Below are 72089 nucleotides of genomic sequence, written 5' to 3' on the forward strand. Positions count from 1 at the left end.
TTCAATTTTACCCCCGCGGGATATATATTCTACCCACACACATTTGGAACTCTCCTGGGGTACCCTCACACATATTATTCCCTCATTTAGTGGATATTTTTACAAAAAAGTGAAATTTTCAAAAATCCAGAAAATTGGCTGAAAACGACAAAATATCAAGCACTCATTGGGAGAATCGCTCTGCAACTGAAATCGGAAAGCTCACTGACATTTGCCGTATCTGAAAGTCTGATAAACGCCGGAAAAATGACTAAGTCCAAAAAAAAATTTTTTTTTTACTTTTTTCAATTTTACCCCCGTGGGATATATATTCTACCCAAACACATTTGGATCTCTCCTGGGGTACCCTCACACATATTATTCCCTCATTTAGTGGACATTTTCACAAAAAAGTGATCTTTTCAAAAATCCAGAAAATTGGCTGAAAACGAAAAAATATTAAGGACTCATTGGGCGAATCGCTCTGGAACTGAAATCGGAACACTCACTGACATTTGCTCTATCTGAAAGTCTGATAAACGCCGGAAAAATGACTAAGTCCCAAAAAAATTTTTTTTAAACTTTTTTCAATTTTACCCCCATGGGATATATATTCTACCCACTCACATTTGGAACTCTCCTGGGTTACCCTCACACATATTATTCCCTCATTTAGTGGATATTTTCACAAAAAAGTGACATTTTCAAAAATCCAGAAAATTGGCTGAAAACGACTAAATATCAAGGACTCATTGGGCGAATCGCTCTGGAACTGAAATCGGAATGCTCACTGACATTTGCCCTATCTGAAAGTCTGATAAACGCCGGAAAAATTACTAAGTCCAAAAAAAATTTTTTTCAACTTTTTTTAACTTTACCCCCGCGGGATATGTATTCTACCCACACACATTTGGAACTCTCCTGGGGTACCTTCACACATATTATTCCCTCATTTAGTGGATATTTTCACAAAAAAGTGAAATTTTCATAAATCCAGAAAATTGGCTGAAAACGACTAAATATCAAGGACTCATTGGGCGAATCACTCTGAAACTGAAATCGGAATGCTCACTGACATTTGCCCTATCTGAAAGTCTGATAAACGACGGAAAAATGACTAAGTCCAAAAAAAAATTTTTTTCAACTTTTTTCAATTTTACCCCTGTGGGATATATATTCTACCCACAAACATTTAGAACTCTCCTGGGGTACCCTAACACATATTATTCCCTCATTTAGTGGATATTTTCACAAAAAAGTGAAATTTTCAAAAATCCAGAAAATTGGCTGAAAACGACTAAATATCAAGGACTCATTGGGCGAATCGCTCTGGAACTGAAATCGGAACGCTCACTGACAGTTGCCCTATCTGAAAGTCTGATAAACGCCGGAAAAATGACTAAGTCCAAAAAAAATTTTTTTCAACTTTTTTCAAATTTACCCCCGTGGGATATATATTCTACCCACACACATTTTGAACTCTCCTGGGGTACCCTCACACATATTATTCCCTCATTTAGTGGATATTTTCACAAAAAAGAGAAATTTTCAAAAATCTAGAAAATTGGCTGAAAACTACTAAATATCAAGGACTCATTGGGCGAATCGCTCTGGAACTGATATCAGAACGCTCACTGACATTTGCCCTATCTGAAAGTCTGATAAACGCCGGAAAAATGACTAAGTCCAAAAAAAAAATTTTTTCAACTTTTTTCAATTTTACCCCTGTGGGATATATATTCTACCCACAAACATTTAGAACTCTCCTGGGGTACCCTAACACATATTATTCCCTCATTTAGTGGATATTTTCACAAAAAAGTGAAATTTTCAAAAATCCAGAAGATTGGCTGAAAACTACTAAATATCAAGGACTCATTGGGCGAATCGCTCTGGAACTGAAATCGGAATGCTCACTGACATTTGCCCTATCTGAAAGTCTGATAAACGCCGGAAAAATGACTAAGTCCAAAAAAAATTTTTTTCAACTTTTTTCAAATTTACCCCCGTGGGATATATTTTCTACCCACACACATTTGGAACTCTCCTGGGGTACTCTCACACATATTATTCCCTCATTTAGTCGATATTTTCACAAAAAAGTGAAATTTTCAAAAATCCAGAAAATTGGCTGAAAACGACAAAATATCAAGGACTCATATGGCGAATCGCTCTGGAACTGAAATCGGAACACTCACTGACATTTGCCCTATCTGAAAGTCTGATAAACGCCGGAAAAATGACTAAGTCGAAAAAAAAATTTTTTTCAACTTTTTTCAATTTTACCCCCATGGGATATATATTCTACCCACACACATTTGGATCTCTCCTGGGGTACCCTCACACATATTATTCCCTCATTTAGTGGATATTTTCACAAAAAAGTGAAATTTTCAAAAATCCAGAAAATTGGCTGAAAACGACAAAATATCAAGCACTCATTGGGAGAATCGCTCTGCAACTGAAATCGGAAAGCTCACTGACATTTGCCGTATCTGAAAGTCTGATAAACGCCGGAAAAATGACTAAGTCCAAAAAAAAATTTTTTTTTACTTTTTTCAATTTTACCCCCGTGGGATATATATTCTACCCAAACACATTTGGAACTCTCCTGGGGTACCCTCACACATATTATTCCCTCATTTAGTGGACATTTTCACAAAAAAGTGAACTTTTCAAAAATCCAGAAAATTGGCTGAAAACGAAAAAATATTAAGGACTCATTGGGCGAATCGCTCTGGAACTGAAATCGGAACACTCACTGACATTTGCTCTATCTGAAAGTCTGATAAACGCCGGAAAAATGACTAAGTCCCAAAAAAATTTTTTTTAAACTTTTTTCAATTTTACCCCCATGGGATATATATTCTACCCACTCACATTTGGAACTCTCCTGGGTTACCCTCACACATATTATTCCCTCATTTAGTGGATATTTTCACAAAAAAGTGACATTTTCAAAAATCCAGAAAATTGGCTGAAAACGACTAAATATCAAGGACTCATTGGGCGAATCGCTCTGGAACTGAAATCGGAATGCTCACTGACATTTGCTCTATCTGAAAGTCTGATAAACGCCGGAAAAATGACTAAGTCCCAAAAAAATTTTTTTTAAACTTTTTTCAATTTTACCCCCATGGGATATATATTCTACCCACTCACATTTGGAACTCTCCTGGGTTACCCTCACACATATTATTCCCTCATTTAGTGGATATTTTCACAAAAAAGTGACATTTTCAAAAATCCAGAAAATTGGCTGAAAACGACTAAATATCAAGGACTCATTGGGCGAATCGCTCTGGAACTGAAATCGGAATGCTCACTGACATTTGCCCTATCTGAAAGTCTGATAAACGCCGGAAAAATTACTAAGTCCAAAAAAAATTTTTTTCAACTTTTTTTAACTTTACCCCCGCGGGATATGTATTCTACCCACACACATTTGGAACTCTCCTGGGGTACCTTCACACATATTATTCCCTCATTTAGTGGATATTTTCACAAAAAAGTGAAATTTTCAAAAATCCAGAAAATTGGCTGAAAACGACTAAATATCAAGGACTCATTGGGCGAATCGCTCTGGAACTGAAATCGGAACGCTCACTGACAGTTGCCCTATCTGAAAGTCTGATAAACGCCGGAAAAATGACTAAGTCCAAAAAAAATTTTTTTCAACTTTTTTCAAATTTACCCCCGTGGGATATATATTCTACCCACACACATTTTGAACTCTCCTGGGGTACCCTCACACATATTATTCCCTCATTTAGTGGATATTTTCACAAAAAAGAGAAATTTTCAAAAATCTAGAAAATTGGCTGAAAACTACTAAATATCAAGGACTCATTGGGCGAATCGCTCTGGAACTGATATCAGAACGCTCACTGACATTTGCCCTATCTGAAAGTCTGATAAACGCCGGAAAAATGACTAAGTCCAAAAAAAAAATTTTTTCAACTTTTTTCAATTTTACCCCTGTGGGATATATATTCTACCCACAAACATTTAGAACTCTCCTGGGGTACCCTAACACATATTATTCCCTCATTTAGTGGATATTTTCACAAAAAAGTGAAATTTTCAAAAATCCAGAAGATTGGCTGAAAACTACTAAATATCAAGGACTCATTGGGCGAATCGCTCTGGAACTGAAATCGGAATGCTCACTGACATTTGCCCTATCTGAAAGTCTGATAAACGCCGGAAAAATGACTAAGTCCAAAAAAAATTTTTTTCAACTTTTTTCAAATTTACCCCCGTGGGATATATTTTCTACCCACACACATTTGGAACTCTCCTGGGGTACTCTCACACATATTATTCCCTCATTTAGTCGATATTTTCACAAAAAAGTGAAATTTTCAAAAATCCAGAAAATTGGCTGAAAACGACAAAATATCAAGGACTCATATGGCGAATCGCTCTGGAACTGAAATCGGAACACTCACTGACATTTGCCCTATCTGAAAGTCTGATAAACGCCGGAAAAATGACTAAGTCGAAAAAAAAATTTTTTTCAACTTTTTTCAATTTTACCCCCATGGGATATATATTCTACCCACACACATTTGGATCTCTCCTGGGGTACCCTCACACATATTATTCCCTCATTTAGTGGATATTTTCACAAAAAAGTGAAATTTTCAAAAATCCAGAAAATTGGCTGAAAACGACAAAATATCAAGCACTCATTGGGAGAATCGCTCTGCAACTGAAATCGGAAAGCTCACTGACATTTGCCGTATCTGAAAGTCTGATAAACGCCGGAAAAATGACTAAGTCCAAAAAAAAATTTTTTTTTACTTTTTTCAATTTTACCCCCGTGGGATATATATTCTACCCAAACACATTTGGAACTCTCCTGGGGTACCCTCACACATATTATTCCCTCATTTAGTGGACATTTTCACAAAAAAGTGAACTTTTCAAAAATCCAGAAAATTGGCTGAAAACGAAAAAATATTAAGGACTCATTGGGCGAATCGCTCTGGAACTGAAATCGGAACACTCACTGACATTTGCTCTATCTGAAAGTCTGATAAACGCCGGAAAAATGACTAAGTCCCAAAAAAATTTTTTTTAAACTTTTTTCAATTTTACCCCCATGGGATATATATTCTACCCACTCACATTTGGAACTCTCCTGGGTTACCCTCACACATATTATTCCCTCATTTAGTGGATATTTTCACAAAAAAGTGACATTTTCAAAAATCCAGAAAATTGGCTGAAAACGACTAAATATCAAGGACTCATTGGGCGAATCGCTCTGGAACTGAAATCGGAATGCTCACTGACATTTGCTCTATCTGAAAGTCTGATAAACGCCGGAAAAATGACTAAGTCCCAAAAAAATTTTTTTTAAACTTTTTTCAATTTTACCCCCATGGGATATATATTCTACCCACTCACATTTGGAACTCTCCTGGGTTACCCTCACACATATTATTCCCTCATTTAGTGGATATTTTCACAAAAAAGTGACATTTTCAAAAATCCAGAAAATTGGCTGAAAACGACTAAATATCAAGGACTCATTGGGCGAATCGCTCTGGAACTGAAATCGGAATGCTCACTGACATTTGCCCTATCTGAAAGTCTGATAAACGCCGGAAAAATTACTAAGTCCAAAAAAAATTTTTTTCAACTTTTTTTAACTTTACCCCCGCGGGATATGTATTCTACCCACACACATTTGGAACTCTCCTGGGGTACCTTCACACATATTATTCCCTCATTTAGTGGATATTTTCACAAAAAAGTGAAATTTTCATAAATCCAGAAAATTGGCTGAAAACGACTAAATATCAAGGACTCATTGGGCGAATCACTCTGAAACTGAAATCGGAATGCTCACTGACATTTGCCCTATCTGAAAGTCTGATAAACGACGGAAAAATGACTAAGTCCAAAAAAAAATTTTTTTCAACTTTTTTCAAATTTACCCCCGTGGGATATATATTCTACCCACACACATTTGGAACTCTCCTGGGCTACCCTCACACATATTATTCCCTCATTTAGTGGATATTTTCACAAAAAAGTGAAATTTTCAAAAATCCAGAAAATTGGCTGAAAACTACTAAATATCAAGGACTCATTGGGCGAATCACTCTGGAACTGAAATCGGAACGCTCACTGACATTTGCCCTATCTGAAAGTCTGATAAACGCCGGAAAAATGACTAAGTCAAAAAAAAAAAATTTTTCAACTTTTTTCAATTTTACCCCCAAGGGATATATTTTCTACCCACACACATTTGGAACTCTCCTGGGGTACCCTCACACATATTATTCCCTCATTTAGTCGATATTTTCACAAAAAAGTGAAATTTTCAAAAATCCAGAAAATTGGCTGAAAACGACAAAATATCAAGGACTCATATGGCGAATCGCTCTGGAACTGAAATCGGAACACTCACTGACATTTGCCCTATCTGAAAGTCTGATAAACGCCGGAAAAATGACTAAGTCGAAAAAAAAAATTTTTTTCAACTTTTTTCAATTTTACCCCCATGGGATATATATTCTACCCACACACATTTGGATCTCTCCTGGGGTACCCTCACACATATTATTCCCTCATTTAGTGGATATTTTCACAAAAAAGTGAAATTTTCAAAAATCCAGAAAATTGGCTGAAAACGACAAAATATCAAGCACTCATTGGGAGAATCGCTCTGGAACTGAAATCGGAAAGCTCACTGACATTTGCCGTATCTGAAAGTCTGATAAACGCCGGAAAAATGACTAAGTCCCAAAAAAAATTTTTTTCAACTTTTTTTAATTTTACCCCCGTGGGATATATATTCTACCGACACACATTTGGAACTCTCCTGGGGTACCCTCACACATATTATTCCCTCATTTAGTGGATATTTTCACAAAAAAGTGAAATTTTCAAAAATCCAGAAAATTGGCTGAAAACGACTAAATATCAAGGACTCATTGGGCGAAACGCTCTGGAACTGAAATTGGAACGCTCACTGACATTTGCCCTATCTGAAAGTCTGATAAACGCCAGAAAAAAGACTCCAAAAAACAATTTTTTTCAACTTTTTTCAATTTTACCCCCGTGGGATATATATTCTACCTACACACATTTGGAACTCTCCTGGGGTACCCTCACACATATTATTCCCTCATTTAGTGGATATTTTCACAAAAAAGAGAAATTTTCAAAAATCCAGAAAATTGGCTGAAAACTACTAAATATCAAGGACTCATTGGGCGAATCGCTCTGGAACTGAAATCGGAACGCTCACTGACATTTGCCCTATCTGAAAGTCTGATAAACGCCGGAAAAATGACTAAGTCTAAAAAAAATTTTTTTTCAACTTTTTTTATTTTACCCCCATGGGATATATATTCTACCCACACACATTTGGAACTCTCCTGGGGTACCCTCACACATATTATTCCCTCATTTAGTGGATATTTTCACAAAAAAGTGAAATTTTCAAAAATCCAGAAAATTGGCTGAAAACGACTAAATATCAAGGACTCATTGGGCGAAACGCTCTGGAACTGAAATCGGTACGCTCACTGACATTTGCCCTATCTGAAATTCTGATAAACGCCGGAAAAAAGACTAAGTCCAAAAAAAATATTTTTTCAACTTTTTTTAATTTCACCCCCGTGCGATATATATTCTGCCCACACACATTTGGAACTCTCCTGGGGTACCTTCACACATATTATTCCCTCATTTAGTGGATATTTTCACAAAAAAGTGAAATTTTCAAAAATCCAGAAAATTGGCTGAAAACGACTAAATATCAAGGACTCATTGGGCAAATCGCTCTGGAACTGAAATCGGAATGCTCACTGACATTTGCCATATCTGAAAGTCTGATAAACCCCGGAAAAAAGACTAAGTCGAAAAAAAAAATTTTTTCAACTTTTTTCAATTTTACCCCCGTGGGATATATATTCTACCCACACACATTTGGATCTCTCCTGGGGTACCCTCACACATATTATTCCCTCATTTAGTGGATATTTTCACAAAAAAGTGAAATTTTCAAAAATCCAGAAAATTGGCTGAAAACGACAAAATATCAAGCACTCATTGGGAGAATCGCTCTGGAACTGAACTCGGAAAGCTCACTGACATTTGCCGTATCTGAAAGTCTGATAAACGGCGAAAAAATGACTAAGTCCCAAAAAAAATTTTTTTCAACTTTTTTTAATTTTACCCCCGTGGGATATATATTCTACCAACACACATTTGGAACTCTCCTGGGGTACCCTCATACATATTATTCCCTCATTTAGTGGATATTTTCACAAAAAAGTGAAATTTTCAAAAATCCAGAAAATTGGCTGAAAACGACTAAATATCAAGGACTCATTGGGCGAAACGCTCTGGAACTGAAATTGGAACGCTCACTGACATTTGCCCTATCTGAAAGTCTGATAAACGCCAGAAAAAAGACTAAGTCCAAAAAACAATTTTTTTCAACTTTTTTCAATTTTACCCCTGTGGGATATATATTCTACCCACAAACATTTAGAACTCTCCTGGGGTACCCTAACACATATTATTCCCTCATTTAGTGGATATTTTCACAAAAAAGTGAAATTTTCAAAAATCCAGAAAATTGGCTGAAAACGACTAAATATCAAGGACTCATTGGGCAAATCGCTCTGGAACTGAAATCGGAATGCTCACTGACATTTGCCATATCTGAAAGTCTGATAAACCCCGGAAAAAAGACTAAGTCGAAAAAAAAAATTTTTTCAACTTTTTTCAATTTTACCCCCGTGGGATATATATTCTACCCACACACATTTGGATCTCTCCTGGGGTACCCTAACACATATTATTCCCTCATTTAGTGGATATTTTCACAAAAAAGTGAAATTTTCAAAAATCCAGAAGATTGGCTGAAAACTACTAAATATCAAGGACTCATTGGGCGAATCGCTCTGGAACTGAAATCGGAATGCTCACTGACATTTGCCCTATCTGAAAGTCTGATAAACGCCGGAAAAATGACTAAGTCCAAAAAAAATTTTTTTCAACTTTTTTCAAATTTACCCCCGTGGGATATATTTTCTACCCACACACATTTGGAACTCTCCTGGAGTACTCTCACACATATTATTCCCTCATTTAGTCGATATTTTCACAAAAAAGTGAAATTTTCAAAAATCCAGAAAATTGGCTGAAAACGACAAAATATCAAGGACTCATATGGCGAATCGCTCTGGAACTGAAATCGGAACACTCACTGACATTTGCCCTATCTGAAAGTCTGATAAACGCCGGAAAAATGACTAAGTCGAAAAAAAAATTTTTTTCAACTTTTTTCAATTTTACCCCCATGGGATATATATTCTACCCACACACATTTGGATCTCTCCTGGGGTACCCTCACACATATTATTCCCTCATTTAGTGGATATTTTCACAAAAAAGTGAAATTTTCAAAAATCCAGAAAATTGGCTGAAAACGACAAAATATCAAGCACTCATTGGGAGAATCGCTCTGGAACTGAAATCGGAAAGCTCACTGACATTTGCCGTATCTGAAAGTCTGATAAACGCCGGAAAAATGACTAAGTCCCAAAAAAAATTTTTTTCAACTTTTTTTAATTTTACCCCCGTGGGATATATATTCTACCGACACACATTTGGAACTCTCCTGGGGTACCCTCACACATATTATTCCCTCATTTAGTGGATATTTTCACAAAAAAGTGAAATTTTCAAAAATCCAGAAAATTGGCTGAAAACGACTAAATATCAAGGACTCATTGGGCGAAACGCTCTGGAACTGAAATTGGAACGCTCACTGACATTTGCCCTATCTGAAAGTCTGATAAACGCCAGAAAAAAGACTCCAAAAAACAATTTTTTTCAACTTTTTTCAATTTTACCCCCGTGGGATATATATTCTACCTACACACATTTGGAACTCTCCTGGGGTACCCTCACACATATTATTCCCTCATTTAGTGGATATTTTCACAAAAAAGAGAAATTTTCAAAAATCCAGAAAATTGGCTGAAAACTACTAAATATCAAGGACTCATTGGGCGAATAGCTCTGGAACTGAAATCAGAACGCTCACTGACATTTGCCCTATCTGAAAGTCTGATAAACGCCGGAAAAATGACTAAGTCCAAAAAAAAAATTTTTTCAACTTTTTTCAATTTTACCCCTGTGGGATATATATTCTACCCACAAACATTTAGAACTCTCCTGGGGTACCCTAACACATATTATTCCCTCATTTAGTCGATATTTTCACAAAAAAGTGAAATTTTCAAAAATCCAGAAAATTGGCTGAAAACGACTAAATATCAAGGATTCATTGGGCGAATCGCTCTGGAACTGAAATCGGAACACTCACTGACATTTGCCCTATGTGAAAGTCTGATAAACGCCGTAAAAATGACTAAGTCCAAAAAAAATTTTTTTTCAACGTTTTTTTAATTTTACCCCCGTGGGATAAATATTCTACCCACACACATTTGGAACTCTCCTGGGGTACCCTCACACATATTATTCCCTCATTTAGTGGATATTTTCACAAAAAAGTGAAATTTTCAAAAATCCAGAAAATTGGCTGAAAACGACTAAATATCAAGGACTCATTGGGCGAAACGCTCTGGAACTGAAATCGGTACACTCACTGACATTTGCCCTATCTGAAATTCTGATAAACGCCGGAAAAAAGACTAAGTCCAAAAAAAAATTTTTTTCAACTTTTTTCAATTTTACCCCCGTGGGATATATATTCTACCCACACACATTTGGAACTCTCCTGTGGTACCCTCACACATATTATTCCCTCATTTAGTGGATATTTTCACAAAAAAGTGAAATTTTCAAAAATCCAGAAAATTGGCTGAAAACGACTAAATATCAAGGACTCAGTGGGCGAATCGCTCTGGAACTTAAATCGGAACCCTCACTGACATTTGCCCTATCTGAAAGTCTGATAAACGCCGGAAAAATGACTAAGTCGAAAAAAAAATTTTTTTCAACTTTTTTCAATTTTACCCCCATGGGATATATATTCTACCCACACACATTTGGATCTCTCCTGGGGTACCCTCACACATATTATTCCCTCATTTAGTGGATATTTTCACAAAAAAGTGAAATTTTCAAATATCCAGAAAATTGGCTGAAAACGACTAAATATCAAGGACTCATTGGGCGAAACGCTCTGGAACTGAAATTGGAACGCTCACTGACATTTGCCCTATCTGAAAGTCTGATAAACGCCAGAAAAAAGACTCCAAAAAACAATTTTTTTCAACTTTTTTCAATTTTACCCCCGTGGGATATATATTCTACCTACACACATTTGGAACTCTCCTGGGGTACCCTCACACATATTATTCCCTCATTTAGTGGATATTTTCACAAAAAAGTGAAATTTTCAAAAATCCAGAAAATTGGCTGAAAACGACTAAATATGAAGGACTCATTGGGCGAAACGCTCTGGAACTGAAATTGGAACGCTCACTGACATTTGCCCTATCTGAAAGTCTGATAAACGCCAGAAAAAAGACTAAGTCCAAAAAACAATTTTTTTCAACTTTTTTCAATTTTACCCCTGTGGGATATATATTCTACCCACAAACATTTAGAACTCTCCTGGGGTACCCTAACACATATTATTCCCTCATTTAGTGGATATTTTCACAAAAAAGTGAAATTTTCAAAAATCCAGAAAATTGGCTGAAAACGACTAAATATCAAGGACTCATTGGGCGAATCTCTCTGGAACTGAAATCGGAACGCTCACTGACAGTTGCCCTATCTGAAAGTCTGATAAACGCCGGAAAAATGACTAAGTCCAAAAAAAATTTTTTTCAACTTTTTTCAAATTTACCCCCGTGGGATATATATTCTACCCACACACATTTTGAACTCTCCTGGGGTACCCTCACACATATTATTCCCTCATTTAGTGGATATTTTCACAAAAAAGTGAAATTTTCAAAAATCAAGAAAATTGGCTGAAAACGACTAAATATCAAGGACTCATTGGGCAAATCGCTCTGGAGCTGAAATCGGAATGCTCACTGATATTTGCCCTATGTGAAAGTCTGATAAACGCCGTAAAAATGACTAAGTCCAAAAAAAATTTTTTTTCAACGTTTTTTTAATTTTACCCCTGTGGGATAAATATTCTACCCACACACATTTGGAACTCTCCTGGGGTAAACTCACACATATTATTCCCTCATTTAGTGGATATTTTCACAAAAAAGTGAAATTTTCAAAAATCCAGAAAATTGGCTGAAAACGACTAAATATCAAGGACTCATTGGGCGAAACGCTCTGGAACTGAAATCGGTACGCTCACTGACATTTGCCCTCTCTGAAATTCTGATAAACGCCGGAAAAAAGACTAAGTCCAAAAAAAATATTTTTTCAACTTTTTTTAATTTCACCCCCGTGCGATATATATTCTGCCCACACACATTTGGAACTCTCCTGGGGTACCTTCACACATATTATTCCCTCATTTAGTGGATATTTTCACAAAAAAGTGAAATTTTCAAAAATCCAGAAAATTGGCTGAAAACGACTAAATATCAAGGACTCATTGGGCAAATCGCTCTGGAACTGAAATCGGAATGCTCACTGACATTTGCCATATCTGAAAGTCTGATAAACCCCGGAAAAAAGACTAAGTCCAAAAAAAATTTTTTTTCAACTTTTTTCAATTTTACCCCCGTGGGATATATATTCTACCCACACACATTTGGATCTCTCCTGAGGTACCCTCACACATATTATTCCCTCATTTAGTGGATATTTTCACAAAAAAGTGAAATTTTCAAAAATCCAGAAAATTGGCTGAAAACGACAAAATATCAAGCACTCATTGGGAGAATCGCTCTGGAACTGAAATCGGAAAGCTCACTGACATTTGCCGTATCTGAAAGTCTGATAAACGCCGGAAAAATGACTAAGTCCCAAAAAAAATTTTTTTAAACTTTTTTTAATTTTACCCCCGTGGGATATATATTCTACCCACACACATTTGGAACTCTCCTGGGGTACCCTCACACATATTATTCCCTCATTTAGTGGATATTTTCACAAAAAAATGAAATTTTCAAAAATCCAGAAAATTGGCTGAAAACGACTAAATATCAAGGACTCATTGGGCGAAACGCTCTGGAACTGAAATTGGAACGCTCACTGACATTTGCCCTATCTGAAAGTCTGATAAACGCCAGAAAAATGACTAAGTCCAAAAAAAAATTTTTTTCAACTTTTTTCAATTTTACCCCTGTGGGATATATATTCTACCCACAAACATTTAGAACTCTCCTGGGGTACCCTAACACATATTATTCCCTCATTTAGTCGATATTTTCACAAAAAAGTGAAATTTTCAAAAATCCAGAAAATTGGCTGAAAACGACTAAATATCAAGGATTCATTGGGCGAATCGCTCTGGAACTGAAATCGGAACACTCACTGACATTTGCCCTATGTGAAAGTCTGATAAACGCCGTAAAAATGACTAAGTCCAAAAAAAATTTTTTTTCAACGTTTTTTTAATTTTACCCCCGTGGGATAAATATTCTACCCACACACATTTGGAACTCTCCTGGGGTACCCTCACACATATTATTCCCTCATTTAGTGGATATTTTCACAAAAAAGTGAAATTTTCAAAAATCCAGAAAATTGGCTGAAAACGACTAAATATCAAGGACTCATTGGGCAAATCGCTCTGGAACTGAAATCGGAATGCTCACTGACATTTGCCATATCTGAAAGTCTGATAAACCCCGGAAAAAAGACTAAGTCCAAAAAAAAATTTTTTTCAACTTTTTTCAATTTTACCCCCGTGGGATATATATTCTACCCACACACATTTGGAACTCTCCTGTGGTACCCTCACACATATTATTCCCTCATTTAGTGGATATTTTCACAAAAAAGTGAAATTTTCAAAAATCCAGAAAATTGGCTGAAAACGACTAAATATCAAGCACTCATTGGGAGAATCGCTCTGGAACTGAACTCGGAAAGCTCACTGACATTTGCCGTATCTGAAAGTCTGATAAACGCCGGAAAAATGACTAAGTCCCAAAAAAAAATTTTTTCAACTTTTTTTAATTTTACCCCCGTGGGATATATATTCTACCGACACACATTTGGAACTCTCCTGGGGTACCCTAACACATATTATTCCCTCATTTAGTGGATGTTTTCACAAAAAAGTGAAATTTTCAAAAATCCAGAAAATTGGCTGAAAACGACTAAATATCAAGGACTCATTGGGCGAAACGCTCTGGAACTGAAATTGGAACGCTCACTGACATTTGCCCTATCTGAAAGTCTGATAAACGCCAGAAAAAAGACTAAGTCCAAAAAACAATTTTTTTCAACTTTTTTCAATTTTACCCCTGTGGGATATATATTCTACCCACAAACATTTAGAACTCTCCTGGGGTACCCTAACACATATTTTTCCCTCATTTAGTGGATATTTTCACAAAAAAGTGAAATTTTCAAAAATCCAGAAAATTGGCTGAAAACGACTAAATATCAAGGACTCATTGGGCGAATCGCTCTGGAACTGAAATCGGAACGCTCACTGACAGTTGCCCTATCTGAAAGTCTGATAAACGCCGGAAAAATGACTAAGTCCAAAAAAAATTTTTTTCAACTTTTTTCAAATTTACCCCCGTGGGATATATATTCTACCCACACACATTTTGAACTCTCCTGGGGTACCCTCACACATATTATTCCCTCATTTAATGGATATTTTCACAAAAAAGTGAAATTTTCAAAAATCCAGAAAATTGGCTGAAAACGACTAAATATCAAGGACTCATTGGGCAAATCGCTCTGGAGCTGAAATCGGAATGCTCACTGATATTTGCCCTATGTGAAAGTCTGATAAACGCCGTAAAAATGACTAAGTCCAAAAAAAATTTTTTTTCAACGTTTTTTTAATTTTACCCCCGTGGGATAAATATTCTACCCACACACATTTGGAACTCTCCTGGGGTAAACTCACACATATTATTCCCTCATTTAGTGGATATTTTCACAAAAAAGTGAAATTTTCAAAAATCCAGAAAATTGGCTGAAAACGACTAAATATCAAGGACTCATTGGGCGAAACGCTCTGGAACTGAAATCGGTACGCTCACTGACATTTGCCCTCTCTGAAATTCTGATAAACGCCGGAAAAAAGACTAAGTCCAAAAAAAATATTTTTTCAACTTTTTTTAATTTCACCCCCGTGCGATATATATTCTGCCCACACACATTTGGAACTCTCCTGGGGTACCTTCACACATATTATTCCCTCATTTAGTGGATATTTTCACAAAAAAGTGAAATTTTCAAAAATCCAGAAAATTGGCTGAAAACGACTAAATATCAAGGACTCATTGGGCAAATCGCTCTGGAACTGAAATCGGAATGCTCACTGACATTTGCCATATCTGAAAGTCTGATAAATCCCGGAAAAAAGACTAAGTCCAAAAAAAAATTTTTTTCAACTTTTTTCAATTTTACCCCCGTGGGATATATATTCTACCCACACACATTTGGATCTCTCCTGGGGTACCCTCACACATATTATTCCCTCATTTAGTGGATATTTTCACAAAAAAGTGAAATTTTCAAAAATCCAGAAAATTGGCTGAAAACGACAAAATATCAAGCACTCATTGGGAGAATCGCTCTGGAACTGAAATCGGAAAGCTCACTGACATTTGCCGTATCTGAAAGTCTGATAAACGCCGGAAAAATGACTAAGTCCCAAAAAAAATTTTTTTCAACTTTTTTTAATTTTACCCCCGTGGGATATATATTCTACCGACACACATTTGGAACTCTCCTGGGGTACCCTCACACATATTATTCCCTCATTTAGTGGATATTTTCACAAAAAAATGAAATTTTCAAAAATCCAGAAAATTGGCTGAAAACGACTAAATATCAAGGACTCATTGGGCGAAACGCTCTGGAACTGAAATTGGAACGCTCACTGACATTTGCCCTATCTGAAAGTCTGATAAACGCCAGAAAAAAGACTCCAAAAAACAATTTTTTTCAACTTTTTTCAATTTTACCCCCGTGGGATATATATTCTACCTACACACATTTGGAACTCTCCTGGGGTACCCTCACACATATTATTCCCTCATTTAGTGGATATTTTCACAAAAAAGTGACATTTTCAAAAATCCAGAAAATTGGCTGAAAACTACTAAATATCAAGGACTCATTGGGCGAATAGCTCTGGAACTGAAATCAGAACGCTCACTGACATTTGCCCTATCTGAAAGTCTGATAAACGCCGGAAAAATGACTAAGTCCAAAAAAAAATTTTTTTCAACTTTTTTCAATTTTACCCCTGTGGGATATATATTCTACCCACAAACATTTAGAACTCTCCTGGGGTACCCTAACACATATTATTCCCTCATTTAGTCGATATTTTCACAAAAAAGTGAAATTTTCAAAAATCCAGAAAATTGGCTGAAAACGACTAAATATCAAGGATTCATTGGGCGAATCGCTCTGGAACTGAAATCGGAACACTCACTGACATTTGCCCTATGTGAAAGTCTGATAAACGCCGTAAAAATGACTAAGTCCAAAAAAAATTTTTTTTCAACGTTTTTTTAATTTTACCCCCGTGGGATAAATATTCTACCCACACACATTTGGAACTCTCCTGGGGTACCCTCACACATATTATTCCCTCATTTAGTGGATATTTTCACAAAAAAGTGAAATTTTCAAAAATCCAGAAAATTGGCTGAAAACGACTAAATATCAAGGACTCATTGGGCGAATCGCTCTGGAACTGAAATCGGAACGCTCACTGACATTTGCCCTATCTGAAAGTCTGATAAACGCTGGAAAAATGACTAAGTCTAAAAAAAATTTTTTTTCAACTTTTTTTAATTTTACCCCCGTGGGATATATATTCTACCCACACACATTTGGAACTCTCCTGGGGTACCCTCACACATATTATTCCCTCATTTAGTGGATATTTTCACAAAAAAGTGAAATTTTCAAAAATCCAGAAAATTGGCTGAAAACGACTAAATATCAAGGACTCATTGGGCGAAACGCTCTGGAACTGAAATCGGTACGCTCACTGACATTTGCCCTATCTGAAATTCTGATAAACGCCGGAAAAAAGACTAAGTCCAAAAAAAATATTTTTTCAACTTTTTTTAATTTTACCCCCGTGGGATATATATTCTACCGACACACATTTGGAACTCTCCTGGGGTACCCTAACACATATTATTCCCTCATTTAGTGGATATTTTCACAAAAAAGTGAAATTTTCAAAAATCCAGAAAATTGGCTGAAAACGACTAAATATCAAGGACTCATTGGGCGAAACGCTCTGGAACTGAAATTGGAACGCTCACTGACATTTGCCCTATCTGAAATTCTGATAAACGCCGGAAAAAAGACTAAGTCCAAAAAAAATATTTTTTCAACTTTTTTTAATTTCACCCCCGTGCGATATATATTCTGCCCACACACATTTGGAACTCTCCTGGGGTACCTTCACACATATTATTCCCTCATTTAGTGGATATTTTCACAAAAAAGTGAAATTTTCAAAAATCCAGAAAATTGGCTGAAAACGACTAAATATCAAGGACTCATTGGGCAAATCGCTCTGGAACTGAAATCGGAATGCTCACTGACATTTGCCATATCTGAAAGTCTGATAAACCCCGGAAAAAAGACTAAGTCCAAAAAAAAATTTTTTTCAACTTTTTTCAATTTTACCCCGTGGGATATATATTCTACCCACACACATTTGGAACTCTCCTGTGGTACCCTCACACATATTATTCCCTCATTTAGTGGATATTTTCACAAAAAAGTGAAATTTTCAAAAATCCAGAAAATTGGCTGAAAACGACTAAATATCAAGGACTCAGTGGGCGAATCGCTCTGGAACTGAAATCGGAACCCTCACTGACATTTGCCCTATCTGAAAGTCTGATAAACGCCGGAAAAATGACTAAGTCGAAAAAAAAATTTTTTTCAACTTTTTTCAATTTTACCCCCATGGGATATATATTCTACCCACACACATTTGGATCTCTCCTGGGGTACCCTCACACATATTATTCCCTCATTTAGTGGATATTTTCACAAAAAAGTGAAATTTTCAAAAATCCAGAAAATTGGCTGAAAACGACAAAATATCAAGCACTCATTGGGAGAATCGCTCTGGAACTGAACTCGGAAAGCTCACTGACATTTGCCGTATCTGAAAGTCTGATAAACGCCAGAAAAAAGACTAAGTCCAAAAAACAATTTTTTTCAACTTTTTTCAATTTTACCCCTGTGGGATATATATTCTACCCACAAACATTTAGAACTCTCCTGGGGTACCCTAACACATATTATTCCCTCATTTAGTGGATATTTTCACAAAAAAGTGAAATTTTCAAAAATCCAGAAAATTGGCTGAAAACGACTAAATATCAAGGACTCATTGGGCGAATCGCTCTGGAACTGAAATCGGAACGCTCACTGACAGTTGCCCTATCTGAAAGTCTGATAAACGCCGGAAAAATGACTAAGTCCAAAAAAAAATTTTTTCAACTTTTTTCAAATTTACCCCCGTGGGATATATATTCTACCCACACACATTTTGAACTCTCCTGGGGTACCCTCACACATATTATTCCCTCATTTAGTGGATATTTTCACAAAAAAGTGAAATTTTCAAAAATCAAGAAAATTGGCTGAAAACGACTAAATATCAAGGACTCATTGGGCAAATCGCTCTGGAGCTGAAATCGGAATGCTCACTGATATTTGCCCTATGTGAAAGTCTGATAAACGCCGTAAAAATGACTAAGTCCACAAAAAATTTTTTTTCAACGTTTTTTTAATTTTACCCCCGTGGGATAAATATTCTACCCACACACATTTGGAACTCTCCTGGGGTAAACTCACACATATTATTCCCTCATTTAGTGGATATTTTCACAAAAAAGTGAAATTTTCAAAAATCCAGAAAATTGGCTGAAAACGACTAAATATCAAGGACTCATTGGGCGAAACGCTCTGGAACTGAAATTGGAACGCTCACTGACATTTGCCCTATCTGAAAGTCTGATAAACGCCAGAAAAAAGACTAAGTCCAAAAAACAATTTTTTTCAACTTTTTTCAATTTTACCCCTGTGGGATATATATTCTACCCACAAACATTTAGAACTCTCCTGGGGTACCCTAACACATATTATTCCCTCATTTAGTGGATATTTTCACAAAAAAGTGAAATTTTCAAAAATCCAGAAAATTGGCTGAAAACGACTAAATATCAAGGACTCATTGGGCGAATCGCTCTGGAACTGAAATCGGAACGCTCACTGACAGTTGCCCTATCTGAAAGTCTGATAAACGCCGGAAAAATGACTAAGTCCCAAAAAAAATTTTTTTCAACTTTTTTTAATTTTACCCCCGTGGGATATATATTCTACCGACACACATTTGGAACTCTCCTGGGGTACCCTCACACATATTATTCCCTCATTTAGTGGATATTTTCACAAAAAAATGAAATTTTCAAAAATCCAGAAAATTGGCTGAAAACGACTAAATATCAAGGACTCATTGGGCGAAACGCTCTGGAACTGAAATTGGAACGCTCACTGACATTTGCCCTATCTGAAAGTCTGATAAACGCCAGAAAAAAGACTCCAAAAAACAATTTTTTTCAACTTTTTTCAATTTTACCCCCGTGGGATATATATTCTACCTACACACATTTGGAACTCTCCTGGGGTACCCTCACACATATTATTCCCTCATTTAGTGGATATTTTCACAAAAAAGTGACATTTTCAAAAATCCAGAAAATTGGCTGAAAACTACTAAATATCAAGGACTCATTGGGCGAATAGCTCTGGAACTGAAATCAGAACGCTCACTGACATTTGCCCTATCTGAAAGTCTGATAAACGCCGGAAAAATGACTAAGTCCAAAAAAAAATTTTTTTCAACTTTTTTCAATTTTACCCCTGTGGGATATATATTCTACCCACAAACATTTAGAACTCTCCTGGGGTACCCTAACACATATTATTCCCTCATTTAGTCGATATTTTCACAAAAAAGTGAAATTTTCAAAAATCCAGAAAATTGGCTGAAAACGACTAAATATCAAGGATTCATTGGGCGAATCGCTCTGGAACTGAAATCGGAACACTCACTGACATTTGCCCTATGTGAAAGTCTGATAAACGCCGTAAAAATGACTAAGTCCAAAAAAAATTTTTTTTCAACGTTTTTTTAATTTTACCCCCGTGGGATAAATATTCTACCCACACACATTTGGAACTCTCCTGGGGTACCCTCACACATATTATTCCCTCATTTAGTGGATATTTTCACAAAAAAGTGAAATTTTCAAAAATCCAGAAAATTGGCTGAAAACGACTAAATATCAAGGACTCATTGGGCAAATCGCTCTGGAACTGAAATCGGAATGCTCACTGACATTTGCCATATCTGAAAGTCTGATAAACCCCGGAAAAAAGACTAAGTCCAAAAAAAAATTTTTTTCAACTTTTTTCAATTTTACCCCGTGGGATATATATTCTACCCACACACATTTGGAACTCTCCTGTGGTACCCTCACACATATTATTCCCTCATTTAGTGGATATTTTCACAAAAAAGTGAAATTTTCAAAAATCCAGAAAATTGGCTGAAAACGACTAAATATCAAGGACTCAGTGGGCGAATCGCTCTGGAACTGAAATCGGAACCCTCACTGACATTTGCCCTATCTGAAAGTCTGATAAACGCCGGAAAAATGACTAAGTCGAAAAAAAAATTTTTTTCAACTTTTTTCAATTTTACCCCCATGGGATATATATTCTACCCACACACATTTGGATCTCTCCTGGGGTACCCTCACACATATTATTCCCTCATTTAGTGGATATTTTCACAAAAAAGTGAAATTTTCAAAAATCCAGAAAATTGGCTGAAAACGACAAAATATCAAGCACTCATTGGGAGAATCGCTCTGGAACTGAACTCGGAAAGCTCACTGACATTTGCCGTATCTGAAAGTCTGATAAACGCCAGAAAAAAGACTAAGTCCAAAAAACAATTTTTTTCAACTTTTTTCAATTTTACCCCTGTGGGATATATATTCTACCCACAAACATTTAGAACTCTCCTGGGGTACCCTAACACATATTATTCCCTCATTTAGTGGATATTTTCACAAAAAAGTGAAATTTTCAAAAATCCAGAAAATTGGCTGAAAACGACTAAATATCAAGGACTCATTGGGCGAATCGCTCTGGAACTGAAATCGGAACGCTCACTGACAGTTGCCCTATCTGAAAGTCTGATAAACGCCGGAAAAATGACTAAGTCCAAAAAAAAATTTTTTCAACTTTTTTCAAATTTACCCCCGTGGGATATATATTCTACCCACACACATTTTGAACTCTCCTGGGGTACCCTCACACATATTATTCCCTCATTTAGTGGATATTTTCACAAAAAAGTGAAATTTTCAAAAATCAAGAAAATTGGCTGAAAACGACTAAATATCAAGGACTCATTGGGCAAATCGCTCTGGAGCTGAAATCGGAATGCTCACTGATATTTGCCCTATGTGAAAGTCTGATAAACGCCGTAAAAATGACTAAGTCCACAAAAAATTTTTTTTCAACGTTTTTTTAATTTTACCCCCGTGGGATAAATATTCTACCCACACACATTTGGAACTCTCCTGGGGTAAACTCACACATATTATTCCCTCATTTAGTGGATATTTTCACAAAAAAGTGAAATTTTCAAAAATCCAGAAAATTGGCTGAAAACGACTAAATATCAAGGACTCATTGGGCGAAACGCTCTGGAACTGAAATTGGAACGCTCACTGACATTTGCCCTATCTGAAAGTCTGATAAACGCCAGAAAAAAGACTAAGTCCAAAAAACAATTTTTTTCAACTTTTTTCAATTTTACCCCTGTGGGATATATATTCTACCCACAAACATTTAGAACTCTCCTGGGGTACCCTAACACATATTATTCCCTCATTTAGTGGATATTTTCACAAAAAAGTGAAATTTTCAAAAATCCAGAAAATTGGCTGAAAACGACTAAATATCAAGGACTCATTGGGCGAATCGCTCTGGAACTGAAATCGGAACGCTCACTGACAGTTGCCCTATCTGAAAGTCTGATAAACGCCGGAAAAATGACTAAGTCCAAAAAAAATTTTTTTCAACTTTTTTCAAATTTACCCCCGTGGGATATATATTCTACCCACACACATTTTGAACTCTCCTGGGGTACCCTCACACATATTATTCCCTCATTTAGTGGATATTTTCACAAAAAAGTGAAATTTTCAAAAATCCAGAAAATTGGCTGAAAACGACTAAATATCAAGGACTCATTGGGCGAAACGCTCTGGAACTGAAATTGGAACGCTCACTGACATTTGCCCTATCTGAAAGTCTGATAAACGCCAGAAAAAAGACTAAGTCCAAAAAAAAATTTTTTTCAACTTTTTTCAATTTTACCCCTGTGGGATATATATTCTACCCACAAACATTTAGAACTCTCCTGGGGTACCCTAACACATATTATTCCCTCATTTAGTGGATATTTTCACAAAAAAGTGAAATTTTCAAAAATCCAGAAAATTGGCTGAAAACGACTAAATATCAAGGACTCATTGGGCGAATCGCTCTGGAACTGAAATCGGAACGCTCACTGACAGTTGCCCTATCTGAAAGTCTGATAAACGCCGGAAAAATGACTAAGTCCACAAAAAATTTTTTTTCAACGTTTTTTTAATTTTACCCCCGTGGGATAAATATTCTACCCACACACATTTGGAACTCTCCTGGGGTAAACTCACACATATTATTCCCTCATTTAGTGGATATTTTCACAAAAAAGTGAAATTTTCAAAAATCCAGAAAATTGGCTGAAAACGACTAAATATCAAGGACTCATTGGGCGAAACGCTCTGGAACTGAAATTGGAACGCTCACTGACATTTGCCCTATCTGAAAGTCTGATAAACGCCAGAAAAAAGACTAAGTCCAAAAAACAATTTTTTTCAACTTTTTTCAATTTTACCCCTGTGGGATATATATTCTACCCACAAACATTTAGAACTCTCCTGGGGTACCCTAACACATATTATTCCCTCATTTAGTGGATATTTTCACAAAAAAGTGAAATTTTCAAAAATCCAGAAAATTGGCTGAAAACGACTAAATATCAAGGACTCATTGGGCGAATCGCTCTGGAACTGAAATCGGAACGCTCACTGACAGTTGCCCTATCTGAAAGTCTGATAAACGCCGGAAAAATGACTAAGTCCAAAAAAAATGTTTTTCAACTTTTTTCAAATTTACCCCCGTGGGATATATATTCTACCCACACACATTTTGAACTCTCCTGGGGTACCCTCACACATATTATTCCCTCATTTAGTGGATATTTTCACAAAAAAGTGAAATTTTCAAAAATCCAGAAAATTGGCTGAAAACGACTAAATATCAAGGACTCATTGGGCGAAACGCTCTGGAACTGAAATTGGAACGCTCACTGACATTTGCCCTATCTGAAAGTCTGATAAACGCCAGAAAAAAGACTAAGTCCAAAAAACAATTTTTTTCAACTTTTTTCAATTTTACCCCTGTGGGATATATATTCTACCCACAAACATTTAGAACTCTCCTGGGGTACCCTAACACATATTATTCCCTCATTTAGTGGATATTTTCACAAAAAAGTGAAATTTTCAAAAATCCAGAAAATTGGCTGAAAACGACTAAATATCAAGGACTCATTGGGCGAATCGCTCTGGAACTGAAATCGGAATGCTCACTGACAGTTGCCCTATCTGAAAGTCTGATAAACGCCGGAAAAATGACTAAGTCCAAAAAAAAATTTTTTCAACTTTTTTCAAATTTACCCCCGTGGGATATATATTCTACCCACACACATTTTGAACTCTCCTGGGGTACCCTCACACATATTATTCCCTCATTTAGTGGATATTTTCACAAAAAAGTGAAATTTTCAAAAATCAAGAAAATTGGCTGAAAACGACTAAATATCAAGGACTCATTGGGCAAATCGCTCTGGAGCTGAAATCGGAATGCTCACTGATATTTGCCCTATGTGAAAGTCTGATAAACGCCGTAAAAATGACTAAGTCCACAAAAAATTTTTTTTCAACTTTTTTTAATTTTACCCCCGTGGGATAAATATTCTACCCACACACATTTGGAACTCTCCTGGGGTAAACTCACACATATTATTCCCTCATTTAGTGGATATTTTCACAAAAAAGTGAAATTTTCAAAAATCCAGAAAATTGGCTGAAAACGACTAAATATCAAGGACTCATTGGGCGAAACGCTCTGGAACTGAAATTGGAACGCTCACTGACATTTGCCCTATCTGAAAGTCTGATAAACGCCAGAAAAAAGACTAAGTCCAAAAAACAATTTTTTTCAACTTTTTTCAATTTTACCCCTGTGGGATATATATTCTACCCACAAACATTTAGAACTCTCCTGGGGTACCCTAACACATATTATTCCCTCATTTAGTGGATATTTTCACAAAAAAGTGAAATTTTCAAAAATCCAGAAAATTGGCTGAAAACGACTAAATATCAAGGACTCATTGGGCGAATCGCTCTGGAACTGAAATCGGAACGCTCACTGACAGTTGCCCTATCTGAAAGTCTGATAAACGCCGGAAAAATGACTAAGTCCAAAAAAAATTTTTTTCAACTTTTTTCAAATTTACCCCCGTGGGATATATATTCTACCCACACACATTTTGAACTCTCCTGGGGTACCCTCACACATATTATTCCCTCATTTAGTGGATATTTTCACAAAAAAGTGAAATTTTCAAAAATCCAGAAAATTGGCTGAAAACGACTAAATATCAAGGACTCATTGGGCAAATCGCTCTGGAGCTGAAATCGGAATGCTCACTGATATTTGCCCTATGTGAAAGTCTGATAAACGCCGTAAAAATGACTAAGTCCAAAAAAAATTTTTTTTCAACGTTTTTTTAATTTTACCCCCGTGGGATAAATATTCTACCCACACACATTTGGAACTCTCCTGGGGTAAACTCACACATATTATTCCCTCATTTAGTGGATATTTTCACAAAAAAGTGAAATTTTCAAAAATCCAGAAAATTGGCTGAAAACGACTAAATATCAAGGACTCATTGGGCGAAACGCTCTGGAACTGAAATCGGTACGCTCACTGACATTTGCCCTATCTGAAATTCTGATAAACGCCGGAAAAAAGACTAAGTCCAAAAAAAATATTTTTTCAACTTTTTTTAATTTCACCCCCGTGCGATATATATTCTGCCCACACACATTTGGAACTCTCCTGGGGTACCTTCACACATATTATTCCCTCATTTAGTGGATATTTTCACAAAAAAGTGAAATTTTCAAAAATCCAGAAAATTGGCTGAAAACGACTAAATATCAAGGACTCATTGGGCAAATCGCTCTGGAACTGAAATCGGAATGCTCACTGACATTTGCCATATCTGAAAGTCTGATAAACCCCGGAAAAAAGACTAAGTCCAAAAAAAAATTTTTTTCAACTTTTTTCAATTTTACCCCGTGGGATATATATTCTACCCACACACATTTGGAACTCTCCTGTGGTACCCTCACACATATTATTCCCTCATTTAGTGGATATTTCCACAAAAAAGTGAAATTTTCAAAAATCCAGAAAATTGGCTGAAAACTACTAATTATCAAGGACTCATTGGGCGAATCGCTCTGGAACTGAAATCGGAACGCTCACTGACATTTGCCCTATCTGAAAGTCTGATAAACGCCGGAAAAATGACTAAGTCTAAAAAAAAATTTTTTTAAACTTTTTTTAATTTTACCCCCGTGGGATATATATTCTACCCACACATATTTGGAACTCTCCTAGGGTACCCTCACACATATTATTCCCTCATTTAGTGGATATTTTCACAAAAAAGTGAAATTTTCAAAAATCCAGAAAATTGGCTGAAAACGACTAAATATCAAGGACTCATTGGGCGAATCGCTTTGGAACTTAAATCGGAATGCTCACTGACATTTGCCCTATCTGAAAGTCTGATAAACGCCGGAAAAAAGACTAAGTCCAAAAAAATTTTTTTTGCAATTTTACCCCCGTGGGATATATATTCTACCCACACACATTTGGAACTCTCCTGTGGTACCCTCACACATATTATTCCCTCATTTAGTGGATATTTCCACAAAAAAGTGAAATTTTCAAAAATCCAGAAAATTGGCTGAAAACTACTAATTATCAAGGACTCATTGGGAGAATCGCTCTGGAACTGAAATCGGAACGCTCACTGACATTTGCCCTATCTGAAAGTCTGATAAACGCCGGAAAAATGACTAAGTCTAAAAAAAATTTTTTTTCAACTTTTTTTAATTTTACCCCCGTGGGATATATATTCTACCCACACACATTTGGAACTCTCCTGGGGTACCCTCACACATATTATTCCCTCATTTAGTGGATGTTTTCACAAAAAAGTGAAATTTTCAAAAATCCAGAAAATTGGCTGAAAACGACTAAATATCAAGGACCCATTGGGCGAATCGCTCTGGAACTGAAATGGGAACGCTCACTGACATTTGCCCTATATGAAAGTCTGATAAACGCCGGAAAAATGCCTAAGTCCCAAAAAAATTTTTTTTCAACTTTTTTTAATTTTACCCCCGTGGGATATATATTCTACCGACACACATTTGGAACTCTCCTGGGGTACCCTAAAACATTTTATTCCCTCATTTAGTGGATATTTTCACAAAAAAGTAAAATTTTCAAAAATCCAGAAAATTGGCTGAAAACGACAAAATATCAAGGACTCATTGGGCGAATCGCTCTGGAACTGAAATTGGAACACTCACTGACATTTGCCCTATGTGAAAGTCTGATAAACGCCGGAAAGATGACTAAGTCCAAAAAAAAATTTTTTTCAACTTTTTTTGATTTTACCCCCGTGGGATATATATTCTACCCACACACATTTGGAACTCTCCTGGGGTACCCTCACACATATTATTCCCTCATTTAGTGGATATTTCCACAAAAAAGTGAAATTTTCAAAAATCCAGAAAATTGGCTGAAAACGACAAAATATCAAGGACTCATTGGGCGAATCGCTCTGGAACTGAAATCGGAACACTCACTGACATTTGCCCTATCTGAAAGTCTGATAAACGCCGGAAAAATGACTAAGTCCAAAAAAAAATTTTTTTCATCTTTTTTTAATTTTACCCCCGTGGAATAAATATTCTACCCACACACATTTGGAACTCTCCTGGGGTACCCTCACACATATTATTCCCTCATTTAGTGGATATTTTCACAAAAAAGTGAAATTTTCAAAAATCCAGAAAATTGGCTGAAAACGACTAAATATCAAGGACTCATTGGGCGAATCGCTCTGGAACTGAAATCGGAACGCTCACTGACATTTGCCCTATCTGAAAGTCTGATAAACGCCGGAAAAAAGACTAAGTCCAAAAAAATTTTTTTTTCAATTTTACCCCCGTGGGATATATATTCTACCCACACACATTTGGAACTCTCCTGTGGTACCCTCACACATATTATTCCCTCATTTAGTGGATATTTCCACAAAAAAGTGAAATTTTCAAAAATCCAGAAAATTGGCTGAAAACGACTAAATATCAAGGACTCATTGGGCGAATCGCTCTGGAACTGAAATCGTAACGCTCACTGACATTTGCCCTATCTGAAAGTCTGATAAACGCCGGAAAAATGACTAAGTCTAAAAAAAATTTTTTTTCAACTTTTTTTAATTTTACCCCCGTGGGATATATATTCTACCCACACACATTTGGAACTCTCCTGGGGTACCATCATACATATTATTCCCTCATTTAGTGGATATTTTCACAAAAAAGTGAAATTTTCAAAAATCCAGAAAATTGGCTGAAAACGACAAAATATCAAGTACTCATTGGGCGAATCGCTCTGGAACTGAAATTGGAACACTCACTGACATTTGCCCTATGTGAAAGTCTGATAAACGCCGGAAAAATGACTAAGTCCAAAAAAAAATTTTTTTCACCTTTTTTTAATTTTACCCCCGTGGGATATATATTCTACCCACACACATTTGGAACTCTCCTGGGGTACCCTCACACATATTATTCCCTCATTTAGTGGATGTTTTCACAAAAAAGTGAAATTTTCAAAAATCCAGAAAATTGGCTGAAAACGACTAAATATCAAGGACCCATTGGGCGAATCGCTCTGGAACTGAAATGGGAACGCTCACTGACATTTGCCCTATATGAAAGTCTGATAAACGCCGGAAAAATGCCTAAGTCCCAAAAAAATTTTTTTCAACTTTTTTTAATTTTACCCCCGTGGGATAAATATTCTACCCACACACATTTGGAACTCTCCTGGGGTACCTTCACACATATTATTCCCTCATTTAGTGGACATTTTCACAAAAAAGTGAAATTTTCAAAAATCCAGAAAATTGGCTGAAAACGACTAAATATCAAGAACTCATTGGGCGAATCGCTCGGGAACTGAAATCGGAATGCTCACTGACATTTGCCCTATCTGAAAGTCTGATAAACGCCGGAAAAAAGACTAAGTCCAAAAAATTTTTTTTTGCAATTTTACCCCCGTGGGATATATATTCTACCCACACACATTTGGAACTCTCCTGTGGTACCCTCACACATATTATTCCCTCATTTAGTGGATATTTCCACAAAAAAGTGAAATTTTCAAAAATCCAGAAAATTGGCTGAAAACTACTAATTATCAAGGACTCATTGGGCGAATCGCTCTGGAACTGAAATCGGAACGCTCACTGACATTTGCCCTATCTGAAAGTCTGATAAACGCCGGAAAAATGACTAAGTCCAAAAAAAAATTTTTTTCAACTTTTTTCAATTTTACCCCCATGGGATATATATTCTACCCACACACATTTGGAACTCTCCTGGGGTACCATAACACATATTACTCCCTCATTTAGTGGATATTTTCACAAAAAAGTGAAATTTTCAAAAATCCAGAAAATTGGATGAAAATGACTAAATATCAAGGACTCATTGGGTGAATCGCTCTGGAACTGAAATCGGAACGCTCACTGACATTTGCCCTATCTGAAAGTCTGATAAACGCCGGAAAAAAGACTGAGTCCAAAAAAATTTTTTTTTCAATTTTACCCCCGTGGGATATATATTCTACCCACACACATTTGGAACTCTCCTGTGGTACCCTCACACATATTATTCCCTCATTTAGTGGATATTTCCACAAAAAAGTGAAATTTTCAAAAATCCAGAAAATTGGCTGAAAACTACTAATTATCAAGGACTCATTGGGCGAATCGCTCTGGAACTGAAATCAGAACGCTCACTGACATTTGCCCTATCTGAAAGTCTGATAAACGCCGGAAAAATGACTAAGTCCAAAAAAAAATTTTTTTCAACTTTTTTCAATTTTACCCCAGTGGGATATATATTCTACCCACACACATTTGGAACTCTCCTGGGGTACCCTCACACATTTTATTCCCTCATTTAGTGGATATTTTCACAAAAAAGTAAAATTTTCAAAAATCCAGAAAATTGGCAGAAAACGACTAAATATCAAGGACTCTTTGGGCGATTCGCTCTTGAACTGAAATCGGAACACTCACTGACATTTGCCCTATGCGAAAGTCTGATAAACGCCGGAAAAATGACTAAGTCCAAAAAAAAATTTTTTTCAACTTTTTTTAATTTTACCCCCGTGGAATAAATATTCTACCCACACACATTTGGAACTCTCCTGGGGTACCCTCATACATATTATTCCCTCATTTAGTGGATATTTTCACAAAAAAGTGAAATTTTCAAAAATCCAGAAAATTGGCTGAAAACGACTAAATATCAAGGACTCATTGGGCGAATCGCTCTGGAACTGAAATCGGAACGCTCACTGACATTTGCCCTATCTGAAAGTCTGATAAACGCCGGAAAAAAGACTAAGTCCAAAAAAATTTTTTTTTCAATTTTACCCCCGTGGGATATATATTCTACCCACACACATTTGGAACTCTCCTGTGGTACCCTCACACATATTATTCCCTCATTTAGTGGATATTTCCACAAAAAAGTGAAATTTTCAAAAATCCAGAAAATTGGCTGAAAACGACAAAATATCAAGGACTCATTGGGCGAATCGCTCTGGAACTGAAATCGGAACACTCACTGACATTTGCCCTATGTGAAAGTCTGATAAACGCCGGAAAAATGACTAAGTCCAAAAAAAAATTTTTTTCAACTTTTTTTAATTTTACCCCCGTGGGATATATATTCTACCCACACACATTTGGAACTCTCCTGGGGTACCCTCACACATATTATTCCCTCATTTAGTGGATATTTTCACAAAAAAGTGAAATTTTCAAAAATCCAGAAAATTGGCTGAAAACGACTAAATATCAAGGACTCATTGGGCGACTCGCTTTGGAACTTAAATCGGAACGCTCACTGACATTTGCCCTATCTGAAAGTCTGATAAACGCCGGAAAAAAGACTAAGTCCAAAAAAAATTTTTTTTCAATTTTACCCCCGTGGGATATATATTCTACCCACACACATTTGGAACTCTCCTGTGGTACCCTCACACATATTATTCCCTCATTTAGTGGATATTTTCACAAAAAAGTGAAATTTTCAAAAATCCAGAAAATTGGCTGAAAACGACTAAATATCAAGGACTCATTGGGCGAATCGCTCTGGAACTGAAATCGGAACGCTCACTGACATTTGCCCTATCTGAAAGTCTGATAAACGCCGGAAAAAAGACTAAGTCCAAAAAAATTTTTTTTTCAATTTTACCCCCGTGGGATATATATTCTACCCACACACATTTGGAACTCTCCTGTGGTACCCTCACACATATTATTCCCTCATTTAGTGGATATTTCCACAAAAAAGTGAAATTTTCAAAAATCCAGAAAATTGGCTGAAAACGACTAAATATCAAGGACTCATTGGGCGAATCGCTCTGGAACTGAAATCGTAACGCTCACTGACATTTGCCCTATCTGAAAGTCTGATAAACGCCGGAAAAATGACTAAGTCTAAAAAAAATTTTTTTTCAACTTTTTTTAATTTTACCCCCGTGGGATATATATTCTACCCACACACATTTGGAACTCTCCTGGGGTACCATCACACATATTATTCCCTCATTTAGTGGATATTTTCACAAAAAAGTGAAATTTTCAAAAATCCAGAAAATTGGCTGAAAACGACAAAATATCAAGTACTCATTGGGCGAATCGCTCTGGAACTGAAATTGGAACACTCACTGACATTTGCCCTATGTGAAAGTCTGATAAACGCCGGAAAAATGACTAAGTCCAAAAAAAAATTTTTTTCAACTTTTTTTAATTTTACCCCCGTGGGATATATATTCTACCCACACACATTTGGAACTCTCCTGGGGTACCCTCACACATATTATTCCCTCATTTAGTGGATATTTCCACAAAAAAGTGAAATTTTCAAAAATCCAGAAAATTGGCTGAAAACTACTAATTATCAAGGACTCATTGGGCGAATCGCTCTGGAACTGAAATCGGAACGCTCACTGACATTTGCCCTATCTGAAAGTCTGATAAACGCCGGAAAAAAGACTAAGTCCAAAAAATTTTTTTTTGCAATTTTACCCCCGTGGGATATATATTCTACCCACACACATTTGGAACTCTCCTGTGGTACCCTCACACATATTATTCCCTCATTTAGTGGATATTTCCACAAAAAAGTGAAATTTTCAAAAATCCAGAAAATTGGCTGAAAACTACTAATTATCAAGGACTCATTGGGCGAATCGCTCTGGAACTGAAATCGGAACGCTCACTGACATTTGCCCTATCTGAAAGTCTGATAAACGCCGGAAAAATGACTAAGTCCAAAAAAAAATTTTTTTCAACTTTTTTCAATTTTACCCCCATGGGATATATATTCTACCCACACACATTTGGAACTCTCCTGGGGTACCATAACACATATTACTCCCTCATTTAGTGGATATTTTCACAAAAAAGTGAAATTTTCAAAAATCCAGAAAATTGGATGAAAATGACTAAACATCAAGGACTCATTGGGTGAATCGCTCTGGAACTGAAATCGGAACGCTCACTGACATTTGCCCTATCTGAAAGTCTGATAAACGCCGGAAAAAAGACTGAGTCCAAAAAAATTTTTTTTTCAATTTTACCCCCGTGGGATATATATTCTACCCACACACATTTGGAACTCTCCTGTGGTACCCTCACACATATTATTCCCTCATTTAGTGGATATTTCCACAAAAAAGTGAAATTTTCAAAAATCCAGAAAATTGGCTGAAAACTACTAATTATCAAGGACTCATTGGGCGAATCGCTCTGGAACTGAAATCAGAACGCTCACTGACATTTGCCCTATCTGAAAGTCTGATAAACGCCGGAAAAATGACTAAGTCCAAAAAAAAATTTTTTTCAACTTTTTTCAATTTTACCCCAGTGGGATATATATTCTACCCACATACATTTGGAACTCTCCTGGGGTACCATCACACATATTATTCCCTCATTTAGTGGATATTTCCACAAAAAAGTGAAATTTTCAAAAATCCAGAAAATTGGCTGAAAACTACTAATTATCAAGGACTCATTGGGCGAATCGCTCTGGAACTGAAATCAGAACGCTCACTGACATTTGCCCTATCTGAAAGTCTGATAAACGCCGGAAAAATGACTAAGTCCAAAAAAAAATTTTTTTCAACTTTTTTCAATTTTACCCCCGTGGGATATATATTCTACCCACACACATTTGGAACTCTCCTGTGGTACCCTCACACATATTATTCCCTCATTTAGTGGATATTTCCACAAAAAAGTGAAATTTTCAAAAATCCAGAAAATTGGCTGAAAACGACAAAATATCAAGGACTCATTGGGCGAATCGCTCTGGAACTGAAATCGGAACACTCACTGACATTTGCCCTATCTGAAAGTCTGATAAACGCCGGAAAAATGACTAAGTCCAAAAAAAAATTTTTTTCATCTTTTTTTAATTTTACCCCCGTGGAATAAATATTCTACCCACACACATTTGGAACTCTCCTGGGGTACCCTCACACATATTATTCCCTCATTTAGTGGATATTTTCACAAAAAAGTGAAATTTTCAAAAATCCAGAAAATTGGCAGAAAACGACTAAATATCAAGGACTCTTTGGGCGATTCGCTTTTGAACTGAAATCGGAACACTCACTGACATTTGCCCTATGCGAAAGTCTGATAAACGCCGGAAAAATGACTAAGTCCAAAAAAAAATTTTTTTCAACTTTTTTTAATTTTACCCCCGTGGAATAAATATTCTACCCACACACATTTGGAACTCTCCTGGGGTACCCTCATACATATTATTCCCTCATTTAGTGGATATTTTCACAAAAAAGTGAAATTTTCAAAAATCCAGAAAATTGGCTGAAAACGACTAAATATCAAGGACTCATTGGGCGAATCGCTCTGGAACTGAAATCGGAACGCTCACTGACATTTGCCCTATCTGAAAGTCTGATAAACGCCGGAAAAAAGACTCAGTCCAAAAAAATTTTTTTTTCAATTTTACCCCCGTGGGATATATATTCTACCCACACACATTTGGAACTCTCCTGTGGTACCCTCACACATATTATTCCCTCATTTAGTGGATATTTCCACAAAAAAGTGAAATTTTCAAAAATCCAGAAAATTGGCTGAAAACGACAAAATATCAAGGACTCATTGGGCGAATCGCTCTGGAGCTGAAATCGGAACACTCACTGACATTTGCCCTATCTGAAAGTCTGATAAACGCCGGAAAAATGACTAAGTCCAAAAAAAAATTTTTTTCATCTTTTTTTAATTTTACCCCCGTGGAATAAATATTCTACCCACACACATTTGGAACTCTCCTGGGGTACCCTCACACATATTATTCCCTCATTTAGTGGATATTTTCACAAAAAAGTGAAATTTTCAAAAATCCAGAAAATTGGCTGAAAACGACTAAATATCAAGGACTCATTGGGCGAATCGCTCTGGAACTGAAATCGGAACGCTCACTGACATTTGCCCTATCTGAAAGTCTGATAAACGCCGGAAAAAAGACTAAGTCCAAAAAAATTTTTTTTTCAATTTTACCCCCGTGGGATATATATTCTACCCACACACATTTGGAACTCTCCTGTGGTACCCTCACACATATTATTCCCTCATTTAGTGGATATTTCCACAAAAAAGTGAAATTTTCAAAAATCCAGAAAATTGGCTGAAAACGACTAAATATCAAGGACTCATTGGGCGAATCGCTCTGGAACTGAAATCGTAACGCTCACTGACATTTGCCCTATCTGAAAGTCTGATAAACGCCGGAAAAATGACTAAGTCTAAAAAAAATTTTTTTTCAACTTTTTTTAATTTTACCCCCGTGGGATATATATTCTACCCACACACATTTGGAACTCTCCTGGGGTACCATCACACATATTATTCCCTCATTTAGTGGATATTTTCACAAAAAAGTGAAATTTTCAAAAATCCAGAAAATTGGCTGAAAACGACAAAATATCAAGTACTCATTGGGCGAATCGCTCTGGAACTGAAATTGGAACACTCACTGACATTTGCCCTATGTGAAAGTCTGATAAACGCCGGAAAAATGACTAAGTCCAAAAAAAATTTTTTTTCAACTTTTTTTAATTTTACCCCCGTGGGATATATATTCTACCCACACACATTTGGAACTCTCCTGGGGTACCCTCACACATATTATTCCCTCATTTAGTGGATATTTCCACAAAAAAGTGAAATTTTCAAAAATCCAGAAAATTGGCTGAAAACTACTAATTATCAAGGACTCATTGGGCGAATCGCTCTGGAACTGAAATCGGAACGCTCACTGACATTTGCCCTATCTGAAAGTCTGATAAACGCCGGAAAAATGACTAAGTCTAAAAAAAATTTTTTTTCAACTTTTTTTAATTTTACCCCCGTGGGATAAATATTCTACCCACACACATTTGGAACTCTCCTGGGGTACCTTCACACATATTATTCCCTCATTTAGTGGACATTTTCACAAAAAAGTGAAATTTTCAAAAATCCAGAAAATTGGCTGAAAACGACTAAATATCAAGAACTCATTGGGCGAATCGCTCGGGAACTGAAATCGGAACGCTCACTGACATTTGCCCTATCTGAAAGTCTGATAAACGCCGGAAAAAAGACTAAGTCCAAAAAATTTTTTTTTGCAATTTTACCCCCGTGGGATATATATTCTACCCACACACATTTGGAACTCTCCTGTGGTACCCTCACACATATTATTCCCTCATTTAGTGGATATTTCCACAAAAAAGTGAAATTTTCAAAAATCCAGAAAATTGGCTGAAAACTACTAATTATCAAGGACTCATTGGGCGAATCGCTCTGGAACTGAAATCGGAACGCTCACTGACATTTGCCCTATCTGAAAGTCTGATAAACGCCGGAAAAATGACTAAGTCCAAAAAAAAATTTTTTTCAACTTTTTTCAATTTTACCCCCATGGGATATATATTCTACCCACACACATTTGGAACTCTCCTGGGGTACCATAACACATATTACTCCCTCATTTAGTGGATATTTTCACAAAAAAGTGAAATTTTCAAAAATCCAGAAAATTGGATGAAAATGACTAAACATCAAGGACTCATTGGGTGAATCGCTCTGGAACTGAAATCGGAACGCTCACTGACATTTGCCCTATCTGAAAGTCTGATAAACGCCGGAAAAAAGACTGAGTCCAAAAAAATTTTTTTTTCAATTTTACCCCCGTGGGATATATATTCTACCCACACACATTTGGAACTCTCCTGGGGTACCCTCACACATATTATTCCCTCATTTAGTGGATATTTTCACAAAAAAGTGAAATTTTCAAAAATCCAGAAAATTGGCTGAAAACGACTAAATATCAAGGACTCATTGGGCGACTCGCTTTGGAACTTAAATCGGAACGCTCACTGACATTTGCCCTATCTGAAAGTCTGATAAACGCCGGAAAAAAGACTAAGTCCAAAAAAAATTTTTTTTCAATTTTACCCCCGTGGGATATATATTCTACCCACACACATTTGGAACTCTCCTGTGGTACCCTCACACATATTATTCCCTCATTTAGTGGATATTTCCACAAAAAAGTGAAATTTTCAAAAATCCAGAAAATTGGCTGAAAACGACAAAATATCAAGGACTCATTGGGCGAATCGCTCTGGAACTGAAATCGGAACACTCACTGACATTTGCCCTATCTGAAAGTCTGATAAACGCCGGAAAAATGACTAAGTCCAAAAAAAAATTTTTTTCATCTTTTTTTAATTTTACCCCCGTGGAATAAATATTCTACCCACACACATTTGGAACTCTCCTGGGGTACCCTCACACATATTATTCCCTCATTTAGTGGATATTTTCACAAAAAAGTGAAATTTTCAAAAATCCAGAAAATTGGCAGAAAACGACTAAATATCAAGGACTCTTTGGGCGATTCGCTTTTGAACTGAAATCGGAACACTCACTGACATTTGCCCTATGCGAAAGTCTGATAAACGCCGGAAAAATGACTAAGTCCAAAAAAAAATTTTTTTCAACTTTTTTTAATTTTACCCCCGTGGAATAAATATTCTACCCACACACATTTGGAACTCTCCTGGGGTACCCTCATACATATTATTCCCTCATTTAGTGGATATTTTCACAAAAAAGTGAAATTTTCAAAAATCCAGAAAATTGGCTGAAAACGACTAAATATCAAGGACTCATTGGGCGAATCGCTCTGGAACTGAAATCGGAACGCTCACTGACATTTGCCCTATCTGAAAGTCTGATAAACGCCGGAAAAAAGACTCAGTCCAAAAAAATTTTTTTTTCAATTTTACCCCCGTGGGATATATATTCTACCCACACACATTTGGAACTCTCCTGTGGTACCCTCACACATATTATTCCCTCATTTAGTGGATATTTCCACAAAAAAGTGAAATTTTCAAAAATCCAGAAAATTGGCTGAAAACGACAAAATATCAAGGACTCATTGGGCGAATCGCTCTGGAGCTGAAATCGGAACACTCACTGACATTTGCCCTATCTGAAAGTCTGATAAACGCCGGAAAAATGACTAAGTCCAAAAAAAAATTTTTTTCATCTTTTTTTAATTTTACCCCCGTGGAATAAATATTCTACCCACACACATTTGGAACTCTCCTGGGGTACCCTCACACATATTATTCCCTCATTTAGTGGATATTTTCACAAAAAAGTGAAATTTTCAAAAATCCAGAAAATTGGCTGAAAACGACTAAATATCAAGGACTCATTGGGCGAATCGCTCTGGAACTGAAATCGGAACGCTCACTGACATTTGCCCTATCTGAAAGTCTGATAAACGCCGGAAAAAAGACTAAGTCCAAAAAAATTTTTTTTTCAATTTTACCCCCGTGGGATATATATTCTACCCACACACATTTGGAACTCTCCTGTGGTACCCTCACACATATTATTCCCTCATTTAGTGGATATTTCCACAAAAAAGTGAAATTTTCAAAAATCCAGAAAATTGGCTGAAAACGACTAAATATCAAGGACTCATTGGGCGAATCGCTCTGGAACTGAAATCGTAACGCTCACTGACATTTGCCCTATCTGAAAGTCTGATAAACGCCGGAAAAATGACTAAGTCTAAAAAAAATTTTTTTTCAACTTTTTTTAATTTTACCCCCGTGGGATATATATTCTACCCACACACATTTGGAACTCTCCTGGGGTACCATCACACATATTATTCCCTCATTTAGTGGATATTTTCACAAAAAAGTGAAATTTTCAAAAATCCAGAAAATTGGCTGAAAACGACAAAATATCAAGTACTCATTGGGCGAATCGCTCTGGAACTGAAATTGGAACACTCACTGACATTTGCCCTATGTGAAAGTCTGATAAACGCCGGAAAAATGACTAAGTCCAAAAAAAATTTTTTTTCAACTTTTTTTAATTTTACCCCCGTGGGATATATATTCTACCCACACACATTTGGAACTCTCCTGGGGTACCCTCACACATATTATTCCCTCATTTAGTGGATATTTCCACAAAAAAGTGAAATTTTCAAAAATCCAGAAAATTGGCTGAAAACTACTAATTATCAAGGACTCATTGGGCGAATCGCTCTGGAACTGAAATCGGAACGCTCACTGACATTTGCCCTATCTGAAAGTCTGATAAACGCCGGAAAAATGACTAAGTCTAAAAAAAATTTTTTTTCAACTTTTTTTAATTTTACCCCCGTGGGATAAATATTCTACCCACACACATTTGGAACTCTCCTGGGGTACCTTCACACATATTATTCCCTCATTTAGTGGACATTTTCACAAAAAAGTGAAATTTTCAAAAATCCAGAAAATTGGCTGAAAACGACTAAATATCAAGAACTCATTGGGCGAATCGCTCGGGAACTGAAATCGGAACGCTCACTGACATTTGCCCTATCTGAAAGTCTGATAAACGCCGGAAAAAAGACTAAGTCCAAAAAATTTTTTTTTGCAATTTTACCCCCGTGGGATATATATTCTACCCACACACATTTGGAACTCTCCTGTGGTACCCTCACACATATTATTCCCTCATTTAGTGGATATTTCCACAAAAAAGTGAAATTTTCAAAAATCCAGAAAATTGGCTGAAAACTACTAATTATCAAGGACTCATTGGGCGAATCGCTCTGGAACTGAAATCGGAACGCTCACTGACATTTGCCCTATCTGAAAGTCTGATAAACGCCGGAAAAATGACTAAGTCCAAAAAAAAATTTTTTTCAACTTTTTTCAATTTTACCCCCATGGGATATATATTCTACCCACACACATTTGGAACTCTCCTGGGGTACCATAACACATATTACTCCCTCATTTAGTGGATATTTTCACAAAAAAGTGAAATTTTCAAAAATCCAGAAAATTGGATGAAAATGACTAAACATCAAGGACTCATTGGGTGAATCGCTCTGGAACTGAAATCGGAACGCTCACTGACATTTGCCCTATCTGAAAGTCTGATAAACGCCGGAAAAAAGACTGAGTCCAAAAAAATTTTTTTTTCAATTTTACCCCCGTGGGATATATATTCTACCCACACACATTTGGAACTCTCTTGTGGTACCCTCACACATATTATTCCCTCATTTAGTGGATATTTCCACAAAAAAGTGAAATTTTCAAAAATCCAGAAAATTGGCTGAAAACTACTAATTATCAAGGACTCATTGGGCGAATCGCTCTGGAACTGAAATCAGAACGCTCACTGACATTTGCCCTATCTGAAAGTCTGATAAACGCCGGAAAAATGACTAAGTCCAAAAAAAAATTTTTTTCAACTTTTTTCAATTTTACCCCAGTGGGATATATATTCTACCCACATACATTTGGAACTCTCCTGGGGTACCCTCACACATTTTATTCCCTCATTTAGTGGATATTTTCACAAAAAAGTAAAATTTTTAAAAATCCAGAAAATTGGCAGAAAACGACTAAATATCAAGGACTCTTTGGGCGATTCGCTCTTGAACTGAAATCGGAACACTCACTGACATTTGCCCTATGCGAAAGTCTGATAAACGCCGGAAAAATGACTAAGTCCAAAAAAAAATTTTTTTCAACTTTTTTTAATTTTACCCCCGTGAAATAAATATTCTACCCACACACATTTGGAACTCTCCTGGGGTACCCTCACAGATATTATTCCCTCATTTAGTGGATATTTTCACAAAAAAGTGAAATTTTCAAAAATCCAGAAAATTGGCTGAAAACGACTAAATATCAAGGACTCATTGGGCGAATCGCTCTGGAACTGAAATCGGAACGCTCACTGACATTTGCCCTATCTGAAAGTCTGATAAACGCCGGAAAAAAGACTAAGTCCAAAAAAATTTTTTTTTCAATTTTACCCCCGTGGGATATATATTCTACCCACACACATTTGGAACTCTCCTGTGGTACCCTCACACATATTATTCCCTCATTTAGTGGATATTTCCACAAAAAAGTGAAATTTTCAAAAATCCAGAAAATTGGCTGAAAACGACTAAATATCAAGGACTCATTGGGCGAATCGCTCTGGAACTGAAATCGTAACGCTCACTGACATTTGCTCTATCTGAAAGTCTGATAAACGCCGGAAAAATGACTAAGTCTAAAAAAAATTTTTTTTCAACTTTTTTTAATTTTACCACCGTGGGATATATATTCTACCCACACACATTTGGAACTCTCCTGGGGTACCATCACACATATTATTCCCTCATTTAGTGGATATTTTCACAAAAAAGTGAAATTTTCAAAAATCCAGAAAATTGGCTGAAAACGACAAAATATCAAGGACTCATTGGGCGAATCACTCTGGAACTGAAATTGGAACACTCACTGACATTTGCCCTATGTGAAAGTCTGATAAACGCCGGAAAAATGACTAAGTCCAAAAAAAAATTTTTTTTCAACTTTTTTTAATTTTACCCCCGTGGGATATATATCCTACCCACACACATTTGGAACTCTCCTGGGGTACCTTCACACATATGATTCCGTCATTTAGTGGATATTTTCACAAAAAAGTGAAATTTTCAAAAATCCAGAAAATTGGCTGAAAATGACTAAATATCAAGGACTCATTGGGCGAATCGCTCTGGAACTGAAATCGGAACGCTCACTGACATTTGCCCTATCTGAAAGTCTGATAAACGCCGGAAAAATGATTAAGTCTAAAAAAAATTTTTTTTCAACTTTTTTTAATTTTACCCCCGTGGGATATATATTCTACCCACACACATTTGGAACTCTCCTGGGGTACCCTCACACATATTATTCCCTCATTTAGTGGATGTTTTCACAAAAAAGTAAAATTTTCAAAAATCCAGAAAATTGGCTGAAAACGACAAAATATCAAGGACTCATTGGGCGAATCGCTCTGGAACTGAAATCGGAACGCTCACTGACATTTGCCCTATCTGAAATTCTGATAAACGCCGGAAAAAAGACTAAGTCAAAAAAATTTTTTTTTTCAATTTTACCCCCGTGGGATATATATTCTACCCACACACATTTGGAACTCTCCTGTGGTACCCTCACACATATTATTCCCTCATTTAGTGGATATTTCCACAAAAAAGTGAAATTTTCAAAAATCCAGAAAATTGGCTGAAAACTACTAATTATCAAGGACTCATTGGGCGAATCGCTCTGGAACTGAAATCAGAACGCTCACTGACATTTGCCCTATCTGAAAGTCTGATAAACGCCGGAAAAATGACTAAGTCCAAAAAAAAAATTTTTTCAACTTTTTTCAATTTTACCCCAGTGGGATATATATTCTACCCACATACATTTGGAACTCTCCTGGGGTACCCTCACACATTTTATTCCCTCATTTAGTGGATATTTTCACAAAAAAGTAAAATTTTCAAAAATCCAGAAAATTGGCTGAAAACTACTAATTATCAAGGACTCTTTGGGCGATTCGCTCTTGAACTGAAATCGGAACACTCACTGACATTTGCCCTATGCGAAAGTCTGATAAACGCCGGAAAAATGACTATGTCCAAAAAAAAATTTTTTTCAACTTTTTTTAATTTTACCCCCGTGGAATAAATATTCTACCCACACACATTTGGAACTCTCCTGGGGTACCCTCACACATATTATTCCCTCATTTAGTGGATATTTTCACAAAAAAGTGAAATTTTCAAAAATCCAGAAAATTGGCTGAAAACGACTAAATATCAAGGACTCATTGGGCGAATTGCTCTGGAACTGAAATCGGAACGCTCACTGACATTTGCCCTATCTGAAAGTCTGATAAACGCCGGAAAAAAGACTAAGTCCAAAAAAATTTTTTTTTCAATTTTACCCCCGTGGGATATATATTCTACCCACACACATTTGGAACTCTCCTGTGGTACCCTCACACATATTATTCCCTCATTTAGTTGATATTTCCACAAAAAAGTGAAATTTTCAAAAATCCAGAAAATTGGCTGAAAACGACTAAATATCAAGGACTCATTGGGCGAATTGCTCTGGAACTGAAATCGTAACGCTCACTGACATTTGCCCTATCTGAAAGTCTGATAAACGCCGGAAAAATGACTAAGTCTAAAAAAAATTTTTTTTCAACTTTTTTTAATTTTACCCCCGTGGGATATATATTCTACCCACACACATTTGGAACTCTCCTGGGGTACCATCACACATATTATTCCCTCATTTAGTGGATATTTTCACAAAAAAGTGAAATTTTCAAAAATCCAGAAAATTGGCTGAAAACGACAAAATATCAAGGACTCATTGGGCGAATCGCTCTGGAACTGAAATTGGAACACTCACTGACATTTGCCCTATGTGAAAGTCTGATAAACGCCGGAAAAATGACTAAGTCCAAAAAAAAATTTTTTTCAACTTTTTTTAATTTTACCCCCGTGGGATATATATTCTACCCACACACATTTGGAACTCTCCTGGGGTACCCTCACACATATTATTCCCTCATTTAGTGGATATTTTCACAAAAAAGTGAAATTTTCAAAAATCCAGAAAATTGGCTGAAAACGACTAAATATCAAGGACTCATTGGGCGACTCGCTTTGGAACTTAAATCGGAACGCTCACTGACATTTGCCCTATCTGAAAGTCTGATAAATGCCGGAAAAATGACTAAGTCCAAAAAAAATTTTTTTTCAACTTTTTTTGATTTTACCCCCGTGGGATATATATTCTAACCACACACATTTGGAACTCTCCTGGGGTACCATCACACATATTATTCCCTCATTTAGTGGATATTTTCACAAAAAAGTGAAATTTTCAAAAATCCAGAAAATTGGCTGAAAACGACTAAATATCAAGGACTCATTGGGCGAATCGCTCTGGTACTGAAATCGGAACGCTCACTGACATTTGTCCTATCTGAAAGTCTGATAAACGCCGGAAAAAAGACTAAGTCCAAAAAAAATTTTTTTTCAATTTTACCCCCGTGGGATATATATTCTACCCACACACATTTGGAACTCTCCTGTGGTACCCTCACACATATTATTCCCTCATTTAGTGGATATTTCCACAAAAAAGTGAAATTTTCAAAAATCCAGAAAATTGGCTGAAAACGACTAAATATCAAGGACTCATTGGGCGAATCGCTCTGGAACTGAAATCGTAATGCTCACTGACATTTGCCCTATCTGAAAGTCTGATAAACGCCGGAAAAATGACTAAGTCTAAAAAAAATTTTTTTTCAACTTTTTTTAATTTTACCCCCGTGGGATATATATCCTACCCACACACATTTGGAACTCTCCTGGGGTACCCTCACACATTTTATTCCCTCATTTAGTGGATATTTTCACAAAAAAGTAAAATTTTCAAAAATCCAGAAAATTGGCTGAAAACTACTAATTATCAAGGACTCTTTGGGCGATTCGCTCTTGAACTGAAATCGGAACACTCACTGACATTTGCCCTATGCGAAAGTCTGATAAACGCCGGAAAAATGACTATGTCCAAAAAAAATTTTTTTCAACTTTTTTTAATTTTACCCCCGTGGGATAAATATTCTACCCACACACATTTGGAACTCTCCTGGGGTACCATCACACATATTATTCCCTCATTTAGTGGATATTTTCACAAAAAAGTGAAATTTTCAAAAATCCAGAAAATTGGCTGAAAACGACTAAATATCAAGGACTCATTGGGCGAATCGCTCTGGAACTGAAATCGGAACGCTCACTGACATTTGTCCTATCTGAAAGTCTGATAAACGCCGGAAAAATGACTAAGTCTAAAAAAAATTTTTTTTCAACTTTTTTTAATTTTACCCCCGTGGGATATATATCCTACCCACACACATTTGGAACTCTCCTGGGGTACCTTCACACATATTATTCCGTCATTTAGTGGATATTTTCACAAAAAAGTGAAATTTTCAAAAATCCAGAAAATTGGCTGAAAATGACTAAATATCAAGGACTCATTGGGCGAATCGCTCTGGAACTGAAATCGGAACGCTCACTGACATTTGCCCTATCTGAAAGTCTGATAAACGCCGGAAAAATGATTAAGTCTAAAAAAAATTTTTTTTCAACTTTTTTTAATTTTACCCCCGTGGGATATATATTCTACCCACACACATTTGGAACTCTCCTGTGGTACCCTCACACATATTATTCCCTCATTTAGTGGATATTTCCACAAAAAAGTGAAATTTTCAAAAATCCAGAAAATTGGCTGAAAACTACTAATTATCAAGGACTCATTGGGCGAATCGCTCTGGAACTGAAATCAGAACGCTCACTGACATTTGCCCTATCTGAAAGTCTGATAAACGCAGGAAAAATGACTAAGTCCAAAAAAAAAATTTTTTCAACTTTTTTCAATTTTACCCCAGTGGGATATATATTCTACCCACATACATTTGGAACTCTCCTGGGGTACCCTCACACATTTTATTCCCTCATTTAGTGGATATTTTCACAAAAAAGTAACACTTTCAAAAATCCAGAAAATTGGCAGAAAACGACTAAATATCAAGGACTCATTGGGCGAATCGCTCTGGAACTGAAATCGGAACACTCACTGACATTTGCCCTATGCGAAAGTCTGATAAACGCCGGAAAAATGACTAAGTCCAAAAAAAAATTTTTTTCAACTTTTTTTAATTTTGCCCCCGTGGGATAAATATTCTACCCACACACATTTGGAACTCTCCTGGGGTACCCTCACACATATTATTCCCTCATGTAGTGGATATTTTCACAAAAAAGTGAAATTTTCAAAAATCCAGAAAATTGGCTGAAAACGACAAAATATCAAGGACTCATTGGGCGAATTGCTCTGGAACTGAAATCGGAACACTCACTGACATTTGCCCTATCTGAAAGTCTGATAAACGCAGGAAAAATGACTAAGTCCAAAAAAATTTTTTTTTCAATTTTACCCCCGTGGGATATATATTCTACCCACACACATTTGGAACTCTCCTGTGGTACCCTCACACATATTATTCCCTCATTTAGTGGATGTTTTCACAAAAAAGTAAAATTTTCAAAAATCCAGAAAATTGGCTGAAAACGACAAAATATCAAGGACTCATTGGGCAAATCGCTCTGGAACTGAAATCGGAACGCTCACTGACATTTGCCCTATCTGAAAGTCTGATAAACGCCGGAAAAATGACTAAGTCCAAAAAAAAAATTTTTTCAACTTTTTTCAATTTTACCCCAGTGGGATATATATTCTACCCACATACATTTGGAACTCTCCTGGGGTACCCTCACACATTTTATTCCCTCATTTAGTGGATATTTTCACAAAAAAGTAACATTTTCAAAAATCCAGAAAATTGGCAGAAAACGACTAAATATCAAGGACTCATTGGGCGAATCGCTCTGGAACTGAAATCGGAACACTCACTGACATTTGCCCTATGCGAAAGTCTGATAAACGCCGGAAAAATGACTAAGTCCAAAAAAAAATTTTTTTCAACTTTTTTTAATTTTACCCCCGTGGGATAAATATTCTACCCACACACATTTGGAACTCTCCTGGGGTACCCTCACACATATTATTCCCTCATGTAGTGGATATTTTCACAAAAAAGTGAAATTTTCAAAAATCCAGAAAATTGGCTGAAAACGACAAAATATCAAGGACTCATTGGGCAAATTGCTCTGGAACTGAAATCGGAACACTCACTGACATTTGCCCTATCTGAAAGTCTGATAAACGCAGGAAAAATGACTAAGTCCAAAAAAAATTTTTTTTCAACTTTTTTTGATTTTACCCCCGTGGGATATATATTCTACCCACACACATTTGGAACTCTCCTGGGGTACCTTCACACATATTATTCCCTCATTTAGTGGACATTTTCACAAAAAAAGTGAAATTTTCAAAAATCCAGAAAATTGGCTGAAAACGACTAAATATCAAGGACTCATTGGGCGAATCGCTCTGGAACTGAAATCGGAACGCTCACTGACATTTGCCCTATCTGAAAGTCTGATAAACGCCGGAAAAAAGACTAAGTCCAAAAAAATTTTCTTTTCAATTTTACCCCCGTGGGATATATATTCTACCCACACACATTTGGAACTCTCCTGTGGTACCCTCACACATATTATTCCCTCATTTAGTGGATATTTCCACAAAAAAGTGAAATTTTCAAAAATCCAGAAAATTGGCTGAAAACTACTAATTATCAAGGACTCATTGGGCGAATCGCTCTGGAAGTTAAATCGGAACGCTCACTGACATTTGCCCTATCTGAAAGTCTGATAAACGCCGGAAAAAAGACTAAGTCCAAAAAAATTTTTTTTTCAATTTTACCCCCGTGGGATATATATTCTACCCACACACATTTGGAACTCTCCTGGGGTACCCTCACACATATTATTCCCTCATTTAGTGGATATTTTCACAAAAAAGTGAAATTTTCAAATGTCCAGAAAATTGGCTGAAAACGACTAAATATCAAGGAATCATTGGGCGAATCGCTCTGGAACTGAAATCGGAACGCTCACTGACATTTGCCCTATCTGAAAGTCTGATAAACACCGGAAAAATGTCTAAGTCCAAAAAAAAAATTTTTTCAACTTTTTTCAATTTTACCCCCGTTAGGTATATATTCTACCCACACACATTTGGAACTCTCCTGGGGTACCCTCACACATATTATTCCCTCATTAATGGATATTTTCACAAAAAAGTGAAATTTTCAAAAATCCAGAAAATTGGCTGAAAACGAATAAATATCAAGGACTCATCGTGCGAATCGCTCTGGAACTGAAATCGGAACGCTCACTGACATTTCCCCTATCTGAAAGTCTGATAAACGCCGGAAAAATGACTAAGTCCAAAAAAAAAAATTGTTCAACTTTTTTCAATTTTACCCCCGTGGGATATATATTCTACTCACACACATTTGGAACTCTCCTGGGGTACCCTCACACATATTATTCCCTCATTTAGTGGATATTTTCACAAAAAAGTGAAATTTTCAAAAATCCAGAAAATTGGCTGAAAACGACTAAATATCAAGGACTCATCGGGCGAATCGCTCTGGAACTGAAATCGGAACGCTCACTGACATTTGCCCTATCTGAAAGTCTGATAAACGCCGGAAAAATGACTAAGCCCCCAAAAAAATTTTTTTTCAACTTTTTTCAATTTTACCCCCGTGGGATATATATTCTACTCACACACATTTGGAACTCTCCTGGGGTACCCTCACACATATTATTCCCTCATTTAGTGGATATTTTCACAAAAAAGTGAAATTTTCAAAAATCCAGAAAATTGTCTGAAAACGACTAAATATCAAGGACTCATCGGGCGAATCGCTCTGGAACTGAAATCGGAACGCTCACTGACAGTTGCCCTATCTGAAAGTCTGATAAACGCCGGAAAAATGACTAAGTCCCCAAAAAATTTTTTTCAACTTTTTTGAATTTTACCCCTGTGGGATATATATTCTACCCACACACATTTGGAACTCTCCTGGGGTACCCTCACACATATTATTCCCTCATTAATGGATATTTTCACAAAAAAGTGAAATTTTCAAAAATCCAGAAAATTGGCTGAAAACGAATAAATATCAAGGACTCATCGGGCGAATCGCTCTGGAACTGAAATCGGAACGCTCACTGACATTTGCCCTATCTGAAAGTCTGATAAACGCCGGAAAAATGACTAAGCCCCCAAAAAAATTTTTTTTCAACTTTTTTCAATTTTACCCCCGTGGGATATATATTCTACTCACACACATTTGGAACTCTCCTGGGGTACCCTCACACATATTATTCCCTCATTTAGTGGATATTTTCACAAAAAAGTGAAATTTTCAAATGTCCAGAAAATTGGCTGAAAACGACTAAATATCAAGGAATCATTGGGCGAATCGCTCTGGAACTGAAATCGGAACGCTCACTGACATTTGCCCTATCTGAAAGTCTGATAAACACCGGAAAAATGTCTAAGTCCAAAAAAAAAAATTGTTCAACTTTTTTCAATTTTACCCCCGTGGGATATATATTCTACTCACACACATTTGGAACTCTCCTGGGGTACCCTCACACATATTATTCCCTCATTTAGTGGATATTTTCACAAAAAAGTGAAATTTTCAAAAATCCAGAAAATTGGCTGAAAACGACTAAATATCAAGGACTCATCGGGCGAATCGCTCTGGAACTGAAATCGGAACGCTCACTGACATTTGCCCTATCTGAAAGTCTGATAAACGCCGGAAAAATGACTAAGCCCCCAAAAAAATTTTTTTTCAACTTTTTTCAATTTTACCCCCGTGGGATATATATTCTACCCACACACATTTGGAACTCTCCTGGGGTACCCTCACACATATTATTCCCTCATTAATGGATATTTTCACAAAAAAGTGAAATTTTCAAAAATCCAGAAAATTGGCTGAAAACGACTAAATATCAAGGACTCATCGGGCGAATCGCTCTGGAACTGAAATCAGAACGCTCACTGACATTTCCCCTATCTGAAAGTCTGATAAACGCCGGAAAAATGACTAAGTCCAAAAAAAAAAATTGTTCAACTTTTTTCAATTTTACCCCCGTGGGATATATATTCTACTCACACACATTTGGAACTCTCCTGGGGTACCCTCACACATATTATTCCCTCATTTAGTGGATATTTTCACAAAAAAGTGAAATTTTCAAAAATCCAGAAAATTGGCTGAAAACGACTAAATATCAAGGACTCATCGGGCGAATCGCTCTGGAACTGAAATCGGAACGCTCACTGACATTTGCCCTATCTGAAAGTCTGATAAACGCCGGAAAAATGACTAAGCCCCCAAAAAAATTTTTTTTCAACTTTTTTCAATTTTACCCCCGTGGGATATATATTCTACTCACACACATTTGGAACTCTCCTGGGGTACCCTCACACATATTATTCCGTCATTTAGTGGATATTTTCGCAAAAAAATGAAATTTTCAAAAATCCAGAAAATTGGCTGAAAACGACTAAATATCAAGGACTCATCGGGCGAATCGCTCTGGAACTGAAATTGGAACGCTCACTGACATTTGCCCTATCTGAAAGTCTGATAAACGCCGGAAAAATGACTAAGCCCCCAAAAAAATTTTTTTTCAACTTTTTTCAATTTTACCCCCGTGGGATATATATTCTACTCACACACATTTGGAACTCTCCTGGGGTACCCTCACACATATTATTCCCTCATTTAGTGGATATTTTCACAAAAAAGTGAAATTTTCAAAAATCCAGAAAATTGGCTGAAAACGACTAAATATCAAGGACTCATCGGGCGAATCGCTCTGGAACTGAAATCGGAACGCTCACTGACATTTGCCCTATCTGAAAGTCTGATAAACGCCGGAAAAATGACTAAGCCCCCAAAAAAATTTTTTTTTAACTTTTTTCAATTTTACCCCCGTGGGATATATATTCTACTCACACACATTTGGAACTCTCCTGGGGTACCCTCACACATATTATTCCCTCATTTAGTGGATATTTTCACAAAAAAGTGAAATTTTCAAAAATCCAGAAAATTGGCTGAAAACGACTAAATATCAAGGACTCATTGGGTGAATCGCTCTGGAACTGAAATCGGAATGCTCACTGACATTTGACCTATCTGAAAGTCTGATAAACGCCGGAAAAATGACTAAGTCCAAAAAAAAAAATTTTTCAACTTTTTTCAATTTTACCCCCGTGGGATATATATTCTACTCACACACATTTGGAACTCTCCTGGGGTACCCTCACACATATTATTCCCTCATTTAGTGGATATTTTCACAAAAAAGTGAAATTTTCAAAAATCCAGAAAATTGTCTGAAAACGACTAAATATCAAGGACTCATCGGGCGAATCGCTGTGGAACTGAAATCGGAACGCTCACTGACATTTGCCCTATCTGAAAGTCTGATAAACGCCGGAAAAATGACTAAGTCCAAAAAAAAAAATTGTTCAACTTTTTTCAATTTTACCCCCGTGGGATATATATTCTACTCACACACATTTGGAACTCTCCTGGGGTACCCTCACACATATTATTCCCTCATTTAGTGGATATTTTCACAAAAAAGTGAAATTTTCAAAAATCCAGAAAATTGGCTGAAAACGACTAAATATCAAGGACTCATCGGGCGAATCGCTCTGGAACTGAAATCGGAACGCTCACTGACATTTGCCCTATCTGAAAGTCTGATAAACGCCGGAAAAATGACTAAGCCCCCAAAAAAATTTTTTTTCAACTTCTTTCAATTTTACCCCCGTCGGATATATATTCTACTCACACACATTTGGAACTCTCCTGGGGTACCCTCACACATATTATTCCGTCATTTAGTGGATATTTTCGCAAAAAAGTGAAATTTTCAAAAATCCAGAAAATTGGCTGAAAACGACTAAATATCAAGGACTCATCAGGCGAATCGCTCTGGAACTGAAATTGGAACGCTCACTGACATTTGCCCTATCTGAAAGTCTGATAAACGCCGGAAAAATGACTAAGCCCCCAAAAAAATTTTTTTTCAACTTTTTTCAATTTTACCCCCGTGGGATATATATTCTACTCACACACATTTGGAACTCTCCTGGGGTACCCTCACACATATTATTCCCTCATTTAGTGGATATTTTCACAAAAAAGTGAAATTTTCAAAAATCCAGAAAATTGGCTGAAAACGACTAAATATCAAGGACTCATCGGGCGAATCGCTCTGGAACTGAAATCGGAACGCTCACTGACATTTGCCCTATCTGAAAGTCTGATAAACGCCAGAAAAATGACTAAGCCCCCAAAAAAATTTTTTTTAAACTTTTTTCAATTTTACCCCCGTGGGATATATATTCTACTCACACACATTTGGAACTCTCCTGGGGTACCCTCACACATATTATTCCCTCATTTAGTGGATATTTTCACAAAAAAGTGAAATTTTCAAAATCCAGAAAATTGGCTGAAAACGAATAAATATCAAGGACTCATTGGGTGAATCGCTCTGGAACTGAAATCGGAATGCTCACTGACATTTGACCTATCTGAAAGTCTGATAAACGCCGGAAAAATGACTAAGTCCAAAAAAAAAAATGTTTCAACTTTTTTCAATTTTACCCCCGTGGGATATATATTCTACTCACACACATTTGGAACTCTCCTGGGGTACCCTCACACATATTATTCCCTCATTTAGTGGATATTTTCACAAAAAAGTGAAATTTTCAAAAATCCAGAAAATTGTCTGAAAACGACTAAATATCAAGGACTCATCGGGCGAATCGCTCTGGAACTGAAATCGGAACGCTCACTGACATTTGCCCTATCTGAAAGTCTGATAAACGCCGGAAAAATGACTAAGTCCCCAAAAAATTTTTTTCAACTTTTTTGAATTTTACCCTGTGGGATATATATTCTACCCACACACATTTGGAACTCTCCTGGGGTACCCTCACACATATTATTCCCTCATTTAGTGGATATTTTCACAAAAAAGTGAAATTTTCAAATGTCCAGAAAATTGGCTGAAAACGACTAAATATCAAGGAATCATTGGGCGAATCGCTCTGGAACTGAAATCGGAACGCTCACTGACATTTGCCCTATCTGAAAGTCTGATAAACACCGGAAAAATGTCTAAGTCCAAAAAAAAAATTTTTTCAACTTTTTTCAATTTTACCCCCGTGGGATATATATTCTACCCACACACATTTGGAACTCTCCTGGGGTACCCTCACACATATTATTCGCTCATTAATGGATATTTTCACAAAAAAGTGAAATTTTCAAAAGTCCAGAAAATTGGCTGAAAACGACTAAATATCAAGGACTCATCGGGCGAATCGCTCTGGAACTGAAATCGGAACGCTCACTGACATTTCCCCTATCTGAAAGTCTGATAAACGCCGGAAAAATGACTAAGTCCAAAAAAAAAAATTGTTCAACTTTTTTCAATTTTACCCCCGTGGGATATATATTCTACTCACACACATTTGGAACTCTCCTGGGGTACCCTCACACATATTATTCCCTCATTTAGTGGATATTTTCACAAAAAAGTGAAATTTTCAAAAATCCAGAAAATTGGCTGAAAACGACTAAATATCAAGGACTCATCGGGCGAATCGCTCTGGAACTGAAATCGGAGCGCTCACTGACATTTGCCCTATCTGAAAGTCTGATAAACGCCGGAAAAATGACTAAGCCCCCAAAAAAATTTTTTTTCAACTTTTTTCAATTTTACCCCCGTGGGATATATATTCTACTCACACACATTTGGAACTCTCCTGGGGTACCCTCACACATATTATTCCGTCATTTAGTGGATATTTTCGCAAAAAAGTGAAATTTTCAAAAATCCAGAAAATTGGCTGAAAACGACTAAATATCAAGGACTCATCGGGCGAATCGCTCTGGAACTGAAATTGGAACGCTCACTGACATTTGCCCTATCTGAAAGTCTGATAAACGCCGGAAAAATGACTAAGCCCCCAAAAAAATTTTTTTTCAACTTTTTTCAATTTTACCCCCGTGGGATATATATTCTACTCACACACATTTGGAACTCTCCTGGGGTACCCTCACACATATTATTCCCTCATTTAGTGGATATTTTCACAAAAAAGTGAAATTTTCAAAAATCCAGAAAATTGGCTGAAAACGACTAAATATCAAGGACTCATCGGGCGAATCGCTCTTGAACTGAAATCGGAACGCTCACTGACATTTGCCCTATCTGAAAGTCTGATAAACGCCGGAAAAATGACTAAGTCCAAAAAAAAAAATTTTTCAACTTTTTTCAATTTTACCCCCGTGGGATATATATTCTACTCACACACATTTGGAACTCTCCTGGGGTACCCTCACACATATTATTCCCTCACTTAGTGGATATTTTCACAAAAAAGTGAAATTTTCAAAAGTCCAGAAAATTGGCTGAAAACGACAAAATATCAAGGACTCATTGGGCGAATCTCTCTGGAACTGAAATCGGAATGCTCACTGACATTTGAATATCTGAAAGTCTGATAAACGCCGGAAAAATGACTGAGTCCCAAAAAAATTTTTTTTCAACTTTTTTCAATTTTACCCCCGTGGGATATATATTCTACCCACACACATTTGGAACTCTCCTGGGGTACCCTCACACATATTATTCCCTCATTTAGTGGATATTTTCACAAAAAAGTGAAATTTTCAAAAATCCAGAAAATTGGCTGAAAACGACTAAATATCAAGGAATCATTGGGCGAATCGCTCTGGAACTGAAATCGGAATGCTCACTGACATTTGCCCTATCTGAAAGTCTGATAAACACCGGAAAAATGTCTAAGTCCAAAAAAAAAATTTTTTCAACTTTTTTCAATTTTACCCCCGTGGGATATATATTCTACTCACACACATTTGGAACTCTCCTGGGGTACCCTCACACATATTATTTCCTCATTTAGTGGATATTTTCACAAAAAAGTGACATTTTCAAAAGTCCAGAAAATTGGCTGAAAACGACAAAATATCATGGACTCATTGGGCGAATCGCTATGGAACTGAAATCGGAACGCTCACTGACATTTGCCTATCTGAAAGTCTGATAAACGCCGGAAAAATGACTAAGTCCAAAAAAATATATTTTTCAACTTTTTTCAATTTTACCTCCGTGGGATATATATTCTACCCACACACATTTGGAACTATCCTGGGGTACCCTCACACATATTATTCCCTCATTTAGTGGATATTTTCACAAAAAAGTGAAATTTTCAAAAATCCAGAAAATTGTCTGAAAACGACTAAATATCAAGGACTCATCGGGCGAATCGCTCTGGAACTGAAATCGGAACGCTCACTGACATTTGCCCTATCTGAAAGTCTGATAAACGCCGGAAAAATGACTAAGTCCCCAAAAAATTTTTTTCAACTTTTTTGAATTTTACCCTGTGGGATATATATTCTACCCACACACATTTGGAACTCTCCTGGGGTACCCTCACACATATTATTCCCTCATTTAGTGGATATTTTCACAAAAAAGTGAAATTTTCAAATGTCCAGAAAATTGGCTGAAAACGACTAAATATCAAGGAATCATTGGGCGAATCGCTCTGGAACTGAAATCGGAACGCTCACTGACATTTGCCCTATCTGAAAGTCTGATAAACACCGGAAAAATGTCTAAGTCCAAAAAAAAAATTTTTTCAACTTTTTTCAATTTTACCCCCGTGGGATATATATTCTACCCACACACATTTGGAACTCTCCTGGGGTACCCTCACACATATTATTCGCTCATTAATGGATATTTTCACAAAAAAGTGAAATTTTCAAAAGTCCAGAAAATTGGCTGAAAACGACTAAATATCAAGGACTCATCGGGCGAATCGCTCTGGAACTGAAATCGGAACGCTCACTGACATTTCCCCTATCTGAAAGTCTGATAAACGCCGGAAAAATGACTAAGTCCAAAAAAAAAAATTGTTCAACTTTTTTCAATTTTACCCCCGTGGGATATATATTCTACTCACACACATTTGGAACTCTCCTGGGGTACCCTCACACATATTATTCCCTCATTTAGTGGATATTTTCACAAAAAAGTGAAATTTTCAAAAATCCAGAAAATTGGCTGAAAACGACTAAATATCAAGGACTCATCTGGCGAATCGCTCTGGAACTGAAATCGGAACGCTCACTGACATTTGCCCTATCTGAAAGTCTGATAAACGCCGGAAAAATGACTCAGTCCAAAAAAATTTTTTTAAACTTTTTTCAATTTTACCCCCGTGGGATATATATTCTACCCACACACATTTGGAACTCTCCTGGGGTACCGTCACACATATTATTCCCTCATTTAGTGGATATTTTCACAAAAAAGTGAAATTTTCAAAAATCCAGAAAATTGGCTGAAAACGACTAAATATCAAGGACTCATCGGGCGAATCGCTCTGGAACTGAAATCGGAATGCTCACTGACATTTCCCCTATCTGAAAGTCTGATAAACGCCGGAAAAATGACTAAGTCCAAAAAAAAAAATTTTTCAACTTTTTTCAATTTTACCCCCGTGGGATATATATTCTACTCACACACATTTGGAACTCTCCTGGGGTACCCTCACACATATTATTCCCTCATTTAGTGGATATTTTCACAAAAAAGTGAAATTTTCAAAAATCCAGAAAATTGGCTGAAAACGACTAAATATCAAGGACTCATCGGGCGAATCGCTCTGGAACTGAAATCGGAACGCTCACTGACATTTGCCCTATCTGAAAGTCTGATAAACGCCGGAAAAATGACTAAGCCCCCAAAAAAATTTTTTTTCAACTTTTTTCAATTTTACCCCCGTGGGATATATATTCTACTCACACACATTTGGAACTCTCCTGGGGTACCCTCACACATATTATTCCGTCATTTAGTGGATATTTTCGCAAAAAAGTGAAATTTTCAAAAATCCAGAAAATTGGCTGAAAACGACTAAATATCAAGGACTCATCGGGCGAATCGCTCTGGAACTGAAATTGGAACGCTCACTGACATTTGCCCTATCTGAAAGTCTGATAAACGCCGGAAAAATGACTAAGCCCCCAAAAAAATTTTTTTTCAACTTTTTTCAATTTTACCCCCGTGGGATATATATTCTACTCACACACATTTGGAACTCTCCTGGGGTACCCTCACACATATTATTCCCTCATTTAGTGGATATTTTCACAAAAAAGTGAAATTTTCAAAAATCCAGAAAATTGGCTGAAAACGACTAAATATCAAGGACTCATCGGGCGAATCGCTCTGGAACTGAAATCGGAACGCTCACTGACATTTGCCCTATCTGAAAGTCTGATAAACGCCGGAAAAATGACTAAGTCCAAAAAAAAAAATTTTTCAACTTTTTTCAATTTTACCCCCGTGGGATATATATTCTACTCACACACATTTGGAACTCTCCTGGGGTACCCTCACACATATTATTCCCTCATTTAGTGGATATTTTCACAAAAAAGTGAAATTTTCAAAAATCCAGAAAATTGGCTGAAAACGACTAAATATCAAGGACTCATCGGGCGAATCGCTCTGGAACTGAAATCGGAACGCTCACTGACATTTGCCCTATCTGAAAGTCTGATAAACGCCGGAAAAATGACTAAGCCCCCAAAAAAATTTTTTTTCAACTTTTTTCAATTTTACCCCCGTGGGATATATATTCTACTCACACACATTTGGAACTCTCCTGGGGTACCCTCACACATATTATTCCGTCATTTAGTGGATATTTTCGCAAAAAAGTGAAATTTTCAAAAATCCAGAAAATTGGCTGAAAACGACTAAATATCAAGGACTCATCGGGCGAATCGCTCTGGAACTGAAATTGGAACGCTCACTGACATTTGCCCTATCTGAAAGTCTGATAAACGCCGGAAAAATGACTAAGCCCCCAAAAAAATTTTTTTTCAACTTTTTTCAATTTTACCCCCGTGGGATATATATTCTACTCACACACATTTGGAACTCTCCTGGGGTACCCTCACACATATTATTCCCTCATTTAGTGGATATTTTCACAAAAAAGTGAAATTTTCAAAAATCCAGAAAATTGGCTGAAAACGACTAAATATCAAGGACTCATCGGGCGAATCGCTCTGGAACTGAAATCGGAACGCTCACTGACATTTGCCCTATCTGAAAGTCTGATAAACGCCGGAAAAATGACTAAGTCCAAAAAAAAAAATTTTTCAACTTTTTTCAATTTTACCCCCGTGGGATATATATTCTACTCACACACATTTGGAACTCTCCTGGGGTACCCTCACACATATTATTCCCTCACTTAGTGGATATTTTCACAAAAAAGTGAAATTTTCAAAAGTCCAGAAAATTGGCTGAAAACGACAAAATATCAAGGACTCATTGGGCGAATCTCTCTGGAACTGAAATCGGAATGCTCACTGACATTTGAATATCTGAAAGTCTGATAAACGCCGGAAAAATGACTGAGTCCCAAAAAAATTTTTTTTCAACTTTTTTCAATTTTACCCCCGTGGGATATATATTCTACCCACACACATTTGGAACTCTCCTGGGGTACCCTCACACATATTATTCCCTCATTTAGTGGATATTTTCACAAAAAAGTGAAATTTTCAAAAATCCAGAAAATTGGCTGAAAACGACTAAATATCAAGGAATCATTGGGCGAATCGCTCTGGAACTGAAATCGGAATGCTCACTGACATTTGCCCTATCTGAAAGTCTGATAAACACCGGAAAAATGTCTAAGTCCAAAAAAAAAATTTTTTCAACTTTTTTCAATTTTACCCCCGTGGGATATATATTCTACCCACACACATTTGGAACTCTCCTGGGGTACCCTCACACATATTATTCCCTCATTTAGTGGATATTTTCACAAAAAAGTGACATTTTCAAAAGTCCAGAAAATTGGCTGAAAACGACAAAATATCAAGGACTCATTGGGCGAATCGCTATGGAACTGAAATCGGAACGCTCACTGACATTTGCCTATCTGAAAGTCTGATAAACGCCGGAAAAATGACTAAGTCCAAAAAAATATATTTTTCAACTTTTTTCAATTTTACCTCCGTGGGATATATATTCTACCCACACACATTTGGAACTATCCTGGGGTACCCTCACACATATTATTCCCTCATTTAGTGGATATTTTCACAAAAAAGTGAAATTTTCAAAAATCCAGAAAATTGGCTGAAAACGACTAAATATCAAGGACTCATCGGGCGAATCGCTCTGGAACTGAAATCGGAATGCTCACTGACATTTCCCCTATCTGAAAGTCTGATAAACACCGGAAAAATGATTAAGTCCAAAAAAAAAATTTTTTTTTAACTTTTTTCAATTTTACCCCCGTGGGATATATATTCTACCCACACACATTTGGAACTCTCCTGGGGTACCCTCACACATATTTTTCCCTCATTTAGTGGATATTTTCACAAAAAAGTGAAATTTTCAAAAATCCAGAAAATTGGCTGAAAACGAATAAATATCAGGGACTCATTGGGCGAAACGCTCTGGAACTGAAATTGGAATGCTCACTGACATTTGCCTATCTGAAAGTCTGATAAACGCCGGAAAAATTACTAAGTCCCAAAAAAAATTTTTTTCAACTTTTTTCAATTTTACCCCCGTGGGATATATATTCTACCCACACACACTTGGAACTCTCCTGGGGTACCCTCACACATATTATTCCCTCATTTAGTGGATATTTTCACAAAAAAGTGAAATTTTCAAAAGTCCAGAAAATTGGCTGAAAATGACAAAATATCAAGGAATCATTGGGCGAATCGCTCTGGAACTGAAATCGGAACTCTCACTGACATTTGCCCTATCTGAAAGTCTGATAAACACCGGAAAAATGACTAAGTCCAAAAAAAAAATTTTTTCAACTTTTTTCAATTTTACCCCCGTGGGATATATATTCTACCCACACACATTTGGAACTCTCCTGGGGTACCCTCACACATATTATTCCCTCATTTAGTGGATATTTTCACAAAAAAGTGAAATTTTCAAAAATCCAGAAAATTGGCTGAAAACGATTAAATATCAAGGACTCATTGGGTGAATCGCTCTGGAACTGAAATCGGAACGCTCACTAACAATTGCCCTATCTGAAAGTCTGATAAACGCCGGAAAAATGACTGAGTCCAAAAAAATTTTTTTAAACTTTTTTCAATTTTACCTCCGTGGGATATATATTCTACCCACACACATTTGGAACTCTCCTGGGGTACCATCACACATATTTTTCCCTCATTTAGTGGATATTTTCACAAAAAAGTGAAATTTTCAAAAATCCAGAAAATTGGCTGAAAACGACTAAATATCAAGGACTCATCTGGCAAATCGCTCTGGAACTGAAATCGGAACGCTCACTGACATTTGCCCTATCTGAAAGTCTGATAAACGCCGGAAAAATGACTAAGTCCAAAAAAAATTTTTTTTTAACTTTTTTCAATTTTACCCCCGTGGGATATATATTCTACCCACACACATTTGGAACTCTCCTGGGGTACCCTCACACATATTTTTCCCTCATTTAGTGGATATTTTCACAAAAAAGTGAAATTTTCAAAAATCCAGAAAATTGGCTGAAAACGAATAAATATCAGGGACTCATTGGGTGAAACGCTCTGGAACTGAAATTGGAATGCTCACTGACATTTGCCTATCTGAAAGTCTGATAAACGCCGGAAAAATTACTAAGTCCCAAAAAAATTTTTTTAAACTTTTTTCAATTTTACCCCCGTGGGATATATATTCTACCCACACACACTTGGAACTCTCCTGGGGTACCCTCACACATATTATTCCCTCATTTAGTGGATATTTTCACAAAAAAGTGAAATTTTCAAAAATCCAGAAAATTGGCTGAAAACGACTAAATATCAAGGACTCATTGGGTGAATCGCTCTGGAACTGAAATCGGAACGCTCACTGACATTTGCCCTATCTGAAAGTCTGATAAACGCCGGAAAAATGACTGAGTCCAAAAAAATTTTTTTAAACTTTTTTCAATTTTACCCCCGTGGGATATATATTCTACCCACACACATTTGGAACTCTCCTGGGGTACCCTCACACATATTATTCCCTCATTTAGTGGATATTTTCACAAAAAAGTGAAATTTTCAAAAATCCAGAAAATTGGCTGAAAACGACTAAATATCAAGGACTCATCTGGCGAATCGCTCTGGAACTGAAATCGGAACGCTCACTGACATTTGCCCTATCTGAAAGTCTGATAAACGCCGGAAAAATGACTCAGTCCAAAAAAATTTTTTTAAACTTTTTTCAATTTTACCCCCGTGGGATATATATTCTACCCACACACATTTGGAACTCTCCTGGGGTACCCTCACACATATTATTCCCTCATTTAGTGGATATTTTCACAAAAAAGTGAAATTTTCAAAAATCCAGAAAATTGGCTGAAAACGAATAAATATCAAGGACTCATTGGGCGAAACACTCTGGAACTGAAATCGGAATGCTCACTGACATTTGCGTATCTGAAAGTCTGATAAACGCCGGAAAAATTACTGAGTCCCAAAAAAAATTTTTTTCAACTTTTTTCAATTTTACCCCCGTGGGATATATATTCTACCCACACACACTTGGAACTCTCCTGGGGTACCCTCACACATATTATTCCCTCATTTAGTGGATATTTTCACAAAAAAGTGAAATTTTCAAAAATCCAGAAAATTGGCTGAAAACGACTAAATATCAAGGACTCATTGGGTGAATCGCTCTGGAACTGAAATCGGAACGCTCACTGACATTTGCCCTATGTGAAAGTCTGATAAACGCCGGAAAAATGACTGAGTCCAAAAAAAATTTTTTTCAACTTTTTTCAATTTTACCCACGTGGGATATATATTCTACCCACACACACTTGGAACTCTCCTGGGGTACCCTCACACATATTATTCCCTCATTTAGTGGATATTTTCACAAAAAAGTGAAATTTTCAAAAGTCCAGAAAATTGGCTGAAAACGACTAAATATCAAGGACTCATTGGGCAAATCGCTCTGGAACTGAAATCGGAACACTCACTGACATTTGCCCTATCTGAAAGTCTGATAAACGCCGGAAAAATGACTAAGCCCCCAAAAAAAATTTTTTTCAACTTTTTTCAATTTTACCCCCGTGGGATATATATTCTACCCACACACATTTGGAACTCTCCTGGGGTACCCTCACACATATTATTCCCTCATTTAGTGGATATTTTCACAAAAAAGTGAAATTTTCAAAATCCAGAAAATTGGCTGAAAACGAATAAATATCAAGGACTCATTGGGTGAATCGCTCTGGAACTGAAATCGGAATGCTCACTGACATTTGACCTATCTGAAAGTCTGATAAACGCCGGAAAAATGACTAAGTCCAAAAAAAAAAATTTTTCAACTTTTTTCAATTTTACCCCCGTGGGATATATATTCTACTCACACACATTTGGAACTCTCCTGGGGTACCCTCACACATATTATTCCCTCATTTAGTGGATATTTTCACAAAAAAGTGAAATTTTCTAAAGTCCAGAAAATTGGCTGAAAACGACAAAATATCAAGGACTCATTGGGCGAATCGCTCTGGAACTGAAATCGGAATGCTCACTGACATTTGCCTATCTGAAAGTCTGATAAACGCCGGAAAAATGACTGAGTCCCAAAAAAATTTTTTTTCAACTTTTTTCAATTTTACCCCCGTGGGATATATATTCTACCCACACACATTTGGAACTCTCCTGGGGTACCCTCACACATATTATTCCCTCATTATTGGATATTTTCACAAAAAAGTGAAATTTTCAAAAATCCAGAAAATTGGCTGAAAACGAATAAATATCAAGGAATCATTGGGCGAATCGCTCTGGAACTGAAATCGGAATGCTCACTGACATTTGCCCTATCTGAAAGTCTGATAAACACCGGAAAAATGTCTAAGTCCAAAAAAAAAATTTTTTCAACTTTTTTCAATTTTACCCCCGTGGGATATATATTCTACCCACACACATTTGGAACTCTCCTGGGGTACCCTCACACATATTATTCCCTCATTTAGTGGATATTTTCACAAAAAAGTGAAATTTTCAAAAGTCCAGAAAATTGGCTGAAAACGAAAAAATATCAAGGACTCATTGGGCGAATCGCTATGGAACTGAAATCGGAACGCTCACTGACATTTGCCTATCTGAAAGTCTGATAAACGCCGGAAAAATGACTAAGTCCAAAAAAATATATTTTTCAACTTTTTTCAATTTTACCTCCGTGGGATATATATTCTACCCACACACATTTGGAACTATCCTGGGGTACCCTCACACATATTATTCCCTCATTTAGTGGATATTTTCACAAAAAAGTGAAATTTTCAAAAATCCAGAAAATTGGCTGAAAACGACTAAATATCAAGGACTCATCGGGCGAATCGCTCTGGAACTGAAATCGGAATGCTCACTGACATTTCCCCTATCTGAAAGTCTGATAAACGCCGGAAAAATGACTAAGTCCAAAAAAAAAAATTTTTCAACTTTTTTCAATTTTACCCCCGTGGGATATATATTCTACTCACACACATTTGGAACTCTCCTGGGGTACCCTCACACATATTATTCCCTCATTTAGTGGATATTTTCACAAAAAAGTGAAATTTTCAAAAGTCCAGAAAATTGGCTGAAAATGACAAAATATCAAGGAATCATTGGGCGAATCGCTCTGGAACTGAAATCGGAACTCTCACTGACATTTGCCCTATCTGAAAGTCTGATAAACACCGGAAAAATGACTAAGTCCAAAAAAAAAATTTTTTCAACTTTTTTCAATTTTACCCCCGTGGGATATATATTCTACCCACACACATTTGGAACTCTCCTGGGGTACCCTCACACATATTATTCCCTCATTTAGTGGATATTTTCACAAAAAAGTGAAATTTTCAAAAATCCAGAAAATTGGCTGAAAACGACTAAATATCAAGGACTCATTGGGTGAATCGCTCTGGAACTGAAATCGGAACGCTCACTGACAATTGCCCTATCTGAAAGTCTGATAAACGCCGGAAAAATGACTGAGTCCAAAAAAATTTTTTTAAACTTTTTTCAATTTTACCCCCGTGGGATATATATTCTACCCACACACATTTGGAACTCTCCTGGGGTACCATCACACATATTTTTCCCTCATTTAGTGGATATTTTCACAAAAAAGTGAAATTTTCAAAAATACAGAAAATTGGCTGAAAACGACTAAATATCAAGGACTCATCTGGCAAATCGCTCTGGAACTGAAATCGGAACGCTCACTGACATTTGCCCTATCTGAAAGTCTGATAAACGCCGGAAAAATGACTAAGTCCAAAAAAAATTTTTTTTTTACTTTTTTCAATTTTACCCCCGTGGGATATATATTCTACCCACACACATTTGGAACTCTCCTAGGGTACCCTCACACATATTTTTCCCTCATTTAGTGGATATTTTCACAAAAAAGTGAAATTTTCAAAATCCAGAAAATTGGCTGAAAACGAATAAATATCAAGGACTCATTGGGTGAATCGCTCTGGAACTGAAATCGGAATGCTCACTGACATTTGACCTATCTGAAAGTCTGATAAACGCCGGAAAAATGACTAAGTCCAAAAAAAAAAATTTTTCAACTTTTTTCAATTTTACCCCCGTGGGATATATATTCTACTCACACACATTTGGAACTCTCCTGGGGTACCCTCACACATATTATTCCCTCATTTAGTGGATATTTTCACAAAAAAGTGAAATTTTCAAAAGTCCAGAAAATTGGCTGAAAACGACAAAATATCAAGGACTCATTGGGCGAATCGCTATGGAACTGAAATCGGAACGCTCACTGACATTTGCCTATCTGAAAGTCTGATAAACGCCGGAAAAATGACTAAGTCCAAAAAAATATATTTTTCAACTTTTTTCAATTTTACCTCCGTGGGATATATATTCTACCCACACACATTTGGAACTCTCCTGGGGTACCCTCACACATATTATTCCCTCATTTAGTGGATATTTTCACAAAAAAGTGAAATTTTCAAAAGTCCAGAAAATTGGCTGAAAATGACAAAATATCAAGGAATCATTGGGCGAATCGCTCTGGAACTGAAATCGGAACTCTCACTGACATTTGCCCTATCTGAAAGTCTGATAAACACCGGAAAAATGACTAAGTCCAAAAAAAAAATTTTTTCAACTTTTTTCAATTTTACCCCCGTGGGATATATATTCTACCCACACACATTTGGAACTCTCCTGGGGTACCCTCACACATATTATTCCCTCATTTAGTGGATATTTTCACAAAAAAGTGAAATTTTCAAAAATCCAGAAAATTGGCTGAAAACGAATAAATATCAAGGACTCATTGGGTGAATCGCTCTGGAACTGAAATCGGAACGCTCACTGACAATTGCCCTATCTGAAAGTCTGATAAACGCCGGAAAAATGACTGAGTCCAAAAAAATTTTTTTAAACTTTTTTCAATTTTACCCCCGTGGGATATATATTCTACCCACACACATTTGGAACTCTCCTGGGGTACCATCACACATATTTTTCCCTCATTTAGTGGATATTTTCACAAAAAAGTGAAATTTTCAAAAATACAGAAAATTGGCTGAAAACGACTAAATATCAAGGACTCATCTGGCAAATCGCTCTGGAACTGAAATCGGAACGCTCACTGACATTTGCCCTATCTGAAAGTCTGATAAACGCCGGAAAAATGACTAAGTAAAAAAAAAAAAATGTTTCAACTTTTTTCAATTTTACCCCCGTGGGATATATATTCTACTCACACACATTTGGAACTCTCCTGGGGTACCCTCACACATATTATTCCCTCATTTAGTGGATATTTTCACAAAAAAGTGAAATTTTCAAAAGTCCAGAAAATTGGCTGAAAACGACAAAATATCAAGGACTCATTGGGCGAATCACTCTGGAACTGAAATCGGAATGCTCACTGACATTTGCCTATCTGAAAGTCTGATAAACGCCGGAAAAATGACTGAGTCCCAAAAAAATTTTTTTTCAACTTTTTTCAATTTTACCCCCGTGGGATATATATTCTACCCACACACATTTGGAACTCTCCTGGGGTACCCTCACACATATTATTCCCTCATTTAGTGGATATTTTCACAAAAAAGTGAAATTTTCAAAAATCCAGAAAATTGGCTGAAAACGAATAAATATCAAGGAATCATTGGGCGAATCGCTCTGGAACTGAAATCGGAATGCTCACTGACATTTGCCCTATCTGAAAGTCTGATAAACACCGGAAAAATGTCTAAGTCCAAAAAAAAAATTTTTTCAACTTTTTTCAATTTTACCCCCGTGGGATATATATTCTACCCACACACATTTGGAACTCTCCTGGGGTACCCTCACACATATTATTCCCTCATTTAGTGGATATTTTCACAAAAAAGTGAAATTTTCAAAAGTCCAGAAAATTGGCTGAAAACGACAAAATATCAAGGACTCATTGGGCGAATCGCTATGGAACTGAAATCGGAACGCTCACTGACATTTGCCTATCTGAAAGTCTGATAAACGCAGGAAAAATGACTAAGTCCAAAAAAATATATTTTTCAACTTTTTTCAATTTTACCTCCGTGGGATATATATTCTACCCACACACATTTGGAACTATCCTGGGGTACCCTCACACATATTATTCCCTCATTTAGTGGATATTTTCACAAAAAAGTGAAATTTTCAAAAATCCAGAAAATTGGCTGAAAACGACTAAATATCAAGGACTCATCGGGCGAATCGCTCTGGAACTGAAATCGGAATGCTCACTGACATTTCCCCTATCTGAAAGTCTGATAAACGCCGGAAAAATGACTAAGTCCAAAAAAAAAAATTTTTCAACTTTTTTCAATTTTACCCCCGTGGGATATATATTCTACTCACACACATTTGGAACTCTCCTGGGGTACCCTCACACATATTATTCCCTCATTTAGTGGATATTTTCACAAAAAAGTGAAATTTTCAAAAGTCCAGAAAATTGGCTGAAAATGACAAAATATCAAGGAATCATTGGGCGAATCGCTCTGGAACTGAAATCGGAACTCTCATTGACATTTGCCCTATCTGAAAGTCTGATAAACACCGGAAAAATGACTAAGTCCAAAAAAAAAATTTTTTCAACTTTTTTCAATTTTACCCCCGTGGGATATATATTCTACCCACACACATTTGGAACTCTCCTGGGGTACCCTCACACATATTATTCCCTCATTTAGTGGATATTTTCACAAAAAAGTGAAATTTTCAAAAATCCAGAAAATTGGCTGAAAACGACTAAATATCAAGGACTCATTGGGTGAATCGCTCTGGAACTGAAATCGGAACGCTCACTGACAATTGCCCTATCTGAAAGTCTGATAAACGCCGGAAAAATGACTGAGTCCAAAAAAATTTTTTTAAACTTTTTTCAATTTTACCCCCGTGGGATATATATTCTACCCACACACATTTGGAACTCTCCTGGGGTACCATCACACATATTTTTCCCTCATTTAGTGGATATTTTCACAAAAAAGTGAAATTTTCAAAAATACAGAAAATTGGCTGAAAACGACTAAATATCAAGGACTCATCTGGCAAATCGCTCTGGAACTGAAATCGGAACGCTCACTGACATTTGCCCTATCTGAAAGTCTGATAAACGCCGGAAAAATGACTAAGTCCAAAAAAAATTTTTTTTTTACTTTTTTCAATTTTACCCCCGTGGGATATATATTCTACCCACACACATTTGGAACTCTCCTAGGGTACCCTCACACATATTTTTCCCTCATTTAGTGGATATTTTCACAAAAAAGTGAAATTTTCAAAAATCCAGAAAATTGGCTGAAAACGAATAAATATCAGGGACTCATTGGGCGAAACGCTCTGGAACTGAAATTGGAATGCTCACTGACATTTGCCTATCTGAAAGTCTGATAAACGCCGGAAAAATTACTAAGTCCCAAAAAAAATTTTTTTCAACTTTTTTCAATTTTACCCCCGTGGGATATATATTCTACCCACACACACTTGGAACTCTCCTGGGGTACCCTCACACATATTATTCCCTCATTTAGTGGATATTTTCACAAAAAAGTGAAATTTTCAAAAATCCAGAAAATTGGCTGAAAACGACTAAATATCAAGGACTCATTGGGTGAATCGCTCTGGAACTGAAATCGGAACGCTCACTGACATTTGCCCTATCTGAAAGTCTGATAAACGCCGGAAAAATGACTGAGTCCAAAAAAATTTTTTTAAACTTTTTTCAATTTTACCCCCGTGGGATATATATTCTACCCACACACATTTGGAACTCTCCTGGGGTACCCTCACACATATTATTCCCTCATTTAGTGGATATTTTCACAAAAAAGTGAAATTTTCAAAAATCCAGAAAATTGGCTGAAAACGACTAAATATCAAGGACTCATCTGGTGAATCGCTCTGGAACTGAAATCGGAACGCTCACTGACATTTGCCCTATCTGAAAGTCTGATAAACGCCGGAAAAATGACTCAGTCCAAAAAAATTTTTTTAAACTTTTTTCAATTTTACCCCCGTGGGATATATATTCTACCCACACACATTTGGAACTCTCCTGGGGTACCCTCACACATATTATTCCCTCATTTAGTGGATATTTTCACAAAAAAGTGAAATTTTCAAAAATCCAGAAAATTGGCTGAAAACGAATAAATATCAAGGACTCATTGGGCGAAACACTCTGGAACTGAAATCGGAATGCTCACTGACATTTGCCTATCTGAAAGTCTGATAAACGCCGGAAAAATTACTGAGTCCCAAAAAAAATTTTTTTCAACTTTTTTCAATTTTACCCCCGTGGGATATATATTCTACCCACACACTTGGAACTCTCCTGGGGTACCCTCACACATATTATTCCCTCATTTAGTGGATATTTTCACAAAAAAGTGAAATTTTCAAAAATCCAGAAAATTGGCTGAAAACGACTAAATATCAAGGACTCATTGGGTGAATCGCTCTGGAACTGAAATCGGAACGCTCACTGACATTTGCCCTATCTGAAAGTCTGATAAACGCCGGAAAAATGACTGAGTCCAAAAAAAATTTTTTTCAACTTTTTTCAATTTTACCCCCGTGGGATATATATTCTACCCACACACATTTGGAACTCTCCTGGGGTACCCTCACACATATTATTCCCTCATTTAGTGGATATTTTCACAAAAAAGTGAAATTTTCAAAAATCCAGAAAATTGGCTGAAAACGACTAAATATCAAGGACTCATCTGGCGAATCGCTCTGGAACTGAAATCGGAACGCTCACTGACATTTGCCCTATCTGAAAGTCTGATAAACGCCGGAAAAATGACTCAGTCCAAAAAAATTTTTTTAAACTTTTTTCAATTTTACCCCCGTGGGATATATATTCTACCCACACACATTTGGAACTCTCCTGGGGTACCCTCACACATATTATTCCCTCATTTAGTGGATATTTTCACAAAAAAGTGAAATTTTCAAAAATCCAGAAAATTGGCTGAAAACGACTAAATATCAAGGACTCATTGGGTGAATCGCTCTGGAACTGAAATCGGAACGCTCACTGACAATTGCCCTATCTGAAAGTCTGATAAACGCCGGAAAAATGACTGAGTCCAAAAAAATTTTTTTAAACTTTTTTCAATTTTACCCCCGTGGGATATATATTCTACCCACACACATTTGGAACTCTCCTGGGGTACCATCACACATATTTTTCCCTCATTTAGTGGATATTTTCACAAAAAAGTGAAATTTTCAAAAATACAGAAAATTGGCTGAAAACGACTAAATATCAAGGACTCATCTGGCAAATCGCTCTGGAACTGAAATCGGAACGCTCACTGACATTTGCCCTATCTGAAAGTCTGATAAACGCCGGAAAAATGACTAAGTCCAAAAAAAATTTTTTTTTTACTTTTTTCAATTTTACCCCCGTGGGATATATATTCTACCCACACACATTTGGAACTCTCCTAGGGTACCCTCACACATATTTTTCCCTCATTTAGTGGATATTTTCACAAAAAAGTGAAATTTTCAAAATCCAGAAAATTGGCTGAAAACGAATAAATATCAAGGACTCATTGGGTGAATCGCTCTGGAACTGAAATCGGAATGCTCACTGACATTTGACCTATCTGAAAGTCTGATAAACGCCGGAAAAATGACTAAGTCCAAAAAAAAAAATTTTTCAACTTTTTTCAATTTTACCCCCGTGGGATATATATTCTACTCACACACATTTGGAACTCTCCTGGGGTACCCTCACACATATTATTCCCTCATTTAGTGGATATTTTCACAAAAAAGTGAAATTTTCAAAAGTCCAGAAAATTGGCTGAAAACGACAAAATATCAAGGACTCATTGGGCGAATCACTCTGGAACTGAAATTGGAATGCTCACTGACATTTGCCTATCTGAAAGTCTGATAAACGCCGGAAAAATGACTGAGTCCCAAAAAAATTTTTTTTCAACTTTTTTCAATTTTACCCCCGTGGGATATATATTCTACCCACACACATTTGGAACTCTCCTGGGGTACCCTCACACATATTATTCCCTCATTTAGTGGATATTTTCACAAAAAAGTGAAATTTTCAAAAATCCAGAAAATTGGCTGAAAACGAATAAATATCAAGGAATCATTGGGCGAATCGCTCTGGAACTGAAATCGGAATGCTCACTGACATTTGCCCTATCTGAAAGTCTGATAAACACCGGAAAAATGTCTAAGTCCAAAAAAAAAATTTTTTCAACTTTTTTCAATTTTACCCCCGTGGGATATATATTCTACCCACACACATTTGGAACTCTCCTGGGGTACCCTCACACATATTATTCCCTCATTTAGTGGATATTTTCACAAAAAAGTGAAATTTTCAAAAGTCCAGAAAATTGGCTGAAAACGACAAAATATCAAGTACTCATTGGGCGAATCGCTATGGAACTGAAATCGGAACGCTCACTGACATTTGCCTATCTGAAAGTCTGATAAACGCAGGAAAAATGACTAAGTCCAAAAAAATATATTTTTCAACTTTTTTCAATTTTACCTCCGTGGGATATATATTCTACCCACACACATTTGGAACTATCCTGGGGTACCCTCACACATATTATTCCCTCATTTAGTGGATATTTTCACAAAAAAGTGAAATTTTCAAAAATCCAGAAAATTGGCTGAAAACAACTAAATATCAAGGACTCATCGGGCGAATCGCTCTGGAACTGAAATCGGAATGCTCACTGACATTTCCCCTATCTGAAAGTCTGATAAACGCCGGAAAAATGACTAAGTCCAAAAAAAAAAATTTTTCAACTTTTTTCAATTTTACCCCCGTGGGATATATATTCTACTCACACACATTTGGAACTCTCCTGGGGTACCCTCACACATATTATTCCCTCATTTAGTGGATATTTTCACAAAAAAGTGAAATTTTCAAAAGTCCAGAAAATTGGCTGAAAATGACAAAATATCAAGGAATCATTGGGCGAATCGCTCTGGAACTGAAATCGGAACTCTCACTGACATTTGCCCTATCTGAAAGTCTGATAAACACCGGAAAAATGACTAAGTCCAAAAAAAAAATTTTTTCAACTTTTTTCAATTTTACCCCCGTGGGATATATATTCTACCCACACACATTTGGAACTCTCCTGGGGTACCCTCACACATATTATTCCCTCATTTAGTGGATATTTTCACAAAAAAGTGAAATTTTCAAAAATCCAGAAAATTGGCTGAAAACGACTAAATATCAAGGACTCATTGGGTGAATCGCTCTGGAACTGAAATCGGAACGCTCACTGACAATTGCCCTATCTGAAAGTCTGATAAACGCCGGAAAAATGACTGAGTCCAAAAAAATTTTTTTAAACTTTTTTCAATTTTACCCCCGTGGGATATATATTCTACCCACACACATTTGGAACTCTCCTGGGGTACCATCACACATATTTTTCCCTCATTTAGTGGATATTTTCACAAAAAAGTGAAATTTTCAAAAATACAGAAAATTGGCTGAAAACGACTAAATATCAAGGACTCATCTGGCAAATCGCTCTGGAACTGAAATCGGAACGCTCACTGACATTTGCCCTATCTGAAAGTCTGATAAACGCCGGAAAAATGACTAAGTCCAAAAAAAATTTTTTTTTTACTTTTTTCAATTTTACCCCCGTGGGATATATATTCTACCCACACACATTTGGAACTCTCCTGGGGTACCCTCACACATATTATTCCCTCATTTAGTGGATATTTTCACAAAAAAGTGAAATTTTCAAAAATCCAGAAAATTGGCTGAAAACGAATAAATATCAAGGACTCATTGGGCGAAACACTCTGGAACTGAAATCGGAATGCTCACTGACATTTGCCTATCTGAAAGTCTGATAAACGCCGGAAAAATTACTGAGTCCCAAAAAAAATTTTTTTCAACTTTTTTCAATTTTACCCCCGTGGGATATATATTCTACCCACACACACTTGGAACTCTCCTGGGGTACCCTCACACATATTATTCCCTCATTTAGTGGATATTTTCACAAAAAAGTGAAATTTTCAAAAATCCAGAAAATTGGCTGAAAACGACTAAATATCAAGGACTCATTGGGTGAATCGCTCTGGAACTGAAATCGGAACGCTCACTGACATTTGCCCTATCTGAAAGTCTGATAAACGCCGGAAAAATGACTGAGTCCAAAAAAAATTTTTTTCAACTTTTTTCAATTTTACCCCCGTGGGATATATATTCTACCCACACACATTTGGAACTCTCCTGGGGTACCCTCACACATATTATTCCCTCATTTAGTGGATATTTTCACAAAAAAGTGAAATTCTCAAAAATCCATAAAATTGGCTGAAAACGACTAAATATCAAGGACTCATCAGGTGAAACGCTCTGGAACTGAAATTGGAACGCTCACTGACATTTGCCCTATCTGAAAGTCTGATAAACGCCGGAAAAATTACAAAGTCCAAAAAAAAATTTTTTTAAACTTTTTTCAATTTTACCCCCATGGGATATATATTCTACCCACACACATTTGGAACTCTCCTGGGGTACCCTCACACATATTATTCCCTCATTTAGTGGATATTTTCACAAAAAAGTGAAATTTTCAAAAATCCAGAAAATTGGCTGAAAACGACTAAATATCAAGGACTCATCTGGCGAATCGCTCTGGAACTGAAATCGGAACGCTCACTGACATTTGCCCTA

Source organism: Phyllobates terribilis, unplaced genomic scaffold, assembly GCF_046119375.1.
Source record: "Phyllobates terribilis strain yellow unplaced genomic scaffold, ASM4611937v1 Scaffold_8__6_contigs__length_399053987, whole genome shotgun sequence".
In the NCBI taxonomy this organism is placed as follows: Eukaryota; Metazoa; Chordata; class Amphibia; order Anura; family Dendrobatidae; genus Phyllobates; species Phyllobates terribilis.